At 52.8% G+C, this 60242-nt stretch overlaps 1 protein-coding gene across 1 annotated transcript; it reads left to right on the plus strand.

Moving 5' to 3' along the window:
- The first annotated feature begins 12953 nt into the window (after positions 1–12953).
- Positions 12954–58036, plus strand: CRHR2 (corticotropin releasing hormone receptor 2). Its single transcript, XM_043463271.1, has 13 exons — positions 12954–13164; positions 22858–22948; positions 29421–29546; positions 42767–42852; positions 44380–44489; positions 44826–44943; positions 47023–47176; positions 47702–47762; positions 49222–49294; positions 54454–54539; positions 54734–54869; positions 55287–55328; positions 56469–58036. Exons 1-13 carry the CDS (start codon positions 13078–13080, stop codon positions 56607–56609), a joined length of 1311 nt encoding a protein of 436 aa, XP_043319206.1. The 5' UTR covers positions 12954–13077; the 3' UTR covers positions 56610–58036.
- Positions 58037–60242: the final 2206 nt, after the last annotated feature.

The raw sequence follows: 60242 nt of genomic DNA on the forward strand, positions 1-60242 counted from the left end.
TTATTATCAGATTCAGCAAGCCTAAAATTACTCTGTTAATTGCCGTAAAAATTTCCATATGCTTACTCTCAATTTCTGTACTCACTGCAGGACGATAGTCAAAAGTTTACAAGCTGACAGCATCCACGGACCCCCTCCCCACTCTGAGAAGCCCTAAGAGACACCCTGTAACTCTAAGGGCCAGTCCCAGTCGGACAAAGATGACCAACAATCTAATGCTACCTTCCCCTGGAGAGTCACCTCTCTCCTCACTGTGTCTTCAGCTCTCAAACCTGGATGAGCATCATATCCTCTTTCCTCTGTCTACAGATTGTCTTTCATAAGGGCCAGAACTAGGAGATTTTCTGCACTATTTTTTAAAGCATCATTACTGGGACTATCACTTAGAGGGGGCTTGCTAAGAAGCACTATTTTCTTGCAGTCAGATTCCTAGTTGGGAAGTTAGCAGTTCTGGGTTCTGGTCTTCGATCTATCACCAACTAGCTAAGAGGCAAATAATATTTCTCTTGGTGTCACCTTCTCCCCCGCCCCCATGAACTGCACAGAAAGGCATCTCCGGACCCTGCAATGTCACCACTGTGGTTGCAACGATCTAGAAGATGCACATGGCCCTGTAGGTTCAGACCTTAATGGACAGGACAGAAATCATGGTGAGGCCCTCTTGGAAAGAAGTCTCTGGTTAACTAGTCACACGGGTAATAGGTCTTATTAAACCAATGGCCTCTGTCCCTCCCTAGGTGAATCCTGGCACCACTATAGTGCCAAACATGCTAACTTGTGTTTGCCCTTTCCCACAGGCAATCTGCTGATTCTTTGACCTTCAAACCTCTGATCAATTCAGAGTCATGGACAGAGAAGTGAATCTGGAGAAGCAGTGCAGCCCCCCATCCAGAGGGACACAAGTCCTGTCTCTAACAGAGCCTCACTGAGGGGGCTGAGCACACCCCACCCCCCATTGAGCCTCAGGTCCCACATCTACGAGGAAGGGAATCAAAGTAGATGTTCTCTGAAGTGTTGAAAGTGTTAGTCGCTCAGTCATGTCTGACTCTTTTCGACTCCATGGACTGTAGTCCACCAGGCTCTTCTGTCCATGGGATTCTCCAGGCAAGAATACTGAAGTGGGTAGACATTCGCTTCTCCAAGGGATCTTTCTGACCCAGGGATCAAGCATTGCAGGCAGATTCTTTACCATCTGAACCACCAGGTTAGCCTCTCTATTTTGTATATCAACTTTCATCATAACATGAGTCTTTGTAAAAGACCAATGTCACTTCCGGTCTGGATCACCTGGGTGGTTTCCTCCATCCCGACCACATTTTGCGTTCACTTTCCCATGTAAACCTGTCATAGCAGCTAGACTCGCTGAGAGTAAACCACAGTCCAGGCACTGAAGTGCCTTCTGCTTTGATCAATCCATGTCATCCTCAGAGCCATCCCAGGAGGCAGGGACTACAATAGGCACTATTCTGAGCTCTACCATACAAAGAGAATTGTGACCCATAGAACTGAAGCAACACGTCCACGGTCACACAGCTAGAATACAGTGGACAGTCGGCTTTAATCAGTGTCTACTGAGCCCCTTTGAGGCACACATAAGACCTTGCACAGAACGAAACTTTGGGGCAACCTCTGATGGTATTTATGTTACATTCAAAAATCAATCTCTCCTTCTTCCTGAGCAGCCAAGGGAAATGCAGGACAAATATGAATTTCCTTTGTCAACATTCTATATTCACACCAAAGAGAACATTAGCAGATTATGCCAGGAGATGCAGTTCTCCGAACAAACACCTCCTATTATCACTGAATCAATGGCTCCAGTGCTCAGTTTGAGAGCACTGTCCTTAAGGGAAGAAAAGGCTTTTGAGTAAAATTCCAATTCTCCCTTTATAAGCAGCCTCCTGGTCAGACCAGCCAAGGGGCCAGGTTGTTGATGCCCAGGTGGGCTCTGAAATGCAGGAGAGCTGGGTCTGGGGAGAGTTGAGGTTCTCACATCATAGAAAACAAGAGTGACATTTCTAAAAACCTACAGACCTTAGGTGGCCCTACCTGCAGAAAGACACCTTAGCATGGTGGCTAAGATCATGGCTTCCTGACCCTCACTGCTTGGGTTCGACTCCTCAGACCATTACCTATTGGCCCTGTGACCCTGGGCCCACTGCTTAATCTGTCTGTGCTTCAGTTTCTCCATCCTTAAAACAGAGACAACAGTAAGGTTTTGTGAGAATTATGTAAGTCCATACTGTCTATGTGAAGGGATTAGAGTCATGCCTAGCAGGGAACTCGTCTATGTATGCCTCAGTTGTTATTATTTTAATTTCTGATAACTCAGAAAGTCCACTACTTGGAAATGCAGAAGTCAAGAATTTAAATGTGGGATTTCACTTCCTCATGAAAATACTTCCTTATGAGAAAAGTGTGATGACCTTCCCTGAACTCGAGGCCATAGGAATGACTTTCTTTCCCTTCTTCTCTCCACCGACTAAGTGTATCCATCCTTGGGTTCTCATCTCCTCTCCTTCTCTGACTATTCTAGCACCCATGGCCTCCACCCCTCCTCAACATAGTCGCAGCCTCCAATACCCCATTCTGGGCTGTTGCTTGACTGAGGCAGACTGAAAGCCCCAGAAAATGGGGCCTGAATTTTTCCTCTGCTTATCCTCTCATCCCCCTGGATCAGCCTGGTTCACCTCTTCCCATCTTCCCAGAGAAAGGGTGACAGAGGGCTGGGTCCACAGAAAGGACTGGGGCAGGACTAACTCATACCAAGTGACCACGGGGTAGAGGTTGCTGAGAAGACAGTCTGGGGTGAAATGCTAGCCACAGCTCATCTGCAAGCTATCTATAGAGCATGGCCTCCAGCAGTCCTAAGGGCCTGGTCTCTTCTCTGACTCCCACCAGGACTCTGCAAAGCCTGGTTGGAGTTTATGTGTACACTTTGTCCTCGTCTGACCCCAAAGCAGCTCTCCCAGTATTCCCTCACCCACCACTCCCTGGGGGTTTGTATGTGGGGTAGGGGGAAGGACAGGGAAGTCTGGTGTGCTGCAGCCCATGGGGTCGCAAAGAGTCAGAAACGACTGAGCAACTGAATAACAATAACAACAGAGGGGAACCAGGCACCCCAGGTCCAGGCCCTGAATTAACCCAGGGGTCTCACCCTCCTTGCAGCCCTTGGCCCCCAAGTTTCCAACTAGAATCGGAAACCATGAGCCTGTTCAGTGTGATGAGGAAAAACTCAAGCCTAGGGGTCAGAAGCCCTGGGGTCTCCTCCACAGCAGCCTTGCTTAAATGCCCTCACGAACCCACCCAACCTGAGAGGTCAAGAGAAACCCTTTCTCATTCCCTAGAAGAAGCATAACAAATTCCTACATTTTAAAATAAATTTTTCTTAATATTAAAAAGGACTGGGCTTCCCTGGTGGTCTGGTGGTTAAGAATCCACCTTACAAAGCAGGAGACATCAGTTCAAACCCTGGTCCAGGAAGATCCCACATGCTGCAGAGCAACTAAGCCTGTGTGCTGCAACTATTTAAGTCCATGCCCTGGAGCTTGTGAGCTGCAACTGCTGAGCCCATGCACAACTACTGAAGCCTGTGCCCCCGGAGCCTGAGCTCCGCAGCAGAAGCCACCACAGTAAGAAGCCCGCGCGTGGCAATTAGAGGGTAGCCCCCACTCACCACAACTAGAGAAAGCCTGAGTGCAGCAACAAAGATGAAAGAATTTCCCCAAGTGGGGGTGATGAAAGAACTTTTCCCCAAAGATGAAAGAATTCAGCCTCAAGACTGCCACCTGGAAACCCTGCCTGCGTTTCCAGTCTATCTGCCTTGCCTGGCATATTTCAGACTCAAGACTGCAATACAAACTCTCCCCTGAATCTCCAACCTGCCAGTTAATCTGTGGATTTCAGACTTTCTAGCTTTCATGTCTGTGTGAGCCAATTTTTCAAAATGAACCTCTTTTTGTGGGTACATATCCTAGTGGTTCTGTTTCTCTAGAAAGCCCTGATAAACACAGGCAAAGTCAGGTAGCAGAGTAGCTCTGAGACCCAGGAGGGTAGGTCAGGGCAGACCAGAGACTGGAGGGAAGGAGTACCCTGAACGCACCATGCTAGTCTCAGTCTCGCCTCTCTGGTGGCCTGTGGGCACACCCATCCATGAAGGGCACTGTCCACTACACACACCCAGTCAGTCAGTCAGTTCAGTTGCTCAGTCGTGTCCGACTCTTGAGACCCCATGGACTGCAGCACACCAGGCCTCCCTGTCCATCACCAGCTCCCGGAGTTTACTCACTCATATCCATTGAGTCGGTGATGCCTTCCAACCATCTCATCCTCTGTCATCCCTTTCTCCTCCCACCTTCATTCTTTCCCAGAATCAGGGTCTTTTGCAATGAGTCAGCTCTTCACATCAGGTGGCCAAAGTATTGGTGCTTCAGCATCAGTCCTTCCAATGAATATTCAGGACTGATTTCCTTTAGGATGGACTGGTTGGATCTCCTTGCTGTCCAAGGGATGCTCAAGAGTCTTCTCCAACACCACAGTTCAAAAGTATCGATTCTTTGGTGCTGAGCTTTCTTTATAGTCCAACTCTCACATCCATACATGACTACAGGAAAAACCATAGCTTTGACTAGATGGACCTTTGTTGGCAAAGTAATGTCTCTGCCTTTTAATACGCTGTCTAGGTTGGTCACAACTTTTCTTCCAAGGAGCAAGCATCTTTTAATTTCATGGCTGCAATCACCACCTGCAGTGATTTTGGAGCCCCCAAAAGTAAAGTCTGTCACTGTTTCCACTGTTTCCCCATCTATTTGCCATGAAGTGATGGGACCAGATGCCATGATCTTAGGTTTGTGAATGCTGAGTTTTAAGCCAACTTTTTCACTCTCCTCTTTCACTTTCATCAAGCGGCTCTTTAGTTCTTCTTCGCAGCATCTCCTTTGGGGCCTCTAACCGAGGACTACTCTCCCTCCCCATTTCCCAGCAGACAATGCACTGGGTTCCGCACATCCTCTGTCCCCAGGCAGGGGTGAGTGGGGCCGGGGCCTGGCAGGGGTGAGTTTCAAGGCAGCGGATCTAGGCACAGCCAGCGGGAGCAGGAGGGTCTTGGCTCAGCAAGAGGAAGAAGGGTCTCATGGTCGAGCTTCCACATAGCAGGAGTAGCCGTACCCGGGTCCGTGGTCAGGGGCCCAGGGGAAATACATGTGTGGGTCTATGCAAGCCAAACAGAGAGACAAGGGCAAGACAAGAGGCCAGCAGAAGCTGGGACTCTGACCAGAGGTGACCATGAGAACATGAGCATCCTGGAATCCATGACCACCCGGAGAGGTCACTGAACCTCCCCTGGGATGTGGGATAACGTGCTTACACCAACTTGAGCTAAACCTCCAAGGACAGCTGTTGTCACATGGAAAGAGCTATGGATGGGCAAGGCCAAGGGGAAAGCAGTCCCCTGCCCCCCCTCCCCCACCCACGGATGGGATGCAGGCATATTGACTGGAAGGCAGGGCTCAGGGTGGCCCAGCGTCCTGGTTCAGGACTTCCTTAGAGCTTTGACTAAATGTTCCTTGTTTCTGGCCTAGCTCTAGCCTTCAGTACAGTCGATTTTTTGTATATCTTGGGAAGATTAAAGGGGGTGAATTAGGAGGTGTAAGTCTTCAGCTGTCATAACCTTCTCGTCCCGTAATTTGTCATTGTCAAGTCATGTTCCAGCAAGGGCTGAGGACTGTGGAAAAGAGATCAGAATGGAAGGAAGTGAACTTTACCCCACAGCACTGACAGGCTGGCGCTGGACGACGAAGCAAGGCAGAACTACCACCCTACCTCAACTGTACCCCGGGCCAGGAAGTTATCAGAGTGTCTGCCCGAAAGGCCATCAAACAAACCCCACATGGAGAGGGCCCGGGCAGAGACCAGGGACCCCGACAGGGAGACCAGACCTCTGGGAATCTGCCCTTCTCCAGCCTCTTCCATGACCCGGAGGATGATGTAAGGCAGTCTAATCACAGACATCCTTATCCCCATTTGACAGATGAGAAGACTGAGGCCCAGGGGGTGAAGCTTTTTGTCAAGGGCTGACAGCTGATAAGTTATGCAGCAGGACTGGGCCCTCCTCCCAGTGCAGCCTTGGGGTCAAGTTCAACCAGATGCTGCCAAGCTGCCCAGTCACTGGGCCTGATCTTTTGCCAGCAAAGGGCTGAATCCAGGCCCCACCAGCCTCACAGAACACTCACCTTTTATTGAGCTATGTCTTGGGCTCTTGCTGTCTGGGGTACCCACACGTTACCCTGAAGCAGAGGCAATCTGGCCCAGGAGAAGAGGGGGAGGGGACCAGCCGGAGGTGCAGCCTAGGAGCAGCCTTCGGAGGGGCAGCCTTCCCGCACTGCCCTCACTGGGTCTTGGCTTCTCATCTGTAAAGTGGGGTGGGAACTGAGTGACTGTTACGGTCCTTCCAGCTCTGATGGTCTCTGGGGAGCAGCGTCAGGACCAGGACGCGGGCCACCGCCACTTCCAATCCTTAGAGCTTCCTGACTTGTCTCCTGCCTCTGGGGCATGTCCCAGCGGAGCCCCTGCCCACTCTGTTCTCTCTGCAGTGCCCATGTGACCCTGTGACCCCCACAGCTAGTTCCTCCACTACCTGCTTTATCCCGCCCACATGCCCCCTGTTCGGGGCTCTGCCCACTGCTCAGCCTCACTTCAGTGGTCTCACCACCTCCCCGTCCCCACCCGTGACTAACTCCACCCCCACGACCTCCCGGCCATCCCCCCCACCCCCTCCCCCAGACTCTCGCTTTCTTACTCTCTCTGAGAGGCCCTCTGTCCTCCTTGACTGCCCCTGCTCTGGCCTCCACACTTCCACCCTCACCCAGTTGAGCTCTGCTCATCCTCTGCCAACCTGGGAGCTAGATGGTATTAGTGACCCACACTCACCGACCCTCACAGCCCTTGCCTGTTCACTAGTCTGTCCCCCCACCACTCTGGGACAACCACTATATCTTACCTCCCTGCATCCTGCACTTAATAGGTGCTCCAGAACTGTTGAATTCATACTAAGGACAGTCCTCCTCCTTCCTGCCCAGTGCTCTTACAGGAGTCCAGGAAAGGCAGACTTGACGGGAAACATTCAGAGTCTGCCCATTGTGCCAGGGCCTTCTCAAATCCCTCTGTCCCTGACTGCTCCAAGCCTCTTGCTCCAAGACTCCTGTGGTCATCCCCAGTCATCTGCTAGCTTGACAAACACTTGTTAGGAACCTAGGCCATTCTAGGCACCCACATTCATACCTTGCATAGGACCTTGCACATAGTAGGTCCTCAATATTTGTTGATTTTGAACTGAAGAAGCAGAGTGGCCACAAAGATCTTCCCTTACATTTCCAGGAAGTGGTTGTTCTCCTCCAATCCTACTGAGAATAGGCGTTACTATTTCATTTTACAGATATAGCCACTGAGGAGAAAGGTAGAGAGAATTAAGCCATAGGGGCCACAGCAGACCCTGGAGCAGGGCGGACACCAGAGACCAGACCCTTTCCCAGGGGATAGCAGCAGACTGGCCTGGCCTGCACCGCCTTCAGGATCCCTTCCATGGGTTTCTGCCCTGTCCAACCCACTGTGCCCGCCCCTGGGAGGAGCCTGCACAGGTCACAGGGGCAGCTGTGAAACCACAGACACGACAACCAGGAGCCAGACCCCAAGTGCCACTCAGCCCAGGAGTCCAGGCTATTCTGGAAAGTACAAGTCCCACAGCTGTTCTCCAGGCACGAAGTTCAAGGCTCTTTGGTGAGTCGGTAAGAACTCTGCCAGAGCTGACTTAATCCCCATTAATCAAACATGATGACTTGTTTTCCTTTAGAGACGAGTGACAACAAAGCTGATCATAACTCAGACTTGGATCTGACTTCCCTGAACTAGGATTTGGGAGGCAAAAAAAGACCAAGAGAGAGACCAAAGTAATAGCCCACAGAACCCACAGAAAAAATAAAAGCAAATAGTGAGCAAAATCAATGCCTGTTCTTTCAGCAACGCTATAACACTGTGTTCTGAAATTGCATCGCAAAAGCATACTCTGCAGTCTGAGGCTAAATGGGTGTGAGCACAGCTAAAGTAAGGAAATAACATCATAAATGGCTGGGGGGCAAGATGAGAGATGATGTCAGGGCAGTGGCCCCAGAAGGCAGGACAGGGAGCCTGGCCAACGTCCCCTTCATGGTGCAGACTCTGCCTTCCCGACAGACTCAGGACTGAGATGTCCTCTTATCTCTTGCCTGGGCCACTGCCCCAGCCAACTGCTTTCTCCTTAACTTCAGACTTGTTTTTCTGACCCAAGACCAACCACCCTGCTGCTCAAGCAAGCATTCTAGAAGCAGATCCAGCCTTGTCCTGCCCCTGCTCAGAGACACGTGCAACCCAAGTGTCCTCCAAAACCACCCTTTCCTTTCACAGCCAACATCATGACCTGACTGTGCCTGGCCATTAGACTTACAGAAACTCAGGCTCTCCATGACAGTTCTGGTTCCCAGACATGGGGATGGGGTACCTTCCATTTTCCTGGTCACCTTTTGTTCTCAACTCTACTGTTCAATTCTTTTTATTCATTTATCTAGCTGTGTGGATGAGGCCTTAGTTGCGGCATACAAACTCTAAGTTGCAGCATGTGAGATCCAGTTCTCTGACCAGGGATCGAACCCAGCCCCGCCACACCCCACCCCACCCACACTGAGAGCTTAGAGTCTTAACCACTGGACCACCAGGGAAGTCTCTGTTCAGTTCTTGATCCTTCTGTGTTGATCAGAATTCCTTGGATTGTCAACACAGAAACACACTTCAGACTAGCTCAGGGTGTCAGGGAAGATTTACTGAGATTTCCTTCCTGGCGGCAGAAGCATAGTGGGTTTCTGGATGGACTGGAACCAGAGACTCAAAGGTTACCAGGACCTTCTCCCATCCTCTTTTCTCTGTTCCCCTTTTCTTCAGCTTGGCTTTCCCCAGACAACTGTCAATATCCTGGCAGTTGCCGCACTTTGCATCTGTCAGTTTCTCCAAGAGAGGAATAGTCTTCTTCTCAGATGCAAAGTTCAAAAACCCAAGGGAAGACCTCTGATTGAGTCAGTTCACATCAGCTGCCCAATCTTGCACCAACCAGCTATGCTCAGTGGGGTGAGGCCCTCTTGTCTGTCCATCCGATGGATTGCATTGGGCCAATGCAATCTACATGGCTGAATCAGAACATGCACTCTGGGGGAAGGTGGAGGAGAAAAATCATGCTCCTAAGGAAGCAAAAAGTGGTTCTTGGAAGGCAAGATATTATAAGGGTTGATGGCCCACCAAAGAACTATAGTACATAAACAGACACAGAATATGTCTGTGGCATTAAAATTTCATAGCAGGGAAGGAAAATAGGAAAAAAGAAATCTAAAATAGCCGCCTTTTGGGTGGAGGAGTGATAATGAAAAAATACATTGAGAAACACTGGGACAGAGAATGGAGCATTGCTCAGAAGGACAACACCATTCCAGAGAAAACAATGTCCAGTGCCCTCCCACTTCCTACCTCTGCTGACCCCTCTCCAGCCCTGTCCATACACAGGCCCAGCATCTGGCCTCGTTCTCCAAGCATCACTGGCACCTGCTGTCTCGTAGGATGCACTATTTCTAAAGGCAAGTGTAGTGGAGGAGGAGGGTAATTACAGCCCCATCGCTAATGTTCACTGACCATTCACACCGCTGGGAGGCTTCCAGCCCTCCCCTCCTCAGACCTGGCTTGCTCTGTGGTCCTTGTCCCCCTTTTCTCTCTGAGACCCTGGGACAACCCTCAGCTCAGATTCCGGCCCTTCTACTCATTTCACTGTCTCAGATGTCAAACTGAGCTAAATTTCAGAATTTCCACTTGCTTTATTTTACCTCCCTTCTAGACCACCCTCAGTTCATCTTTCATAATCTAAAAAGGGCCATAAAGACATTTTCATAAATAAAAGTGTCTTCTGCCCCAGTTTTCCCTTAGGAACAGAAAGCTTATAAATGACACTTTGTATTAGCCTTGCCCAGATCAATAGCTTCAGGCGGGGTCTCTTCTGCCATGAACAATCTGTGAGAACAGAGAAGAGCTGTCCAGGGGACAATTCAGGGGCTCGAAAATGTTTATATGTCTTGTATTGTTGTTGCTATATGTTTTTAACCCATTCCATTTAGGAGGGCCAAGTCCAGACTTTCCTAACCTTCTAGGCTCCTGTAGATCCCCAGCGATGAGATGAGAATTCCCATATAGCACTCATGAGGGAGGTGCTCCCAGAAGAGACCGGTAAGAGAGGGGGGAAAGCATGACAGAGAGGGGAAAGGAGACCAGCAGCAATGAGATGCGTGGGAGCCCCAAGTGTTAATTACATCTGGAGTTGGTTCACCTCCAGGTAAAGGAGCACCAGCCAGTCAATGGCAAAAGCAAGCCCTTGGGGGTTGGAAGATGTAAACCTCTGGGTTCCCGGAGATCAGTTCCTACATTGTTGCAAAATGTGGCTCTAGGTGTCCAAGAGATGCCCTCCTATGAGCATTCCAGGCTGCGGAAGGGCACTGATTTTGAAGCACACACAGAATGCCTGGCCAGAGAGGAATCAGGACCCAGCACCCTGCCTGCTCTGTAGACCCTCCTAGAACTAGAGCAGATCTAGCTTCCTTGCAGCCTGTCTTCCGCCACCTGGCCCTCCGCTGTCCCCACCCCAGCCAGACACCCAGGCCAGCCAGCTGTGCTTGCCCATCTCCTAGCTCCCGCTCTCCCTAACCTCCCTCGGGAAAGATCTCTCCCTTCTCCATCACTTTAAATCACTCAAAGGTCTCCTGTAGCACATTTTCCCTGGAGTCCCCCCATCACTCCCTGAGCTGCCACGCACCTTGTACCATCTCTCAGCTCCCTTCACAGTTACTTACACCCCCTCATTGGCTCCACATCTGCTCCCTCTGCTGGCGCTCTCTGCACAGGCAATGAGGCTGACCTTGAGGTCAGAGCCTCTGCTCTCTGCTCACAGCACCCACTGTGAGGCTGGCCATGGAGGTGCTCTGGTAACACGTGCGGGAAAGGACTGGTGATCCTCACGATGACCCATCAACTCTCTTTCTGAGTCTCCCCACCCTTCAGTCAACGTCCTGCTGAGTGGTAATCTCCTGCCAGGAGCCCTCTCTGACCAAGCCTGTCGGACTGGGTCTGGTAAAGCCACATCCTATCTCAGAGGTTTCCTCCCTGTCAGCGTCAAGTGAATGGGGATATCTGGTCGACCCTTCCTTTGCTTTCCCCATAAAGATGCCTGTGCACTACGGGAGCTAGACTCGGACAACAGGAAGAAATAAAAAGAAGTGCCTCCAGCCTCCTGGCCAAACTGGTTGGAGACCAACCTCATTGAAGGGCCTTCAACAAACAATGCACATCAAGGAGGAGCCACAAGCTCAGATTTAGGCCCTAAGATTTTAGGGGAGGGCGATGTGGAAGCTGAAGGCACAGTCAGGAAGGGCTACCTGGAGGAAGAGGGTAGAGGAGGGGAGGACCTGAGGGACAGAAAAGTGTCCCAGGCAGAGGCCAGAGTGAACATAAAGGGTCTAAGTTTCATGAACTTGGGCTGCACCCTCCCAGGAAAGCTCAGTGCCTCACTAATCACATTCCTCAAATGCTTTCCCCTCAGATCCTAACAACATTGGAACTGCTGCTTAAGCTTTTCCACTCTGCACACCAGGCCCACCTGTGTGGACAGTTCCAGAGGCTGCTGCAAGGGCTCCCAGAGAACCGGCCTCACCTCCAGCCCCAGTCTGGACCTGTCCCCATCTGAGGGCAGCATCACTCAGCCCTGCATGGTATCAGGATCCCTGTGAAACCTACTGAAACGTGTCAATGCCTGGGCCCCATCCCAACCTATGAAAGCAGAAACTCTGGGCGGGGCCTGGCATCACTGCATTTATTGTCCTTGTTCTGTTCTTTTAATACAGTTTTTAGCTTTTTATTTCGAATTTACAGAATACTTGGAAGAATGATCCAAAGAATACACATGTAGTTGCCCACATTTCCCAATTATTTACATTTTGCCTCATTTGGTATATTGTTCTCTTTATCAGAGTGTATGTGTGTGCATACACATTTTGCCTCATTGTGCATACACATTTTGCCTCATTTGGTATATTGTTCTCTTTATCAGAGTGTATATGTGTGCATGTGTATGTGTATTTCTGAAGCATCTGAAAATAAGTTTGAGATATGGTGCCCCTGTAGCCCTAAATATTACTCAATAAGAACAAGACTCCACAGTGCAGTCATCAAAATCAGCAAGTTGAACATTGATACAGAGCTATTATTCAATTTGGCCTCCACATAGGAATTTCAATTGTCCCAATAGGCATAGTGTTAGTCTCTCGTCATGTCAGACTCTTTGTGACCCCATGGACTGTAGCCCAGGAGTCTCCAGTGTCCATGGAATTCTCCAGGCAAGCATACTGGGGTGGGTTGCCTTTCCCTTCTCCAGGGGAATCTTCCCAACCCAAGGGTTGAGCTTGGGTCTCCTCTATTGCAGGCAGACCCTCTACAGTCTGAGCCAACAGGGAAGTCTCCAGTAGGCATGGTGCCTGGTAAAAGCTCCCAGGGACAATTAGAAGATGCCGGCAGGGCTGGAAAACCTGGTGGGGATGTGATCTACCCAGCCTATTCAGTGCTCTGGCCACAACCACCGCCAAGACCCCCTCCTCCCTTTCTCAGTTCCTCTCTCCCCAGAGCAGGGAGCTCCAGCCCTGGCAAAGGTGGCCGGCTGGTGAAAGGCATTAACCCCTTCTCTGGGGGCAGAGTCTGGGCTCTGGCTGCCTAGGCAGAAGCCACTGCCCAGCACCGCTATAAATAACCTGGAGGGGGCGGGCCGTGGGGCGGTGTCCCTGTGGGCGGGGGAGGCGGGAGATACCCCCCAGTGCCCCGGGCCATACCTTGGCCGCCCCGGCTCGTTGGGGAGGGAGGGGCCCACTCGGCTCTGGCCGGTAGCGGAGGAGGGTGGGAGGCCCGGGCGGCGGCGGGCGGGGCGGGACCGCCGTGCTGGGAGGTGCGCTCCTGTCCGCGGCCGCAGAGGGCATGGGGGGTCCCGCGGGGCCCCCACGCCTCCTCCACGTCCCGCACCGTGTCCTCTGTCTGCTCTGCCTCCTTCCGCCACTGCTTAAAGTAAGTGTTGGGTGTGGTGGTGGGGGGCTGTTCTCAGGGTGGGGGCGCTGGGAGCTGGAGCTCCGTGCTCTCCTGCCTGCGAGGCGGTGGAGGTGGGGGGTGGGGGACTCACTGCTTAGTTACTGGGCTTAGTTTCACTCAGCCCTGTTAGGAGATGGATGGAAGAGGTCTTAGGGCTTGGTGGCTGTGATGGAGTTGGGGATCCCTGCATCCGGTGATGGGATGGAGATGTCCTGCCTAAATGAGGGGGAAGGGGAAGGAGATGAAACTCTTAACACCAGCTAGGATGGGACTTAGCAGCCCTTGTGGATGAGCAGAACGTGCAGGGAGACGCCCTAGTGTCTAGGACATGCCCTTTCCTCAGGTCCAGGAATTCCTAGTCTCTGTCCTCTTTGTCCCCTCCTCCATGGATCGCACTCCCCCTCCCTTGCAGGAGCCTCAAGTCCCTTCCTCACCCCATCCCAGTTCTGGTCCTTCCCCACAAGGGATCCCCATAGAGCTGTCCCCTGTCTCCTGCAGGCAGGCCGGTCCCCACCCTCGGCTCAGGGCCTGAAACCAGGCAACCCTCAGTACCAAATGAGCAATGGAGCCGAGGGGGCACCTGGGGGAACCAACCTTGCCAAGCACTTCTCAAAGCTGTGAGTATCCCCCCAAGCCCAAAGCTGTGGGTGTGCGCACTGGTTGGAGTCAGGGTCTGCAGGTGGGAACTGGGGGTGTTGAGATGGGGAGGAGCTGCGCAGAAAGAGCTGCAGAAGTGGGGGTGAGGTTGGGAGTGATACCCAGAAATGGATGTGGGGGGAAGTGATCTCTAACTCTTTCCCCATTTTACAGATGGGGAAACTGAGGTTCAGAGAGGGAGGGCCACACTTTTCATGAAGAGCCACGACATCAAAAGGGTTCGAGGCCATGCAGGCCAAGGGTCAGAGCCAGGATGGAGGTCAGGAGGCCTGGTCCCACCCCCATATGTCACAGAGGACTCCTTGAGCATCCACTGTCTGTGGCAAAGTGGTTTTGCCGACAGACCTGATCAAATCCCTGCTTTGCTGATTGGTGTGTCACCTTGGGCAGGCTACTCACGTTTCCCCTCAGCTTCCTCCTGGGTAAAATGAGGATGGTTTTGGTGCTTAATGAACAAGGTTTTCATGAGGAATGGCTGTGACCGTGCCTGGCACAGAGTTAGCACTCAGTAAATACAGCTGGGGTTTTGTACCAGGTACTTGAGATGAAGACATGAGGGGCCCTGCACTTCCGAGGGATCTGGTTAGGTGGAAGAGAGGACAGGGCACCGTGCAAGGTGTGGTCAGTATCCCACTGGGCAGACAGTCCCTGGACCTGCCAGGTCCTTTTAACGACATTGCAGGGAGGGGTGGAGGCTGTGGAGTAGATTCACTACCACCCACAACCGCTCGTCCCCACTCCTGATGTCTTGGGCTCTGAACTCTTTTGCCCCCTAGCACTTGTTCCCTGGGTGGGTGCCTTCCAAGGGAGCTGGTGTTAGGACCAGGGTTGCCCTTTGTCCCTGCCCGTCTGGGAGCCGTGATGCCAACTGCCTAAGCTGGTTAGATGGAGAGGTTTGCTGATTGCTGTCCCAGACTCCAATGCAGGTAGAGGAGTCTGTGGGAGGTTACCCTGGGTCCCAGGGACGTTAGGACCAGGAACTTCGGAGGCAAGAGTCTGCTCTCCCCTTAGAGTCCACCCAGGCCCTGCCCCTAGCCCCCTGGATGGCCCAAGACTAGAGACTAGTTATCCACCCAAAGTTATCATTGCATAACTGCTAAAGAGCCTGTGGTCTCTCTAGCCCCAAAGAGCAGTCTTCCTTGCTCTGGGTCTTTGTGGTAATGCTATTTATTTCTGGATCCTTTTCCAACTATTCTGAGATTTCTGTTGTCTATGAAAATAGAGTAAGTGACCTGGAGCAGGTGGTAGGGAAGTAAGGGAACCCAGGAGGGACCTGGCCTCCAGCCCTCTCATTGATTTGGTAATACTTTATTCAACCAGTATTTAAGGAGGATCATGTGTGGTAAAGACACAAGGGTGAAAACATCAGCCTTTACCCTAAGAAGTTGCTAGCCTAGAGCAGACATGAGCAGGAAGAAAACAATGGTGAAGAATTAATTGTGTATTTACTAACTGGTCACGGGAACTGATGGCTCAGCGAGTACAGAATCGCCTGCGATGCAGGAGACACCAGAGATGCAGGTTCATTCCCTGGTCAGGGAGATCCCCTGGAGGAGGAAAGGGCAACCCACTCCAGCACTCTTGCCTGGAGAATCCCATGGACAGAGGAGCCTGCTGGGCAACAGTCCAAAGGGTCTCAAAGAGTCTGCTATGACAGAGCGGCTAAGCACACACATGGGAGCTAAGAACAAATGTGTGCAGATATAAGAGCCTCTGCCATAATTGGGGGGAGATCTGGCGGGAGGTGGGCAGGAAGGCGGGGGTGGAGATGGGGTGGTCCTAGATAGGCACTGAGAAAAGAGCAAGCTAGAGGGAAGGCTCCAGGGTCCCAACCCTGAGAAGAGATGGTGTGAGGCTCCAGGGAGCATGGTGGTCGTGGTGGGACCTGATTTCTATCCCTGGGGAACTCAGGGCTCACTGACCTGGGGAGGAGCCTGATCTCACCATTACAATTGTGAAAGTTCCAGCAGGCAGTTGAGTAGTGAGGATACCCTGGGCCAGCCCCCACTGCAAGGGCCTGGAGGAGCCAAGCCTTGACTCTGGTGCTACTGGCTGCCCTCTGAGCCCTTGAGAAGCTACTTTGAAAGCAGTGCTGAAATCATGCAGCCTTCTTGGGCACCAGACACCATGCCAAGCCCTTTACTAAAACACTGGGAAGGTGGGGACATTTATTTACAGACGGAAATGGAGGTCAAGTAAGGCTAAGGAAGATGGTGCTGGACTCCAAAATCCTTGATTAAAACTGCCTCGCCCCCTGTGGCACACTGCCAATGAGGGAGACACAGGTTCGATCCCTGGGTCAGGAAGAATCCCTGAAGAAGGAAATGACAACCCACTCCAGTATTCCTCCCTGGAGAATCCCATAAATAGAAGATCCTGGCAGGCTACCATCGATGGGGTCGCAAAAAGTCAGACACGATTTAGCGACTAAACAGCAACAACATCGCCCTCTGTGAAAACCCCAAGAGTCTTATCTGGGTTCAGATCCTCAGACATCTGGGCAACAAGACGCTCCCTCAGAACCTCAAAACAACTTTTCTTGCTTCCTGTGGGGTCATCTGTACCAAGAAGAGGGAAAGAGGGAAAACCCAGAGTCCAGAAGCCTGGACCCTCCCTAACCTGCACAGCCCTCCCCAGGACCAAGGCCAGGGGCCAGGACACCCCCGCCTGCCCCCCATACCCAGGGTCTACAGGGTGGGGGTGGGGGAACTCAGGGGCCATTTACCAGAAGTTAATTCATTTAATAACTCTTCTCCCAAATTCAAGTACTCTCTGAGTGTTTTCTAACCTAATCAACTAATTTAGTCTCTCCATTTTTGCCATTTTGTTGATGTTTTAGTATGTTTTTAAAAAACCAATTTGTCTGAGGGCACTGCCCATTTAATTTCATATTCCTAGTCAGTCTCAGATTTGCAGCACTTTATGTATTACAGGACTATTCTGTATTCTCTTAACTGTCATTTTCTACTTTATCTAATTTTAAGCATTTTTAGGACTCCTCAGTCAGTTTGTCTCAGGTCATTGTATCCAAAATTCTGTTTTTTTAAGATGTCATTTTAAATCTTCCAGAGGGAGGGGTATATTATTCCATAAGCTTATTTTGTTTATTCTCTTTAGCATCTGCATTGGGCTTACCACATGCTTGCTACTGTTCTGAGCCCTGAGACACATTACTGGTTTTAAGCTTCACAATCACCCTGGGGCATAAGACCATCATGTACCCCCATTTGACAGGTGAGAAAGCTGACACCGTTCACGTGGTCAATCGTCTACTGGTAGTAGGGCCAGGATTCAAAGGAGATAGACTGACTGCAGATTCAGTTCTGCTAATGAAAATGTAAGATATTCAGATACCAAAACAATCAGAAAAAGGTGACTCTAGGGCAGCCTGACATTAGATGAGTGGATCATTAAGAGATCATTTGAGGCCTCGTGACCTGTTATGAGACGCTCCCTGCAGTTCCTGCCTTCCCTCCTCCCCCACCCTCTGTATCCCTCCCTGCTGGCCCCTCAGACATCCGTGCGCAGAACTCAGGGCGTGACACAGGACAGAAGAGGGACATTGGGCTTTCAGAGACGAGGGAGAACACTTGGCAAGGAGGGGCCTGGAAGTTTGTCCAGGCAAGCTGGTGGGCTGGATGGGAGAGTGGGACATCTTGGGCAGAGGGACCTGCTGGAACATGCGGGGAAGGGAGATCTGGCTGGAAGGCTGCTGTGGACTCCTGGGGTCTCCACTCAGAGGTCTGGGCAGCTGATTTTTTATAACAGAGCACCTGCCAGAAAGTCTGCCCAGACACTCCAGAAAATAATCACCTACTTCCTTCGTCTGACTGCCAGTCCCTCAGCCTCTGCCTCGGCCAGCCTCAGCTCCAGTATGGCCTCCACTGTGTCTGCTCAGGGCCCATACTCAGCCTCCTCTCCCCCACCTTTCTGCCCTCACTTCTGCCCCTCTGTCTCCCTCTATTGTTCCTCTTGTCCTCTCCCCTTTCTTCCCTCTCTCCTCCTTCCTCCCTCCCCTGTCCCCCAGTGACCTCATCTCCTCCTCCTTCCCAGGGACAGGGCCTGAGTTTCTTCTGCCTCTATTCCTAGCTCAGGCTCAATGAAACTGGTGAATGAAAGAGAACCCTGGGGAGGACTCCTCCCCCTCCCAGAGGAGTCCTCTCTGACCTTGGACAGAGAGGGGGGAGGCAGGGTGGGAGCTCACCCAGTTCCCCTCCAGTTACTGGCAGCCTGGCTACAGGACCTGTGGTCCCAAATCTCCCAGGCTTAGACCAGTGGCTAATTTTAGAGGAAGCCTTGTCACCAAGCCAGGAGGGAGCACTAGGCTGGGCCAGACCCCCTGGCTCCAGGGAGGTGGCACCTTTCAAGCCCGCCTGGCCCCTGGGGCACAGGTTCTGCCTGGACAGGGCCCAAGGGTGGAGAAAGAACAGCTGGCATCTTGGCTTCAACCCACTGCCTCTTCCCCCTGCCAGGGCGACTCCTTTGCCCTCGTCTAAGGTGAGAACTTCCGACTCCAGACTCAGCGAGGCTGGAACTAGGACCCCAGCCATTCTCAAAGGGAGAATTCAGAAAGAAGGCTGCCTGGCAAGCAGGGAAGCCCCAGAGCCTGAGCTCCCAGAACTGGGGGTCAGAGTGCCACTCTACCTGGTGGAGGGGGCCATGGTCTCATCCACACAGACATTTATTGAGCACCTGCTGTGTGCCAGGCTCTGGACTGGGAACTGTGACCTGGATGTGAGTCAAACAGACACGGGCCCTGAGGTCCGGCAGCCTGTAGCTTCGTGGGGCAGGACTGAGGCATCAGGACAACTCTCTGCTGATATAACAGCCAAGAGCTGATCAGTAGAAGCCCAAGGTGTCCCCCACATAAGAGATAAAGAGGTCTTCAGGTGGCTCAGAGTCAGTTCCAGAAGCCAGACTTCTTGTGTCTCTTGAGCACACCCCGCCCTACTGACTGGGTCTGCCTCCTCTCCTGCCATGACCAGCTGTCTGCCTGAAGCCCTCCACTCCAGTGGTGAGAGCAGCTTCTTACTCACCTTGTTTGGAGCCAGGGTCCTCCCAGCATCCGTGGACCACAGGCCTTCACCTTCTTACCCAGCTCTTCCATGTGTATCTTAACCTACTAGACCGTCTGTCCAATCCTGCCTCTGCCCCTTATTCACTCATTGTGTGGCCTTGAGCAGTGACTTCACCACTCTGGGCCTCAGTTGCCTGACCTGTAAAATGGGGTCATTACAGAGACCTCAGTGGCAATTGTGAGGATTAAATGGGCTTTGCTGAAGCATTCAGAGCTTCATCTAGCACATAGGAAATGCTGACTACACATCAAAGAAGCCTCTTTCCAACCCTCTGCTCTCTTTTTAAAATTTTATTTATTTTTGGCTGCGTTGGTCTTCATTGCTGGGGTTGGTTTTCTCTAGCTGCAGTGAGCACAGGCTAGGCTCTTGTTGCTCTGTGCCGGCTTCTCATCACGGTGGCTGCTCTTGTTGCAGAGCATGGGTTCGAGGGCAGGCAGGCTTCAGTAGTTGTGGCTTGTGGGCTTAAATGCCCCGTAGTATGTGGACTCTTCCTGGGCCAGGGATCGAACCTGTGTCCCCTGCATTGGCAGGCGGATTCTTAACCGCCAGACCACCAGGGAAGTCCTGCCCTCTTAATAACATCCCTAGACCAGAAGCTCGCTGCTTCCTGAGCAGGCCCTCTGCTTCCCTGCCTCTCAGCCTTTGCTTGCCCAACTCCTGCCCCTAGCATTTCGTTCTGCTCCTCTTACCCTTCCTCCTCCCTTGGACTCGATTTCCATGCCGAGTTTCTTCACCCAGCATCCATTGAGCACTGCTGAGCAGTGAGCCCGGTGAGGGAGCTGCAGATGTACTTTCAGGGGCCACTGTCTGTGGAAGGGGGTCTGCAGAGAGCTGAGGGGGAGCTGCACTGGCTGGAGGGTTTGGAAGGTGGAACACAGGGTTTCCAGGAGGTTTTTCTAGAGGAGAAGGGCTTGATCCAGGCCATGGGACTCCCTCTAATGAGGTTTGAACCCTCTATCTCTGAACTCTCTAACTAGACCCCTCCTCTAGAGTCCATGACGAGGGCTACCATGGAACATGTGTCTTCCATCTGCCAGCTCTTGACATTCAGTAATTTGTTTAATGCACACAAAATCCCAGGGGCCTGTATTATCCTCATTTCAAAGGAGGAGGCCAGGACTCAAGGAAGTTAAATAACTTGGTCAAGGCCACAGTGCCGAGGAGCAGCAACCCGAGAGCCCTGAATGTGGGCGTGTTTGCAGTCTGCCGCCTCTGAGAGGTCATCACCCAGCCCTTGGGGGTATTTACTTGTGGCTGTGTCTCTGCTCTCCCTGGCCCACCGTGTGCTTTCTGAGGGCACCAGTCTCTTCATCCTCCTCCCTGCCCACCTACCGCTCACCACCACCCGCAGCAGCGGCTATGTCCAAAATAGGCACCTCCAGGGTGTGCCGCAGGTTTGAGCTGAGTCAGATCCACCCAACTGGCCCCTTGAAGAGAATGAATGTCGTTGCCAGCTTATTGGACCAGTGAAGAAGGAGAGGGAGTCCAGATCTGGGAGTTATTCCAAACCCTTTCTGATCTGCTCGCCATTTTGCCCACGCTTGAACAGCACACACCGATGCTGAGCGCAGCGGCTGTGCCCCCTGCTTCACTCAACAAGAAGACTCAGCTGTGGCCTCAGGTCACAGCGCCTGAGACAAGGACACCCCACAAAGCCTGAGTCCCACTGGAGGATGTCCTGCGTCCCTGTCCGTGAGCTTAGCACCATGTGTTCAGACTCCCACCTAACGCTGAACACGAGATGCCTGAGTGACTAGGCCATAGTGTGGCCTTTGGGGGCTTTGAGAGAAGGAGCTTGCATCTAAGATGCAAAATTTGGTCGGTCAGAGTCCACCATTAACGCTGAGTGCCTCTGCATTGAGCATTGCTTCTCCAATGACCTCCAGAGGCTGGCGGCTTCCTCAGAACTCACTCCATCCCCCAAATAAACTGTTACCAGCTGCTTCTCAAACAAAGAGAAGGGGGTTGGAAAGGGGTAATGGGTCAGGCCAAGACCCGCACTTTCCCCAGACCAGCTGAGGGTGGGACACCAGAATTATTCTTGGAGGATCTTGGGACCCAGAGTGTCCCTCCCCAGCCCACCTCACTCCTGGCAGGTGGCTCTCTGGGCAGCTGAGCCTTCCTGATGCCCAAGAAGCTGACATTGGGTAGCTCCTGGCATCCCTGGGATATGTGAACAACAGGACCATGGCTCCCAGTGTCTGTCCTGCAAGCCAAATGGCCAGAGCTCCTGGCCGATGGCTCAGGAAGCTCCTTATAGCACACACACGCTGTATGCATATTATTCACATACACAAGCACACACCCTACACAGACATATACATGCCCCGCACACATACCCCTTATGCACACTAACCTCACACACAGGACTTCTGCTCCCCAGCAGTTCCTTCTGCCCTTAGCCCTGTGGAGACAGTTGACAGAACCCAGGGGCAATGAGTGCTTGTAGGTGCTGGCCGTGCCACCCTCGCTCTCCCATCTGACCAAGCGGGGTAATTAATTAGGGGTTCCAGGCTGGCGTGGTGAGGGTGAGCGTGTGGCCTCCAGCCCCAGCACAGGAAATGGACTAAGCCTGATGTGAGGAACGTGATGTTTGAGGGCTGTCAGGCTCTGGTCCTGGGAATATTGTAGGGCAAACATTGACCCAGCTGCCAGGGAGGGAGCATCTGATAGGCAGGAGAGAGGGGAGGGGCTGCCCACTACAGGGGCAGTCTTCCTAGAATCAGAAATATCAGTGTTGGGGTGGTGCAAAAGTCATCTCATATACACACACACAAGTGCACACACACACACTGGTCATAGGATAAGAACAGTGGTGGTCTTGGAAAGAATGGGAAACGATGGTTAGAACTGTAGAGGGCATTGCTTTTGTTCAGTCTCACACCATGCATTTCCCAACCTCTCTGGTTTTTGCACATGTGTTGTTGTCTATCTATGACACTACCCTTACCCTTATGACACCACCTCTATCCCAGCACTACCCTTATCAACTGGGCAAACTCCTACTCAACCTTCAAAGCCCACATCAGTGTGACTTCCTCTGTAATGCTACCCCATTCCTTCTAAGCAAATTATAGACACTGTAACAAGTTGGTTATCTATCCATCTTTCCCACCAGAAGATGGTCCCCCTCGAGGACAGAGATAACCACATCTACTTTATCCCTCCATATCTAGCATTCCCTCATGACTTTTTCAGGAGATGTGATCCTGGGTGGTTTCTGTCTTTTGGATGGGATTGCCATTGTTACAACAACCATATTTGTTCCCAGGCAAGTCTCTACATTGGCACCGTGGTCCCTTCCTTTTCCCCTACTCGTCCATCTGGCTGCCCCCAACATGCCACTTCTTCCAGGAAGCCTCCCCTCTCTTCCCAAGTTCAAGTTAGGAGTCTCTTCCACATATTAACCTTTGTAATTGCCTGTTTACCTGTGTGACAGGGAAACAAAGTCAAACTATCCACTCTTCTCCCATCTCTTCTGAGCCTCCAAGTCTAGGGCATCCCTACCTGACCTGGGACTACTTTGAAGACTCCCACTGTGTCCCCCAGCCAGGGCCTGACACACAGTCGGGGTTGTACAGTGTTTGCTGGGGGATTGAAGGGCTGGTGGACACCCCCACTCCAGCTTTGCCAACCGAAGAGCACAGGACATAGCCCATCCTGGGGAGGAAACCTTTAAGGGCTGAGGGATGGGCAGAGCATGTTCTTCCCTGGGGCACCAAGCTGCACTAGACCACCTCTAAAGCCTTTCCAGGGTTCCAGGCCTGGCCAGGCTGCTGGTCTGCTCTGTGGGGCCTTGAACTTTCCCTCCTCTTTTTAACTCTGTACGATATAGAGGAATAAGGGACAGGACAGGGCGGGGCAGGGAGCAGCGAGGGGTAGACATATGCTGTCACTGTCTAGCCAGAGCCTGACCTTCATCCCTCTTGTCCTCTAGGTGGGGTCCAGCCAGGCTACCAGAGACCAGCCCGTGTGGGCACTGCTGGAGCAGTACTGCCACTCCGTCAAGACCCTCGCCAACCTCTCAGGTATGCCAGCCCCCGGCCACCACCTGCAGCAGACCCGGGGAGGTGAGGGCGAGCCTCTGGGCCTCGGGGAGAAGCGGGCCAAGCCAGGCTCAGCGGGTGGTAGATGGAGACTGGCTTCCAGGCCTGGGCCTTGGGTCTGTCCTTGGGCAGCCCCCTTCCCCACTGGGGGCACAGGTCACTGATGAAGAAGGGCTTGGCCGGGAGTCCTCCTGTGCCTAAGGAAGTGGCTGGGCCGGCATTCAGGTGCCCAAGAAGGGGGCACCTCTCTGCTTCAAACTCCAGCAGAAGGTGTAAAATACATTCCCCGTTGCCGTGGCTACAGGTGTCACCTCCCGGTAAGAACCTGTGAAGTAGCAGCTGGGTCCCTGAGTTCTGACCCCTTAGAGTTTCCTGGCAGCTGATTCAGTCAGGGGCAGCCACTGCAGAGCTCAGAAGAGCCCTGGGTCTTCACAGGCTCTGGAAAGATGTCCCCAAAGCTCCGCCCAATGTCCCAGCCTTCTCAGGGCTGCATCCACAGATGCAGCAAGGAAGGAGGAGGGCTGCGGTGTCCCCGGGGTCTGGAGCTACTGCCAGAGCACAAGGATAGACAAGAGTGCTGGCCAGAACTGGGACCCGGCACCAAACGCAGCTCGAGTCGCGCATCAAAGAAGAAAACCCTGTCGTCTGCCCTCCTTACAATGGGGTGGTCAAGAGCTCAGGTGCTGGGGTCAGTCAGACCCGATCCCAGATCTGGATCCCAGCTCCTTCACCTAACAGCCGCGTGACCCTGAACAAGTCACCTGACCCGTTGTATTAATTTGCTCGTTAGGCACTCAGTCGTGTTCGATATTTTGCGACCCCACAGACTATAGCCCGCCAGGCTCCTCTGTCCATGGAATTCTCCAGACAAGAATACTGGAGTGGGTTGCCATTTCCTTCTGCAGGGGATCTTCCCCATCCAGGGATCAAATCCCGGTCTCCTGCACTGCAGGCAGATTCTTTAGTGTCTGAATCACCAGGGAAGCCCATTAATTTGCTTGGGCTGCTGTAAAAGACCACAGACTGGTTAGTTTAAACAACACAATCACAAGGCCTCCCCTGCTTGACTTGTAATATCATTCATCCAATTTATAAATGGAATATGTAATATATGTATATATTTAATTTGGAAAAAGATATTTTTAAAAACCGAAGAAGACTATTAATGCTCATTATCCCACAACCCAGGGATTTTTTAATGTTTCTATCTGCCAGAAGTTTATCACACCATAGAGTCTCGTGTTTTTTCTTTTTTCTTTTTCCACAAAACCAGGATGATCCTGTGTCTACAGTTCTGTAACCTGCTTTTTCTTCTTGTAACTCAGAGTGAACATTTCCCTGTGTCATTAATTATTCATCCACCACATTGCTGGTGGTGCTGCCTAGCAGCCGCCGTGGGGATGCATCATCCCTCATTAACCATGCCCCTGCAGTGGGCGGTACTGGCTGTTAGGGTGCCCTTGAACTTCAGGAATAGTTTCTCCGGTCCCCACATGATAGGTATCTCCTTTTAGGCGTCCACCAATTGAGAAAATGCATATTGACTAACCTAAAGCTCAGAAACAAGTAAAACCAAACAACCTATTGTTTAGACGTATGTACATGTGATAAAACTGAAAAAACTAAGAGCAAAGGAATGATAAATGCAACATTCAAAAGAATGTTCCCTCTGAGGAAGGAGTATATAGATAAATTTGTAAGTGATTGGTAATGATCTGGTTTTGGACTGGGCAATAGATCATTATATGTGCTACTACATACAAACTTCCATAAAAGAAAAGACTAAACTAAAATAAAATTGGGCCATGTATAGGCTAATGATGACAAAGGGTCATGAATCAAAGACTATGATCAATTAAATTGCATGACCCTAAGGTCCAAATAAAGAAAAAACACACATAATCACAAGAGAGTTCAAGCAGGCTTTAAATGGATTATTTCTGTTTTTTCATCACAGAGGAATCTAATAAAGCATATACTGTAAGTTGTGAGGCATATTATTTTTTCAGTCCATAGGCAATGTAAGGGTCCAAATGGAATCAAGGATCCCTTGGAAATAACTCCCTAATCCAACACACACACACACACACACATACACACACTCGTGCACACACACCTGGACTGATCATATGTGAAGAGACCCTTGGATCTCAGGAGACAGGGCTGCTGCCAAAGCACCCATTCCTTCAGTGGTGATTTGCTGAGCACAAGCATGAAGCACTCTGATGGGTGCTGGGGACTGGTTAGTGAACATGACCAGCCCTGCCTTCCACAACAGAAAAGCCAATAACCTTGATGTGATACAGGCTAGCCCCCAGCAGAACGAGGCATGAAGAGCCACCCACCCCAGATAAGACAAAGGAGGTGGGGGCTAAGCTGAACATTAGAAGGGCAGGTGGGAGTCAGCTGGGTTAACTGGAATAGAGCGGTAAGGGCATTCCCGGCAGAGGAAACAGCACCTATGAAGGTGTGGAGGTAGAGAATGCTCCAAGGGAATGGCGAGTGGACCCCAAGGGCATCTCAAGTTAAGCAAGAGGAGAGGATGGGGAATAGACAATCATGAAGAGTGCTGTTTGTGGTGCTAAAGAGCTGGGCTTCGTCCCAAGGGCAATGGAGAGCTGTTCTTGCAAGAAGAAGTCACATAATCTTAGAAAAATCACTTCCTCTGCCCAGTGGAGGAGGCAGGGAGCCCAGTCCGGCTGCTGTGGAGAGGAGGATGGCCTGGGAGGGGTTGGAGGGGGAAATTCCTTTTCCTCCTCTGGGCCTCCATTTGGCCATCTGTAAATGAGAGTGTGGGGCTGGACAGTTGCCAGGGACCCTTCCTGCTCCACAGCCTGGTCCCATGGCTCCACTTGAAGACACCAGGCCATCTCCCGTGTGCCAAGGTGGAGTGAGGTAGGATGGGGAAGGAGTGTCTGGCCTGGCCTGGGGCACTATCCGCAGTGCTACAGGGAAAGAGTGGGGCATCTTCTGGCCTCTCCCAAGTCTCATGCCCTCAGCAGCCCCACTGTAACCACAGTGATCCCCCACAGCCTGTCCCAGTTCTGTATACTCTTCAGCCCGACTGAGCACAGCCCCTCAGACATGCAAAGACAGGCTGTCCCCTTAAATCCTGGTTTCTAGCGGATATCTGATGGGTGGTGGGATGAGTGAGAGAAAGTGTGTACTCTGCAGACCCATGACTGTGTGAGATGCCGTGTGTGTTTCCATTATGCTCTGCACGCCTGCCCGGTGTCAGCTGAACCCTGGAGCACCTGGACTGCCACTGCAGCTGCCATCAGAGGTGGGCCAGAGGTACCTGCCCCGACGCTGCCCATGACACACAGGTGTCTCCTCCAGCACCTGTCACACTTCCCTATAACTTATTTGCAACCTGTCCCACCAGCCCAGGGGCATACAGACTGTCCCGAATACCTCTGCTCCAGTGCCTGGCCTGGGAGCTCACCTCCATCCCAGGGACCTCCCACCCACCTCTGCTTCCTTAGCTAGCAAAAAGGCCCAAACTTTAATGGTAGTTGGATTTCATCTAGGTGAGGAAAGTTTTTGCTCTTTACAATTTCTTACTCATTTACTTATTTGCAAACACTAAAATGAGCTGTAAAATCCATTTGTTCCAAAGCTGCTCCTCTTTTCATTTTCCTCTCTGTCACATCTAGAATAACAGACAATCGTGCTAGTGATAATAAACTCCACAGTGAAATGCCACTGCATTCTGGAGGCCAGGGGACCTTGGGTCTGTGGGCCTGTGCTCAGGTCCCAACTGTCCCGTCAAGATGCAGAATGGCCTTTAACTCTGCCCCTAAAATGCTCACTTCCCAGAGGAACGTTTATCCCATGCGCTCTCCAATTAAGAGCAGTCTAGGTCACCCAGACCAACTTTCCATCCTGCATGTGAGATGTTAAGTCCTTGGCCTCTGGTCACTGGGCACTCACCTCCCCCTGAGACAGCTGCTTTTCCTACGCGGTGGCTCTGGTGATGAACAGGTTAATAACTTTAGCTTGGGCTCTCCTTTCCCTCTGTGCTGGGATCAGTGTGTGGAGCACCCTCCTTTGTGCATGAATGAGACTACTTCCCAATGAAGAAATGGGCTGATGCTGCCAGCCACAGTCTAGCCTGTGGGGGACACTGGGCAGCAGGGCTTGGTCTGGGACCTGGGCCGAGTCTCAGCCTGGCACTGGTGACAGGACTCTGCCTAGGGTTGGGGTTGGGACCCAACTGATCCTCGCCTGCTCCTGGCACTGGTTATTAGGGACAGTAAGGGACCTCTGCCTCTGCAGCTGCCCAGAGCTGAGCCCAGGGCTCTGTCCATTTAAAAGGCAGAGGGTAGACCTGGCTGGCTGGTCTGCACCTCGTACCTGCCAATCAGCTGGCCCCAGACAGAGTCCTGTGCTGCTCTCTGGCTCTGCCTGGGCAATGAGAACAGCATTAATATGGAGGCTGGTGAGACGGGAGCACACAAACCCAGCCCAGTCTGCCTCTCCCCTCGCCCTGCTCAGGGAATAATGCTGGCTTAGGATGCTCTTAGCCTTCTCTTGCAGCTTTGTTCCCAGTGGAAGATGGCAAGAAGGAATAGGACTAGCCACCCTGGGGCTTCCAGCCCAGCTGGGACTGGGTCCCAGCTCTCCCTGCCTTCTAAAGATAAAAGCACACACATACATATTCACACACATGTACATCTCCCTCAGTCTTTGCATCTCATAACTCAGGACCAGAGTCTCAAGGCTGGGAGGGGCCTTTGAGAACATTTCACTGATGGAGGAACTGCCCCAGAAGAGAGGGTGAGAATTGGGGTGACATGCAGGGAGAGCAGAGACAAAGGCAGGCCAGAATCCAACCTGAGTTGAGGTGAAACACATCCCAGGCCCTGTATCTTGAGCCCAGACCCACCCCCACCCCCCTCAGTAGTCCTGAGCAGTGGACCTGCCCTCGCATTCAGAATGGAACCACCACGGGGAGTTAAGGAGCAGGCAGTCCTGAGGGGCCTGGGCAAATCCCAGATAAAGGTTTTCAGCTCCTCCACACTTGCTGTGGGGTCTGATCTCCCCTCCACACTTAAACACACACACACACACACACACACCCTGCTCTCCTCCACACTTAAACACACACACACACACACACACACCCTGCTCCCCTCCACACTTAAACACACACACACACACACACACCCTGCTCCCCTCCACACTTAAACACACACACACACACGGCTGTGGAAACCAGTTTCAGGTTGCCCTGCCCAAGCCAAGAGGAAAAGAGGTTCTCACTTCTCGTTTTATTCCCTCTGAACCCCAGGGCAGTAAGACCTGGGTGTTTGAGGTTCTTCAGATAATTTCAGCCAGTTTCTCCCCTGGACTTCTCCATCTCAGTGAATGGCAACACTACTCCTGCCCCCAGTCACCCAAGCGGGAGACCTGGCATTACCCCTGCCTCCTGGCTCCTGTTGGAAGCCACCCACCCACTCCCCTCTCCAGTCCTGCCTCACCAGGGCTGGTTCTCCTGGAAATCCCTCTCCACCCTAGCCCCCATGGGCTGGCACAGGTCTGCACCTATTCAAGTCTCTTGATCTCACCAGCTTCTCTCGTGACTCCCTTGATTCCCTCGACGCCCCTCCAATCCACTCCTTTCCCAGAGGCCACGGGGGCTTTTCTAGAGTGCAGATCTGCTCGTGGGCTCTCCACGCCCTCTGTCATCCCCTCCAGTGTCCTCGCTCAAGGAGAAGAAACAGGAGGCGAGCTCCTTGGGCGGGCGGGCGCGCTTTCCAGCCCCCAGAGCTCGACCCTCGGGCAGGTCATTCCGCCACCGAAGGCCCACACTGTCCATTCCCGCCGCCCTCCTCGGGACCTGGTGTGAGCCTGAGAAGGCGGACTCTGGGTTGGACTGGTGGGCCGGGGGCGGGAGCCTGGGCCCGGCAGAGAGGAGCCGCCCGGCCCCGCCCCCTGGTGCAGCCATTGGCCGCGACCGAGCGGGTGGACCCGCAGCTGGGTGCGTTCTGCGGCTCCTCTCCGCTAAGGTCCAGACCTGGCAGCTCCCGACGTTCGAGCGAAGCGCCGGGAGGCTGTTGGCAGGTCGGGGTTGGGCGAGAGGAGCTAAGACTCTGCGCTCTCTCGGCCGCTCACTCTCGAACCCAGCCCCTGGCAGCCACGCTGGGCGCGCAGTCACACTCCCTCTCCGCGCGCCGCTCCGGGGCGCAATGGACGCGGCACTGCTCCACAGCCTGCTGGAGGCCAACTGCAGCCTGGAACTGGCCGAGGAGCTGGTTTTGGACGGCTGGGGGCTGCCCTTGCACCCCGAGGGTAGGCGAGAGGCGAGCAGACCCGGCCGGCGCGGGCTCCTTGTCTGGCGCGTTGAGTGTGCCCGGTCCCCGCGCTCGAGCGCCTCGCGCCCTGCGTCCTGCGGCGCCCCGCGGACCCCAGCAGCCCCTCTGATCCCCGCTCCGCTCTCTCCCGTCACCAGGTCCCTACTCCTACTGCAACACGACCTTGGACCAGATCGGGACGTGCTGGCCCCGGAGCGCGGCCGGAGCCCTGGTGGAGAGGCCGTGCCCCGAGTACTTCAACGGAGTCAAGTACAACACGACCCGTGAGTGTCCCTGGGACCCTCCGTCGCGGGCTCAACACCTGGCTCCCCGGAGGGCGGTTTAGGGGGTAGCGAGGGCTCCGAAGCCAGCGTCGAAGACGTGAGAGCCAAGGCATGGTCAGAGCGCCGGCGTTAAAGACATAATATTAGGGGCGCTCCCTCTGCCCGTACCTCACCGTAGCTTCAGACATCGGTAAGACAGCGATTTGCCCACGATTCCCGTGCTCCATGCGCTGAGAACCCAGAAAGAGAAGGAAATCCTTCCTTTTGAAACCAAATATATCTCCCACATTATATACTCCGGGTGCCTGAAGTTTCTCCGTTAGGGCTTCTCTTTGTTTAGCCAATTTCCGCCCGCATCTCCCCGGGGCGGTGGGGAGGGATGGGGCGCTTAGGATATGTTCCCAATCCCCAGGGTGAGTGCGGTGGTCAGACTCTACTGTGGGAGAAGGGAGAGCAGGAGGCAGGAAAGATGGGGTGAGGCTTGTGTTGGGGCTGGGCATGCGAAGTGTAGCTGTTTCTGGACCAGAGTGTGGGGTGTAGTCTCTTCCCTACCTGGATGTCCTGGGGCTGGCTCTCTGGGCTGTGAGTCAGGGGCAGTGGTCAGCATTCCTCCTGCCGCTCAGCGTCGTGTCTGAACCAGGCCCACCCCTCACCTCCTGGGGAGAGCAGCCTGTGCCCCCCTTCCTCCTGGCAAATCACTGGCTAGCTTGCCACTCTGTGGAGGACAGCAGCAGATGCTCCAGGAGTCACACACAGCATCCAAGTGGGGTGGTTCTGAATGGGCTCTGGGAGAGGAAGGGGGTGCCTGAGTCTGCCCTGTGGAAGGTCCAATGGGAGCCAATGGCAGTGTCTTGTGAGGCTGTGGGATGCAGCATCACTAGCCCACCTTGAAGGGCCACTCACATCTCCAGCCCCACCCACACGAGCAAAGAGCCTTCTGAGACGCTAGGCAGCAGTGGAGGGCACCTGTTTGTCTGAAGCCCCTCATCCTAGAAACATCATAGCAACCTCTGTGTGTCTGAATAGTGGCACGGCTCCCCCATCAGCTCACTCATGCGTGCTCTCGTGCACGCACCCACACACACACACACACAAACACGTATGTCTGTCCGAACTCATACCTTCACCCAGAGAGATGGTTAGTGGGCTAGACCGCAGCCTCTGCATCTGATGCTAGGCAGCATTGCCCTGTCTGCACCAGCGGAGGGCTCTCGTGGGCCCAGAGAGCAGCTTGCTTGGAGGAGTCCAATGGCAGTGGTGCTCCTGATGGAGGCGGGTGGGAGACCTAGTGGGGCTGCTGAGGAAGATTTCTGCGTCATCTGACCACACTTCCTGCCCATGATTAAGACAGACCTTCCAGGGAGGAGGTGAGGTCCCTGATCCAGGAGATGCGCAAGCAGAAGGAATGGTTTCCATGCTCCTTGCCAGTCCTGGGATTATAAAACTGTGTTTTTAGGATCCTGTGAGCTCTGTGGGGTGGAGCAGTGGAGGTCAGGGTCTCTGATTCAGTCTGAGCCAGAGATAAACGCTAAGTGAGGTGGTGCGGCTCCTCTACCCCTCAGCCTGTGGACCTGAGGCAGCCCTGCTCTGGTTCCTACCCCAGCCTGGGCTGTCTCCTTTCTCCTCAACCCACCTGGAGCCCCCGAGGACAGGGCCTGGGTCTCTTCTCTTCAGACAGTTTATTAAACAGCTACTATGTGCCAGCCACTGCACTGGCGTTGAGGCCTTCACTCACAATTGCAATAGACAAAAGGATACAGAGTGAGAAATGCCGTGATATGGGAGTGCAAGGGGGCTGTGGATGAGGAAGGTGGGAGGGGAGATGGGGAAGGCTTCCCAAAGGAGGTGTCGCAGCACCTCCCACACCACTCACACCATGTCAGATGAGAAGCCGAGGAAAGGTCAGGGCACCACCAAGGTTGGCACATGTAGTGCCGATTGGCCCCTGGTACTAATGAACCACTGTCTTCATTTGGACCAAAGTACAGCCCATGCTCTGACTCCTGGTGAATGGGAGAAGCATGGGGGCAGAAGGAGCGTTGCTATTAATCAGTGTGACAGCTGAGGTGTGAAGAGCTGAGGCAGCTAATGTCAATGGCAATGATTGATTTCTCTCCTCCCTGCCTCCTGGCCACTGCTTCCTTCTGCTCGGTTTGCCTTTTCAGTGGGATCTTTCCTGGAGAAAGGACACAGGGAGGAAAAGAGGTCCTCTGAGAAGCCTGGGGGAAGAGGTGCAAGGGTCCTGGCTCTTTCCTGCCGGATTTTGTTACGCTGCAACCAAATCCGCACTGAAGCCTCATTGTTTAGAGGGCAGGCATTGTCCGGGTGGGACAGCAGCTTAGGCATTAGTCCTTGTGAACTTCCACCCACTCAGCTGAGCACAGAGAATTGGCCACCAAACTCCCAAGTGTGGACCGTGGTCCAGGTGCCAGCTACCACTGAGAGAGCTTTGCATACGTGACCCCCCCACCACGTTCCCACCTCCCTAAGGCCCCCTGAGATATGTACTGCTCTTGTGCCCATATTGCAGATGAGAAAACTGAGGCTCAGAGACGTGAAGTAACTTTTCAAGGTTATAACCAGTTCCCTCAGCCCCCACTCTTAACCACCCGGCTGCACTGCCTCTGTGAAGGATGATTTGCGAGAAGAGCTTAAAGGGACAGGAAGAAGACTCAGGCCTTCACCCTGGAGGGTCAGGGAGTACTTGACCTCTGAGCTGAACTTTTAGGGACAGGTGGGATTTTAGCAGGGGAAAGTGTCATCGGTCTAGGGGAAGAGATGGGACCATGCTCTGTGCCTCAGGACTGGCTGGTATTATATGGAGTACGGGTAGCAGGAGAAAGAAGCAAATGAGAGCAGATGAGTGGGTGTTGGTCAAGTGATGTAGGGCATCGCAGAAGACTTCACCTTTGGTGTGGCAGGGAGCCTGGGGCAACTTGTAAGGGGAGGAATTCAGCTTCAGGGCTTAGAGTCTCTGGCCGCAAAAGAAGGGGTTAGGAGACACTGTAACTGACCCAGGTCAAGCGGAGGCTAGGGAGCAAAGGAGGACGCATCTGTAACTGACAAGACTAGCGTGGGACAGGAAGGGGGCGGAGTCAGAGACCACACCAGGAAATCAACAAGCACAGCTGAGTATATGTGGACTCCGGGGAGCTGGAGGGACATCTGAATGAAGATGCAGAGAAGGCAGTTGGCTGGATGAGGAAGCCCAGGCAAGCACCTTGGGCTGGAGACAAGGTATTCGAGAGTTCTTATGTGGTTAGCTAACAGCCACGGAAGTGAGTGTGGGAGGCTTGATCAGAGCCTTGTTATTCTTACCCAGAGACTATTTCTGGATGCAGCAGTGGCCAAGAGAAGAGAAGAGACTTGTTCAAGGCCACTTATGCTAGTCTGTGGCAGAACCAAGTTAAGTGTCCATGAGTCTGAGTCCCCTCCAGTGTTCTCCCCACCTCCACCTCCTCCTGCTTCAGTGGCCCAGGTTCTGCGTGTCTGTACTGTCGTTTGACCTATGTTAACACATTGATCTTTACACTCACCCAGTGACACATAGTATTATCCTCATATTACACATGAGGAAACTGAGGCACAGAGGAGTGACTTTGCCAAAGTCACACAGCTTATAACAGGACAAGGATTCTAACTAAGGCTCTGCTGCCTCTGAGGAAGCAACTCTGATGGACTAAACAGAGAAGGGATTTGTTGAAAGGATATTGGGAAGTTTATGTAATTATTGGATAGGATGGAGAATCAGATATGGGGTCCCCAGCCAAGAATGTAGAGCAGAGCTGCCCTAGCGAGGGAACCCCCACTCTCTCTGAGTGGGCTTTGACAATGCCATGAGCCCTGGTCACCATATGGGCCGCAGCCCTGCTGTCATCACTGCCTTAGGATCTCAAGCTTTCCTGCAGTGGTCCTCAGGAAGGCTTCTCCCCATCTCCATGTTGTGGGCCCCCAGCTCATGGATTTCCTTGGTGCCAGAGCATCTGAGGAAGTGGGGGAAGGGGAGAGCTTTTGGTTCCCCAGTCCAGCTCTGGCTACAGGGGAGCCTGGAAGGGGAGGGCCTTTCATTTCAGCTCTATGGCAGGAGGTATGCTCTGCCCCCCACCCCGTGCCCATATGGGAAGCAGGTTCAAATTCTGGGCCACCTAAAACTAACATAATGTCCATATACAGTAGAACCTGGAGCAATCCCGCCCCCTTCTCAGGCTCCAGTGCCCCTGTCCCAGGGAGAAGGCCGGTGGTTTAGCTCAGCGGTGGTTTGGCCGGAGGTGGGCGCTGTGTTCCATTTTCCTCCCACCTCTCACCTGTGTGCCACTCTGGTGCCCATCTCTGTACGCGGGTCTCTCAGTGTTTCTGTTTGTCTCCATGACTCTATCTCTGTTTCTGTTTCTATGTTTGGTGCTGTCTCTGTCTCTGGGTGTATTTTCTCAGTGTCTCTTTCTGTGTGTATGTCTCTGTGTATTTCTTAGTCTCTCTTTTGTTTTCTATCTGTGTGGTTCTCTCCCACCTTAGCTCCATCTTCCCTCTCTGTCCTCCCCTCCATCCCACCAGATTCTGTCTCTCCCTCCTGCCATTGCTCACTCTATCTGCCCTGCTCCGACACCTCCTCTTGCCTGTCGCTGTGGTCCTCGTGTTTGCAAAGGAGGGTCCTGCAACCACGTGGCCTGGGTCATTTTTCTCCTGTGGAATCTCTAAGCCCAGCCCAGCTCAGCCTCAGCTCCTCCACCTCAGGCTCCCACCAGGTCCTGTTGAGAATGGCAGGCCCATCAGTACTGAAGCATCTTCCAGGGTAGGGAAGATACACCCCACCTCACTCAACCCCATGGGGAGGATTGGGGTCCCCACTTCCCAGAACCCCACTCTAGAGACATGCTGAAGACCTGGTTGTATTAAAATGGAAACACATAACCTAGATGGTCTCCAGCCACAGAGGTCTTCCCCCTGGGTCTTCCTGCTTGTACTTGGGAACCAGAGGTGATGAAAAAGGCTAAGCTCTCTCCTCAGAGAGCCCCAGGGTGCTTAAAGACCAAGTTCACCCAAATCAGCCATCAGGGATTGGAAAGATGAGCTTGGTGGGCACTGGAACATTCCTGGAAGGCTTCCTGGAGGATGGGGGCAGGACTGGTTCTCGAGGCCTTGAAGCCTCGAGAGGAGGCTTTTGAGGACAGGCCTGGTGCCAGGGTGGAGCCTCAGCTCCAGAGTCCCAGGAAGATGTCTCTCTGGGTTGAGAAATAGAAGCTGTGACTCCAGGAACTCATGTCTGCATTCCTAGTCCCCAGTGAGACCCAACCACACCCTGAGCCCTGAAGCCCAAGGGTCAGCAGTCACCCTTTTGAGAACTGTCTCCTGCTGGGAGAGAGGGAAAGTTGAATGCCTATCACTGAGGGTTTGGCTGAGGGAAGGAGGAGGAAAGAAAGACAGAGCAGAAAAGGATGCCTCTCTGGCCATCCAAACACCTGAGAACTTCTGTGCTGAGTCTGGCATTCCCTTCCCTTGCTGCTTAAGACTGGGAGATGCTTGGTCCAGAGAGGAAAAGACACTTACCCAGGGTTCCACAGAAAGCCAGGGCCCTGAACAGTCTCTGCTGGCTCTAAGAGCTCTTGGCCCACACTCCACGTCTGCATGCATGGGGCCTGGACCACTGAGAAACATTAACAGTGGACTCCCAGCTGTCCCTCTGCCTAAGCACCCTTCATCTCAGGCAAGACCAAAGGTGCGGCCTCCCATGACTTTCCTTCACCCCCTCACCAGGAATCCTCCACTTAAAATCCCTTCGTTGGATTTATATGTTTCCCTTTCTCCACTAGAAACAAGCTCTTCAAAGAGTCATAAGACCTGAGTCAGCCTTCCAGGGTCTCCTGTGCTAGAGAGAGAGATGTTTAAAGAGAACTGCTTGGTATTTGCTCTTCAGTAAAATAGCACAGCCAAGGCTGTAGGAATACATGGAAGGAAGTTGGTTCCAAAAAAGAAGAGAAAGCAAGTTGGGAAGGCTTCATGGAGCATGTGCTCTGGAGCACACTCTTGGATAATTAAGCCAGTGATGTGTCAGGTGGAAGGGAGAGTAGGTACAGAGGGAGAGAGGGAGCAGGGCCAGATCATGGAGGCCTTGAACGCCAGGGCATGGGCTTCAGTTCTGCTCACACTGCTCAGGCCCCAAATGCTCGTCCAGAGCATCATGAGGCAGGACTGGAATACTCCCGAAGGGTGCTGCTCGATGTTCAGGATGTACCTTCTAAATCTGAATCCAGATTGGCTGAGAACTTTGACCTTGTCCCTCTCCTCCCTTCCCTCCTGCTGTTAAGTCAGAAGCTTCAGCGTCCTTCGCTGTCCACTCTCCCTCCAGCCTGGCAACCCCAGCAGGATCGGGAACCCCCACAGCAAATTCCACCCCCGGTGACTCTCAGGGACCACCCCAAAGGACCCTAAAGGCAGTCCACCCACCTCAAACCAGGTGCTCCAGAGTCTGGCCAGAATTTCCCTTTAGAGCACCTGCAGGGGTGGGACTGGGGATGGGGAATAGCAGGAGGAACCCAGACTCAGCTTCAGGGGAGCCCACGCAAGTGCTGGCTGTGCTGGGATTCACCGAGTGGATGGGTGGCAGATCCACCCCATCTGAGTCTCAGTTTCCTTATCTGTGTGAAGGACACAGGAACATACTGACCTCATGGGCCCTGTGGCAACCGGGAGACAACACCACCTGGGACTCGCTGTGCACAGCCAGGCTGTGTCGGCAGGGGGAGCAGAGTGTGGCTTAGGGTCTGGAGGGAGGAGGAGGAGCAATCGTGTCTCTGGGATCGTGTCCTTGAGGGTCCCACTCACACCAAGGATGCTTGTCCTCCTTCTGGGGTGGTGTCACCTTCTATTGACCCTGAGAAGCACCAAGCTGTGTGGTCTCTGGATGGTGTCTTGGGGCACCAAGACGGGGCAGTCTGTCTACACTAAGAGGATCTGATCCCCAAAGGTCTCCGGAGAGAAGTGACGCCCTGGCCCCCAGAGACCCCTGTGTTAACAGGAGAACAGAAGACTGCCAGCCAGAGATGCCCTGCCCCCACCCCCCATCAGTTCACAGAAGCGATGGTTGGGAGCCAGTTCTAATTCTACGTGGCTCACCTTTGGGCAGGTTTTTCTCCTCTTTGAGCCCCAGTTTCTCTGTATGAGGTGGGTGGGGAGCTGGATGAGTTCCTGGGGCTCCCTTCCCCTGACACCCTCCTCTCTACAGCAGCCTCTGCTTCGAGGGTCCTTCTTCCAGCCTCCCTCTGCTAGCTGGCGTCATGGTGACAAGCCGATGGAGTGTTGCTAGGCATGACTGGAAGGAGGGAGCCTGCACAATAGCGGCCCGAACAAGGGGAGGCGCCTCCTCCCACTTGCCCCTTCCCTGGAGAGGCCAGTGATCTCACACAGTGAGCTGGATTCTACTCATATCTCTTCCCTTTTTCATGGACCCAGTGGGGTCTGCGTTGTGTCTTCCTGACTCAGTTTCTCCACTCTCTGCTGTAGGTGTGGACATTTACCCCTCCAACACTTACTCAAGGACAGAAGGGCAGAAATAGAGAGCTGGGGGGTTGGGGAGGTCCAGGGTGATGGTGGAGTCTGGAGAGCAGTGTCTACACAACACTGAAAAAATGGGAACGACGTTCCCTTCCCCTCTGTCACAAGCAGATGGCCCTGAGGGGCCCCTTCCGAACCTGATGACTGGGTTGATGATGGCAGATTCTCAGTCTCTCAGTGCGGCAGGTGGGTTCTGAATTTGGGTCAGCATCACCAGCTGCCCCCAGCTCTACCCCCACCAATGTGCAGTAATCAGATCTAGACAGGAAATGTGCAGGCTTAACTCGGGGAGACGCACATTGTTTGGGTAGGTCAGGGAAATTGCTGTTGGCACAGGGCTGAATGTGAATGTGGGATGGGGGTGGGCTTAGGGTTAGGTCTTAGGAGCTCTCCAGTTCCCCGAAGTGGCATCCACGGTGAGAAGAAGGGAGTGGGAGCAGTCTGCTATCCGTGGTACTGAAAGTTTCAGTCCGGCACAGTGACCTCATTCCTTCAGTAAATACTGCTTCTGGCCCTTCCCATCTCCCTGTCAGCACCTTTCCGCCCTCACTTCTTGTCATTTTCTTTCCAGATGGCCAGTGACCACATTGCTGCTCCTCCACCACAGTCTCACTCATCCCCACGCCCCACCTGACTCTTGCACTCTGTCTCATAACTACCACTAGAAAAATGGTCCCTCATGGTCCCCATCTCCCATACACTGCTGGTTCGACTATCAGAGATAGAAGTGCCAACCTCAGGAGTGCTTAAAAGTGACGTATGGATGTCTGAGGTTGTTACAATGGCTTGAGGGTACTCCTGGCGTTTAGCAGATTGAAAAGTCCCGTGCAGCAAATACTTGACCCGCCTGGAATGCCAATACAGCATCACTGAGAAGCAGTTTGCATTACTTTTCATGAGTGGGGAAGCTGAGGGCGAAAGGAATGGGACTTAACCAACATCACTTAATCAGCCAGAGACAAAACTACAGCTAGAATGTAGGCTTCCATTTTCTCCCAGCCAGGCTCCCAGACCACTCAGGTGACTGCCCAAACCAGAAACTCTCATCAAAGTGTCAGCATCTGAAAGGGAGAGAGCATATTGAAATGGGGGCTTTCAACAGGCCAGGGCCACTCTTGGGGCAGAGTCCTGTCTGCTGCCAGGGTTAGAGTCCGGGCTTTCCAGACCACAGAGCCCTGGAAGAGAAGACCTTGCCTGCATCATACAGACCCTGATGCCCCTGGAAGACTGCACTGCACACCATTGGCATTGATCTTTGGTGGGGGCACCTGTGTTGCTGTGGTAACAGGCACCCACCTTGCCGCCTCCATCCCCACAATTCTGGCCTGACCACCTGCCCTCAGACACTCCATGCCCATCTTCCTTTGGTCCCCAGGGGGGACCCTTCCAGTCTTCCTTTCTTCTGTCTGAGGCTGTGCCTGAGGGCTCAGCATCCTCATTAGCCAACTCTCCCGAAGTGCTGGGGACATCTGTCTTCCAGCCTCCTGGTCCTCAGTGTGTATAACCAGAGCCTTATTCCCAGCATGACTGGGTCCCCAGAGGGCAAGCCCCCTCACACCGCTGCATCCCACTTCTCAGACCCTACTTTCCCAGGTTTTGCCAGATTTGAATTAATTTGATTCAGTCCAAATGTACTCAGTGGCTCACTCCTGAGGCAGGATCTGTTGATTCCAGTATGGTTTCTGTCTACTTGTCTGTCCCCAGGGAGCTTAAGTTCAGTAGCAAAGAAAAGAAGGATCAATTCTAAAGAGATGAAGCCCATAGTGAATGATGGCAAATGCTCTAAAAGATTTTTCTTTTTCAAAGGGTGTTGTACCATAGCAGATTGTGAAGTAAATTTAGGGGGTCGTGACTAGCATTTGGGTATAAAATACACATAATTCATTAAAAAAGAATAGAAAGAAAATATTATAGCCATGGTAAGATAAAATTTGCTTTGTGAAACTGGATTCGGTCATGTGAGGGATATGTGTGTGTGTGCTCTGGACTATGATATGAAATGGATGTGCTGCTTTAGTTCAAGGGCAATAGAGTGTGAAGACCTATGTTTCAAGAAATGGGAAGACATAGAGGAGGTGTTTAGAGGGAAAAAGAAGAGATTACGTAGTACCCTAGGTACTGGGGAAGCCTCCAGGAGGAGGTGGCATTAGAGATGGGGGTTAAAAGAGAGGTAGGATTTTGTCAGTGAGTAGTGGGTGAGAGTCTCTAGGGGTGGTGTGTGTCAGGCCTGCTGGTGCAAATATCACCAGCCACGTGGAGAGGTAGTGATGGGTCAGGAAAGTTCTGCTGGGGCCCGAGTGTCAAGAGCCTTGATTAGCACACCAGGAAGGTTGGACTTTATTCTCCAGAGTGATAAAAAGCTGTTGATGGCCTTTATTGGGCTTCCCAGGTAGCTCAGTGGTAAAGAATCTACTTGCCAATGCAGGAGATGTAGGAGTTATGGGTTCGATCCCTAGGTTGGGAAGATCCCCTGGAGAAGGAAATGGCAACCCACTCCAGTATTCTTGCCTGGAAAATCCTCATGGTCTGAGGAGCCTGGTGGGCTACAGTCCATGGGGTCTCAAAGAGTTGAGATGACTGAGCATGCACGCAGCAGCAGCAGCAGATGGCTTTTATTTAGAAATCAACATGAAATGGGGGTAAAGAACAGAGGGTTGAGGGGAACAAGCAACGAGGCAGGGAGGCAAGAGAGGAGGCTGCTGTACCCGTCCAGGCAAGATGATGAGAGAGGAGGCGGGTGGGGGGGCGAGGGGAGGGGTGGACTTCAGGGGAGAAAAAAAATAAAGGAGGAGACAAATTCCATAGAGCTTGGTACCCCAAGGGCATTGATGTAAAGGATCAGAAAGGTCTCAGATCTGCAGCCTCTCTAGCCTGACCCCTCCCATCCTCAAGCCCACCCATGGTCAGTACCACCACAAGATGCCATACTTGGGAGATGAGTATTCTCAGCTTAGGGGTAAGAATTGATGCCTCGAACTGTGGTCCTGGAGAGGATTCTTGAGAGTCCCTTGGACAGCAAGGAAATCAAACCAGTCAATCTTAAGGGAAATCAACCCTGAATACTCGTTGGAAAGACTGATGCTGAAGCTGAAACTCCAGTGTTCTGGTCATCTGATGTGAATAGCTGACTCATTGGAAAAGTCCCTGATGCTGGGAAAGATTGAGGGAAGAAGAAGAGGGCATCAGAGGATAAGATGGCTGGATGGTATCACTGATGCAATGGACATGAACTAGGGCAAACCTCAGGAGATGGTGAGGGACAGGGAGGCCTGGCATGCTGCAGTCCATGGGGTCGCAAAGAATTGGACATGACTGGGCAACTGAACAACAACATCCTCAGGGAGCCCCACACTGACCTGAGACACCAGACTCATGCACCTGAACAACTCAGGTCCAGGTCATATGCAAGAGCTTAAGTGTGGGGCTCAGGCTGTCAGGACTGAGGAGCATGGAGGTATTGGGAGACTCAGGAGAAAGAGACTCTTTAGACGGAAGCAATCAAAAAGTCCTTCCTGGAGGAAGGAGCTTAGCACTGAACTTCTGGAAGGCTGGATAACATCTAAGAACACATCCATAGAAGATAAAATTTTCTGCCTTTTGGACTACAGCCAGGATCAGAGTCTGTCTCATCTTACCCAGGCCTATTGAGAGGGACTCTAAACCCCTATCAGGGAGGGACTGTTCATTTAATAAAAGCACCCACCCTCCCAAAATGCCTTTCCATTGGTCCTTTTGGCTTCACCCTATACTCTTCCTTAGTTCAGTGACATCACTGATCCTATGCATCACATTCTCTTAACATACAACTTTTCTGTATATAACAAGCCTGTCGGAGGAGAGACCCCACTGGGGCTGGGTGCCATGGTTAGGGACAATGAGCTGGTGTCCTTGCACTGGGTCAGAGTCAGTGTCAGACCAACACTGGCCTAACTAACTCATACCCTGGCCAGGGACCTCGCTGACAGGTGACAGGCCCAGGAGTCCGGAGTAGGCCAGTAACAACCCCAAATTTGAAAAACCTATGAGCTCAAATTAAAAAAACAATTAGGCTAATAGAATCTCCGCCATTGTTTCTGCTCTTCAGCAAGTGTGCCTTCATAATTTCATTGCTTTTAACTCACTGTTAGCTCAGCGGAAGTGGATTTTTAAAGTAACGTAATTATTTCAGAATTCATTGCTTGCAAAAACAATCTAAGGTTCCCCCCTCCAGCTCTGTGACTCTGTGCTCTGTGAACCATTTATTTTAATTAGCTTTGTATTGTGATTCAAACGTAAGCGCAAAAGAAAAATCCACAAACAACTGCCCATTAGCCAGAGAGCAGAACCCTGGAACAAATTACCCCTAAACAATGGGTGGTTTGGAGTTTCTGAGTAAGCGGGGGAGGTAAGGTACAGAAAACAGCAAAATGCCCAGCCAAGCCGAGGCAGCAGAGGGCTTTGAAGTTATCAGGTATGAGAGGTTCCTTCTGGCTGGAGGTGACCTGGAGAGGGTGGCTACCTGGAGAGGGTGGCTTAGGAGCTAGATCTTGACAGTCAAGCTAGGATTTAAAGAAAATATGAGCATTCTTTGAACTTCGTACATCCCCCTTCAATAAAGCCCTCACTTCTCTATATCAGACACAGATGTTCTGAAATTCTTTTCCCACATCGCACTCCAACTTGAACACAGAGGCAAGTTCTCAAACATGTAGAGATCACGTGGTGGCCTCCCAGGCAGCTGCAGCTCAAGGTCAGCAGCACAGTCTTGTTGCCCCAAATTGCCGTCATTCCTGTACCACTACCCAGTAGCTTAGAGGCTAGGAACATAAGCCCTGAATTGGACCTTCTGGGTTTGAATCTTCTTATCTCTGAATCCTTGGCAAACTGCTTGATTGCCTCGTGCCTCACTTTTCTCATCTGTAAAATGGGTTAATCTTAGTACGTCCTCCATGGGGTTGCTGTGAGGATTGAAGGGGCAAGTGTAACTAAAGCAGTTAAAAGAGGACTTGGTACAGGGCAGACACCTGCTGTGTAAACAGTGACTGTCGTGAACATGAAAGTGCTGATCCTGAGGGGAAAGTATGGATCTCAGGAGCATAAAATGATTGTGATAAGTTTGGAAACTATTCATCGTGCTGAAAGTAGTGAGTCTTCAGCCACATCCCAGGCTCACTGTGGGGTTCAACCTTTTTTTTTAATGTTTATTTACTGCACCGGGTCTTAGTTGCAGCACATAGGATCTTCAATCTTCATTGAAGCATGTGGGATCTCTAGTAGTGCCATGCAGAATTTTTAGTTGTGGTATGCAAATTCTTAGTTTCAACATGTGGGCTCTAGTTCCCCAACCAGAATCAAACCTGGGCCCACTGCATTGGGAGCATGGAGGCTTAGTCATTGGACCACCAGGGAAGTCCCTGGGGTTCAGTTTTGAACAAAATTAAAGAAAATGTACAAATTGCTAGTCAAAGATTGTATCAGAAATGGGTTTTAATCATGCCTTTCAGCCACCCCGGGTGGTAAGCCTTCTATGCACTTTTCACATTAATGACTTTCACGTGAACGTACAGACGTGTTGTGTTTGCAGGTCTAGAGAGCCTGAGACGTAGGGACCTTAACCTGTGGGTACCAGGGAGCCAGGGAGAGTTCTTAAAAAGTGACTGCCACCCCTGCTTGGCGCTGGCCATCTTTTGTAGGGAATGCCTACCGAGAGTGCTTGGAGAATGGGACGTGGGCCTCGCGGATCAACTACTCACAGTGTGAACCCATTCTGGATGATAAGGTGAGTGTCCCCACCTGCCCCACCCTTGGTCCTTGTATAAGTGTAGGACTGGGACAGAGCACAGAGGATGCCAAGGGGGCAGAACCAGTCCTTGTGTCGGCCACCCACCCCTTTTTGCACCTCTTGTCCCTGCCTTTATGTCCTGTCCTGTGCTCAGTGACATTGTGGTGGGCAGAGAAGGGGACACAGAGCCCCACCTTCGGGAGAGCTCGGCTGGTGAGGGGCCCAAGCAAGGTGGCGCATGACACACGCAGGGAATGACCATGTGACCAGTGTCCCCACATCTAACAGGCTGTGTGACTCCTCTCCTCTGGGCCTGTTTCTCCTTCTTGCATTCTGATTCTACGACTCCATGTGGAAACAGGTGCAGGGCTCAGAGGGGTATTCCCTGCAGGAAGCTGCGCCCCCCTCAGGCTTCACCCCTCCCCTTGCTCTGGAACTGGATTCCGTACTGTCTGTGGTGCCAACCTCCTCCCCTTTGAAGCTATTTCTCAACTCCTGACTCCAAAAGATACATCCCACCTCCATCTTCCTCCTCATTCACCCTTTACAGCCCCTAGTGAGGCTGTAACTTTCCCCCAAAAGAAGTCCACATTCAGAGAAAAAACATTTGTCTTCCCTGAGAAAGTGATTCTACAAAATGTGAGCCAAAGGAGGTCTACAGTGAGGCCACAAGAGGGGCAAGCGGGACGGTCATAAAGGAGAGAAAGTGGTCCCCTCCAGCCCTCTGCCTTCACTCCCCATCTCACAGTGCTTGAGATGTGAACACTGGTAAACCAAAGTGAGGGTGGGGTGTCGGGATAGCCTGCCCCGACAGGAAGGACTATCTTAATCATTGCCTTTGTTTAGAATTGCCAGCGAGTAGTGATAAAGCAGACTGACTTTTGTTTGGCCTTGATACTGTTCTTAAAATCTCTACAGACAAGACACCCTCTCACAGCTGTACCCAGGGCAGACCGATCCCATGGGACCCCCAGACCTGCCATACATAGTTCACTGCTTCAGAGATGGGAGGGCGGGTTGGCTTCATTATACAGAGTCCCAGAGGTATAAGTCAGTGCACTCTGAGGGGCATCCCGTTAGGGTGTGAGCTGAGACAAAACACAGGTGTAGCTACTTCCATTCCAGAATTAAAAATGAAATAGAAGGGACAAGGTGGGGAGGGAGGAAGGAGTGGGGTTCAGGATGGGGGAACACATGTACACCTGTGGCTGATTCATGTTGATATATGGCAAAAACCACCACTATATTGTAATTAACCTCCAATTAAAATAAATTAATTACAAAAATAAAATAGAGTCTACATCCCCACAACTCTGGCCTAGCTCAGGATATGTTGTGTTCAGATCTGCCCCAAATTGCATGTTGGGACTCCTGACCACAGCCGTTCATACCAAGAGCCACACAGGGCCGACAGGAGAGAGCTGTGGGAGCCAGGTGTCTAGTGCCCCCAAGGTGGGTGGCCATCGCTAGAGAACCCACGTGCCCCAGGCCTCCAGCTGCCTGTGTGTCTGTCTGTCTGTCCAGCAGAGGAAGTATGACCTGCACTACCGCATTGCACTCATCGTCAACTACCTGGGCCACTGCGTGTCCGTGGCAGCCCTCGTGGGTGCCTTCCTGCTTTTCCTGGCCCTGCGGTGAGTCCACCCCACCCCTGCTTTTTCTCCCCCCCACACCATAGCATCTCCTTCACCTATCTCAGACATTCTCACCTCCACTCTGGCGACCCTGGGGCCAATGGACAAAAGGGGCTTGGGGAGGTACCAGAGCACTGACCACTAGCAGGCATGCAGAATGCAAAAGGGGTGCTGGCCCTGGAAGACTGTCTTGCCTTCATCCCAGGCTAAGTCTCTCCCTCACCTCGGGTCAGAGGGAGGGGCACAGGCCCAGCTGACCCCTGTCCCCTGCCCCAACTGAGCTCTGAGCCCAGGTGCAGCCTGTCCCGGCTGACAGCTATCCTGGGTCTCACACAGGAGCATTCGCTGTCTCCGGAACGTGATTCACTGGAATCTCATCACCACCTTTATCCTGCGGAATGTCATGTGGTTCCTGCTGCAGCTCATCGACCATGAAGTGCATGAGAGCAACAAGGTCGTGGGTGGAGGTTTGGGGCTGGGCCTGGGGGGCTCTGGGGGCTCCCATCTCTCTCACCCCATCTTCACATGCAGACCTGAGCCTGAGCTCACCTCTACCCCATCATTGTCCCTCCAGAGCTGGAGGTGGGGGAATGGGGCTCCAGGTGGGGTCTTGAGAGCAGCTCAGACCAGACCCCAGACTTTGGTTTATCCTGTTCCACTCCCTGTCTTGTGCATTTAGTACCTCCCGAAGATCCCTTAGAGGAAAGGAGGCTGAAATTAACCTCTGTTGAGCTTTAGCTCACTTGATTCCAATTAGAGAGTTGTAGGAATTTTCCTACATGGAATTTTCCAGACCTGGAAACTGAGGCTCAGAGAGGTTAGATGACGTTGTTATGATGCCTCTGCAGCTGGGCCATCAGGACATTGAGCAGAACAGCGCGTTAGCTGCCCGCTCTGGATTTGTGTCAACCGCTGTTGTACTGCGTCCAGGTTGTGAAACCAGAGCCTAGAATGGAGCCATGCACAGAGCTCCTCTGTCCACTATTAGACACTGCTCAATACGTTGTCTTTGGATGGCTAGTCCTGAGCACACACCCAGCCTGGTTTGCCTTTTGACTTGGCCCCTCCTCAAGCCTTGCCTCAGCATCAACAGAATTCAATCAGTTTGGGGTGTCATGCAGCCCACTGTTGGCTTGTATTGACAAGGCATTGTTAACCTGGGGGCGGGGAAGCAGGAAGAAGATCTGCGGAGGAGCAGATCTTAGGAGTCCTTGCTCAGCAGGACTTTCTCAGAATAGAGAAGACAGACGGCCACATGGAGCCCAAGATCAGGGCTGGGATCATGGGGGGAAGCCACAGAGGCTGAGATCAGCTCAGCTGATGCTCTGACAGCCGAGGCTATTAGAGCCTGACAGAGAGGGGCTGAGCCGTCCACAATCCATTCCCATGGCAGGGCTCCTCTGACCACCATTGCCCATGTCCTCAGCTCTGAGGGTGCCCTGGGGACAAATCCCTAAGAAAGATGGCCAGGGAGGGTCCATTGAGAAGAGGTCTGGCCTGAAGCCGGACCTGGCCATGGCCCACGCTGGCTCTGGGCAGGCTTGTCCTCTGAGGGAGTGGTAGTAACCCTGCTCAGAGGGACAAGGACAAATTCCCCTTAACTGAGAAGGCACTTGGCAATGGCATTCATTTCGTGGTGCCTGCCTTTGCCACCTCCATCTCCTGGAGCCAGCCTGTAGGATGGCATTATCTTTTTCTCTACAACACGGTGAGGTTCAGAGAGGTATGGCCACTTGCCAGAGGCCCCAGTGTTAGTGAGGCCCCAGCTCCAGAGACAACAGCAATCACGCTATGCCCAGAATTTCCTAAACCTGGGAATCTGGGAGGATCACCTCCAGAGCTGTGGCTCACCTTCATAGACCCTGTACTGTTTCAATAGCAGTCTTTAAATTGACTCACTAATTTTTTTCTGCATGAAATTTCATAGTCCATCCCTAAATGGAAACCAGGCTGATTTGCTGTGAACTGAAGGTGATCCTTGAAAAAATAGGCTTCCCAGGTGGCTCAGTGGTAAAGAATCCACCTGCTGAGGCAGGAGACATGGGTTCAATCGATCCCTGGATCGGGAAGATCCCCTGGAGGAGGAAATGACAACCCACTCCAGTATCCTTGCTGGAAAAATCCCAAGCACAAAGCAGCCTGGCAGGCTACAGTCCATGGGGTCGCAGAGAGTCGTACATTACTGGGCTACTGAGCCCAACACACATGCTGGAGAAAATGACAGTGATACACAGCAGTGCGGTTCAGTTCTAGCCTCTCCCTGTAGAGAGCTCAGAGCCAGACTCCCACTTTCTTTTATGAAAAAGGAGATTAGAAATCACCAGGGAGAAGTCAGACACCCTGGTGTCAGGGGAGCCTGGCCCCTTAATCTGAAAAACTGAAAGAGAAATGATGAAGGATGAAGCTTCCCAGAATGAGATTCGAGAGTGTTTGTGTCCGTGACCTAACGCAAATGACTCCGCTCTGTCAGCACCCGAGCTGCGCACGGGGCCTTGGCTCCAGGCAGCTGCTGACTGCTGCCTGCCCCTTGCAGGTCTGGTGCCGCTGCATCACCACCATCTTCAACTACTTCGTGGTGACAAACTTCTTCTGGATGTTCGTAGAGGGCTGCTACCTGCACACGGCCATTGTCATGACCTATTCCACCGAGCGCCTGCGCAAATGGCTCTTCCTCTTCATTGGATGGTGTGAGGGTCCCGGGGGGCCTGCAGGGTCTAGTGGGGAGAGGATTCTGCTGACTGGGTCACCTCCTTTCATCTTGGGTCCAAGGACGGGACCATGTTGCCATCTACCATCCCCAGGATAGTCTGAGGAGGCAGCCACTCTCCTCCAAGTGGACGAGGGAGAAGCAAATAGTCCCTCCAAGAGGACAGTCCACAAATGGTCCTCCTCTTCTTGCTTGGAATGGCTGATCCAAAGACCTTTGTCTCTCACCTCAAAAGAGAAGCTGGCCAGCTCCACTTCTCTATCAAAAAATCTCAGAAAATCACACTATCCCCTCATCTCTCTGACCTGCTTGGAGGGGATAGCTGAGAGTAGGGGAGGGGTGTGGCAGGGGTCTAGGAACGGGGCCCCCCAAGGTCCTAGATGGCCTGCAGTTGAATGATTGGAAACAATGTCCTAGCCCTTTGTGGTCCCCATACTCTGTGTTCTACAAGAGGGTCTCCTGACCATCTCTCTGTCCACTGCAGCTTTGTCTGTCCTTCTTTTAGGTGTCCCCTGCCCCATCGTCATTGCCTGGGCCATTGGCAAACTCTACTACGAGAATGAACAGTAAGTAGGACTGGCCAGCCGTGGGCTCTGGCCAGACCACGGGGTTGGACCTGCAGCCAAGCCAGGACATACTCACTTTTCTGTTGTTTTAAAATTGAAAAACTTTCCCCAGAACCCAGAGGTACTCATGTGATAGGTGTCAAGTCAACTTAGTGGAATTGAGTTAGGAATCATGGTTCCTTTAGGCATCCAATGCATGACCCTCTTGACCTTTGGTAAGGCCTCCTCCTGGAGTTGGGTGTGGTGAGCCTGGCCTGGGCCATATGGAGGAGGCCAAGGACTCCCAGGTTTCAGGCCAGAGCACATCCAGGATTGTGGCATTGAGCCACTCACAGATGCCCCGGGTCAGGCCAGTGGACGCTTGTTTTACTCTGCACCCCAGTCTCTGCCTCGGGTACAGTGTCCATGCTGGGACCCTCTGCACCAGAGACTTTGAAATAGCCTCAGCACAGATCTCGGCAACAGAGCAGCCAAGGAACAGCGGGGAAGTTGGGAGCCACCCACTGAGAGAAGAGAGGACGAGGAGCGTCAGTCTCGATGCTCAGATCTTCTTGCCGTCTCCGAGGCTAGAGACAACAGATGAGGTTTAGGGGTGGGGGCAGTGATGGGGTAGGTTCCAGGCTCCTAGCAATAAAGGCTGCCCTAGAGTGAGAGGGCTGCCTTGAGAGGTAGTGAGCTTCCCATCATGGGGGCATTTAAGCAAAGGAAAAAAATCCCTGTGCTAGGAGGGCAGCAGTGAGGGTACACAACTAGGCAGTGTGCACTGGATGGCCTCCAAGGTTGTGGAAGACATAGAACTTCCTGAAGTCTGTGGGGCCCTTTCTGAGGTCCAATAAGAGTTGCTGACAGAGCCAAACTGGGTCCTGGGCTAACCCTGACCCCAGGCCCTGAAGCTTCTCCACTCCTGGCATCCCCAGGGAATAGCCAACCAGCGTAGAAACAGGCTTCCTCCCCTGAGTGAATGAGGCCGGGGATGCACCAGGAGAAGGCTCCCGCCTCCGCACCTGCGGCTTTGTGTGGCTAAGTGCCTGGCACAGGAGATGCGTGTTCCCGGCAATGCGGGAACAGGTCGTGCAGGTGGTTGGGCTTTGGGCCAGCGAGGGGGAGCCCAGCTCTCCATTCATGAGCCTCTTGTGGGTCCAGGCCTGGGCCCAGCAGACTGGGATGGGGTTGGGGGAGTGAGGAGGAGACCCAGACCCTCTCTCGGTCTACCTGAGGAGACCCAGACCCTCTCTCGGTCTACCTGAGGAGACCAGACCCTCCACGTAGGGCAAAAGGCAGCTCAGGAGTGACCCAAGGAGGTCAGTGGGTCTGGGGCTGTCCATCCAGGCTTTAGGGGGAGGAGCAGCCATGGAGATGGGGTCTCAGAAAGGATCAAGCCAGGGGACCCTGGCTTCAAGGCTGCAATGGTCCCAGGCTCTGGTTCAGCAGGCCACTTAGAGCCACCCCATCTTTGCAGGTGCTGGTTTGGCAAGGAGCCCGGTGACCTGGTGGACTACATCTACCAGGGCCCCATCATCCTCGTGCTCCTGGTAGGTCCTCAGTGGGAACTGGGATGGGGCTGGGCACCCAGAGGACTGCAGAGGACCCACCACAGAGATGCTGGGGAAGGATGTGGCCTGGAGCAGCCCCTCCCCCGCCCCCCCCCAACTCTGTACACAGTACCACACTGCTTGGCTCTCTGTTCTCTCTTTTCCAACGCTCTACACCCTGATGCAGCCCCATTCCCCTCTCTGGCCCTTGGGTTCTTTCTCTGGGCAGAGAGTGGGTCTGACTGGCAGATTTCTAGTCTCTCTGACATCTGACATCCCCTTGCCAGGTTCAGTGTTGAGACAGCCAGGCGGAGGGAGAGGGGGCAACTGGTGGCAAGAGAAGGGTCTGCAGGATTTGGTTCAGCCCAGACCTACCTCTCCCTCCACCCGCAGAGACCTCCTCCAAGGTTCAGCCCACCGCCCCCAGCCTGGAGCAGTGGGACCAAATGAAGCAAAGCATAATGAGCAATTGTTCCTTACCCAGCTCCCCACCCTTTGCCAGAAGTATTCACATCTAAGATATAATTGCAGCCATGTCTCTAAACCACAGCGAGCTTTAATTAAGGTAGAGTTTAAGTAGAGGCTGCATTCTGCAAAAAAATGAACCCATTATATATCATACATTAAAAAAAAAAGAAATGTACAAAAAAGCACCATAAGAAATTGGCATTTACGTAAGACTTATTTCAGGCTTGGTAATTTCAGGCTCCTGTATGTACCAGCTTCTTTAAAGGGCCACTCGCTTCCTGTGGGAAGCTTGAGAGGGAATGGTCATCCCCCTGTTGCACACAGCAGGTGCCTAATGGTCTACCTTAGAGACAATGACTGTTTATCTCTTTTTATCTCCTTATTCTCCACCCTTTTGTAACTTCCTCCAGGATTCATTTGACCCCTTCTTTGGAGTGTCCTTGATAAATATGACTAAGAAGGTTTTTTACCCAGTGCCTGAAACTCTACCATCAGGGCTTCATTCATTTCAGAGATGGAAGCCAGTCATTGTCAGCAGTCAGTTGGGGGGATCATTGTCCTTGGATTCCCAGCTGCAATGAGTCACTGATCCCCACCCCCTCCACCGTGTGAATGGAAACCCCATGAGACCCATCCCTTCCCCACCAGCAGCTGAGAGCCCATTCTGGAGGGAGAAGGCTTCTGATGAGCCTGAGAACCAGCCAAGGAAGACTGACCTGGGTGGGGTTCGAGCCCCCTCTGCAAAGATGTTGGAGAGCAGTGAGGAAATGCAGAGAAGGGGGACAGTCTTGGAAGGCCCAGTGTGTGTGTGTGTGTGTGTGTGTGTGTGTGTTAGTCACTCAGTCGTGTCAGACTCTTTGCCACCCCATGGACTGTAGCCTGCCAGGCGCCTCTGCCCGTGGAATTCTCCAGGCAAGAATACTGGGGTGGGTTGTTACACCTTCTCCAGGGGAATCTTCCTGACCCGGGGAACAAACCCTGGTCTCCTGCATTAGCAGGCAGATTCTTTACCTTCTGAGCCACCAGGGAGGCCAGGAAGGCCCGATGCCAGGACCCGATTCCCGCCTCCTGTCTATGCTCCCTTCTTTGGTTCCACCCTCACCAAGGGCCTTGTCTTTCCCTGTGGACCCAGCCCACACACTGCTGTGTACATGGACAGGGCTTCCAGGTTCTAAGTTCAACCCTTCTAGAAGCTCTATCTTCATTTCCAGTCCTCACACCCTTGAAGCCTAGAGATATGGATAATGCTCCCGTTTCACAGATGAAGAACCTGAGAGATGAAATGACTATACAAGATTACCACTAATAGCTAGCTGAGCTGAGACCTAAGGGGCAGATCACCCACCACCTCTTGTTGTCCTTTCCATTGGATGCGAGCTTGGTGACCCTGCCACCCCTGCTCACAACTGTCTGAGAGACCCATGCTCGTTTCTGGGTTCTGGGAAGTGAGTTGGCTTGGTTGGGTTTGCAGGAGGCTGTTGTCACTGTTGTCAGCGTGGGAAGAGCACAAGCTCAGTGCTCTCCATGAGTGTTTGAACGTGAGCCGACCTTCCCAGACAGGCTCCGTGGCAATCCTTGCTAGACCAGCAAGGAAGCAGAAGCTCAGAAAGGTTGTCTAAGCAGTTTGCCTAAGGCCACGCAGATTCTAGTTGGAATAGCTGAAGTTAGAGCCATGTGTGTTCATGTGGGAGGTGGTCCTCGGAAGCAGAATGATAGTGAAAGTAGAAGACAAGGAAGGAAGCCAGCGAAGGTGAACTGATGAGCAGGCTTCCTCAGGGCAACAAGTGGAAGAGTCTCAGAACTGACCCTCGGTTGGGAAGCCAGGTTACTTACCCACACATTTCATGTCCCATCAGTGGCTGATGCCCTGGGGACCTGGAATCCCCATGTTTCCAGGCCCCTCTCTGTTTTCTGACCAAGCTAGCTCCCCTGGCACCAGAGAAAGCCCCAACCTGGGAACTGCCCCCTGCAGCTATAGGTGAACGGTGGATGGCACATGAGGTCTGTCTGGCGAAAGACTTGGATCTTTGATCCATGGATGGTGTCTTCCTCAGCAGCATCTCAGCTTCCCTGTTCCAAATGCAGATTCCAGGGCCCTCATCTGCCACTGGGAATCTCTGAGGTGGGTCTAGGATCTGTATTTGGAATAAGCACCTTTGATGTGCATACTCTAGTTGAAGAACCGTGGTGTGTCCAGCGGCCTTGTGGTCAGGGATGTGAGTCATCTGGGCTTTCTCCATGGCCCAGATAGGGCCCTGTCTATAGTTGGACTCAGGACTGGGGCCTCTGAGACGCTATAGATCCAGGCAAGACTAGCAGGCTGGCTATGTTGCTTGAGCCAGTGAATGTGCATGATAAGAAGCTGAGGCCGGGAGAGGTGGGAAGAGGGAGCAGAGATGTCATGGCAGCACCCCAATACCCAGAACTGAAGGGATGCAGAGGACACCCTCAAGGGCTGGGGCTTCCCCTCCTGGCCTGGGTTTAAAGGACAGGAGGAATCACGTCTGAAGCCAAGAAGGAAGAGATGCCAGGCCTCCTCCCTCCCCGCCTGCCTCTGCACATGCGCAGACAGGGAAGGTTTGGAAAGTGGGGGGTGGGTGGGTGGTGTCAGTGCCTCTCTGGGGAAGGGAGGAAGGTGCCTGCAGTTAAATGAGGTGGAGAAGATGTTGTAAATGGGGAGGCTGGGAGCCAAGCTCAAAAGGAAAGAGTGACTTTGGGGCTGCATAGACCAGGCTGAGATGGGGTGGGGACAGTGTCACCAACTCCTGCCTGGTGTGAGGAGAGGGGATAAGGCCTTGTCTCCCAGACCCTCCACACCAGCCCCTGTCCTGCCCTTGCCTCACAGAAGGGGCCCCGTAACTCAAAGGTGCTCAGCAACTGCTTATATTGGGTGGATGGGTGGGTGGGTAGGTGGTTAGTGAATCTGTGTATGTTATCTGTTAAGTGAGTGAGAGGGTAGATAAATTGATGAATAGAATGTTGAACAGATATTTAGATGGATGGATGGATGGTTGGATGGATGGGTAGATGAATGTCACACATTAAATAAGTGGGTAGGTGGCTAGAGAAGTTAATAAAACGATGGTCGAGTAATATTTGGATGGATGGATTAAAGGAATGATGGATAAAAGCAAGTGGATAATTGAATTGGTTAGAGGGTTTATGGATGATTATTGAATAAGGTTTAAAATGCAGGGAAATATGGAAGAAATGAGAATATATTTTGATTCCAATAACCTCTATTCTCAGAGAAGTTAGGAAGAATCAGAAAAGGTCAAGTGTTTTGTATCACTTGTATGAGAAAATTAGGATCTACCTATGTGTCCAAGTGACCTCATGATCCAGGAGAATATACCAGAAACCCAGGAGCTAGAGATTAGATGAGCCTTAAGAGGAAGCAAGGTACATTAGGTCATGGCATCCCTGGCTGAACGCTTCCACCACCCCTCACCCTGGGTTCACCAGGCTGTGCCACTGTGGTTCAAGAGCAGCAGGCTGTGACTGAGGAGGGACCCCCCACCCCAGGCCCCTGGAGCATCCTCAAGCTTAGGGGTGATCCAGAGGCCACAGGGATGTCTGTGTCCCCAGACTCCCTGTCTGGGGTCCAGAACTTAGGAGACTTCAGAAATGACAGTCTCAGGTCCGGGACAGGAACGGTGTGTGTGTGTGTGCACACATCTCAGACGTGTGTAGACGCATGACCCAGCAGACACCCCTGGGCTAATATGTATCTTCCTCTTTCCTGGGAGAGATTCCTAGGGTGTCAGGCCTACAGTGCTCACTTTCTTGTCTCCTTGTACTTGGAGATGGATGAAGAGAGACACAGGCATGTCCGCGTCCCCAGATACACACTCACACATGAGCATGCTCCCAGGCAAACGTCCCAGCACAGAGCACAGACCCACATGGAACATTGAGAGGGCAGCACACAGGCACACGGACAAGCCAACACTTGCACGCCTACAGAGACCACACACAGCCTGAAGCTGCCTCCAGAGGCCACACGGGCAGGTCCTGGGGAGAGGCTGGGTGTGGCAGGCTCCGATGCTGAGAGAAGGCTCAGAATGAAGATAAATGAGGCCCTTCTAGGAGCCTCGGAGTCAGCCCAGGAGCCTGTTCATCCCCATGGCCTCAGAGGTGTCTGTGAATATTTTAGAGTTTTCCTCTAAAAATGAATGGTGAGAGATTAATCACTCCTCCCAGCAACTAAGTCATTTATTGCTCCATCTGGCTGGGTCCATGCCACCAGGGCAGGGCCATCCTCTGTCCAGGGGGCCTCCAGGAGCCCCTCAGTTGACACGTGGGAGCCCTGCAGCAGGGCAGTGTGGGAGGAGGGCCAACCAGGGCCGTCAGTTTCTTTGGTATCCCTGGGGAGGGCACGGATTTGGGGACTCTGAGGAGCTGTGCCTTAGGAAGGAGTGAACACTCCCTCCAAGTCTGTGTTCCTTCCCTTGGGCCTGCGGGTGGAGAAGCAGGCTTTGGAACCCTCAGGTGAGGGGACTGAGGTATCTACCTGCCCTTAGGAGGAAGGAGCAGAGGCCTTGGGACCCCACGCAGGTGCTGGGGTAACAGTGGAATGGGAGTGTGCATGGGACATGGATTTTCAGGGGGTTGCAGGGGAGAAGGCTGTCTCTCAGCTCGTCCCCACCTCATGGCTCTTTCTTTTTCCCTCCCTGCCCTTCTCCCTCCAGATCAACTTTGTATTTCTGTTCAACATTGTCAGGATTCTAATGACAAAGTTACGAGCATCCACCACATCAGAGACGATCCAGTACAGGTAAGTGATGGGTGCCTCGACCCTCAGCAGGGAAGGAATGAGGAGGCCATCTGGGCCATCCCCCGGCCTCTGGGCAGGACCCTCTGAGTTTCACCTGGGGGCCTCGCTCAGGCTCCCAGAAGAAACACCAGCCAGTGAGGACCCACCTGCAGTGTGGGCTCAGATGGGTCTCGTTACCTTTTCCACCCCCCCAGGAAGGCGGTGAAGGCCACCCTGGTTCTCCTGCCCCTTCTGGGCATCACCTACATGCTCTTCTTCGTCAACCCTGGGGAGGACGAGCTGTCGCAGATTGTGTTCATCTATTTCAACTCCTTCCTGCAGTCGTTCCAGGTGGGTCGCATGGCAGGATGGGGCTGCAGTGAGCTTCGCTGCCCTGGATTGCTCAGGCACCCCTGCCCTCACAGAGCACTTCAGTGGGGCTGGCGCCCGCGGGGTTCACTTCATGCACACTGAAGTACAAGTGTGTGCACACCCAGGGTCAGTTGGGCCCACCCCCGCCTGGACCAGGGTCACCCTTGCCTGCGCCTGCTGCAGGCCCCAGCCCCTGCTCCAAGGACTTATGGCACCCTGTGGCTCACAGTGAACCCTGGTAAACCTGCTCCTTGATGGGGGTGCCCACCCAGTTCTGAACCTCTGGGGTGCCAAGTCAGAGTGTTCCCCCAGCCAACCCATCCCTGCTCCAACCCCCACCCCCCAGGCAGAGCGGCTCCCCCAGCAGGTCACTGACCTCTCCCTCTTCCTTCCCAGGGTTTCTTTGTGTCTGTCTTCTACTGCTTCTTCAATGGAGAGGTACGACGCCTGTCCCAGGGAGGCCCGGGCTTTGAGGTCCTCAGACCTCCCTCCAGGGCAATTTGAGGGGAGTCCCTGACTCTGGAAAAGGGAGGGCCAGAGAAACCACTCAACTTTGGGGAGACAGGAACCTGTCTCAGGGACTCCAACCAGTTTAGAAGGTCAACTCTGCAGGCGGAAACAATACACCATCTCTCCACAATGCACCCGAAAAGCTGGGTGGGCAGGAGCCCAGGCCACAGAGGCTCATGGGAGAGGGAAGCCAGCACATGGGTGATGACAGGAGAGCACTTTCCAGGAGTGAGGTGTGAGCTGTGCATCCAGGCTTTTATGGACCAGGGAGCAGAAAGACACCAGCGCATCCTTTCCCATCTCCCTACTGCTTCAGGGACAACAGGCCTCCAGATGGTTTCAGGGAGCCAGGCTCCAGTGAAACCTGGTGAACTTTACAAAGCCCGGAATCCTAGCAGAGCAGACTTGCAGGAGAGAGGCTCACTCAGGCCTCTGGTGAGTGAGGACCCATAGTGGGTGCTGGGGCAGAAAGCAGATACCCTCCCAGGGCTCGAGAGTTTCCACACACCCCAGAGGAATGCCAGTGACATCCTGAGGCCCCTTTACCTGCCCGTGCACAGGGTGATAGTGGGGTCTGCATGCTGGGGTCTCTGCCAGTTAAAGCAGACCCCAGGTAGGAGAGTCCACAGTGGAGACCAGCATGGGCTGCTAGAGGGCAGAGAGAGAAGGAACCACTAAAGCAAGCCAACAGTGAATGCTTGTGGAGCATTTATTCTGTTTAGCCATGTGACAGGCCCGCATGTGGGGGACATGATCCATTTTGCAGAAAATTCTTTCATTGCAATGCAGATGAGAATAGTGGCACCAGTGACAGTCAGGTCTTAAAATGAGTAGTGCTCCATCTCCGCTGCATGCTGGGGTAAGCAGGGCGTATCTTGCAGGGGCATAGAGAAGATCAGGGCTGCAGAGGACATGCAAAGGACCCTGCTTTTGGAACCAGCCCGTCCCTGGGCGTGAGGGTGGCAGTCAGGCGGGTCACCTCAGCCTCCCGTGAGGGCCCAGCAAGAGGCAGGGGGCAGGGGAGAGGACTGGCTGGGACCTCAGGATCGTCCCCCCCCTCCCCTGCAGGTACGCTCAGCTGTGAGGAAAAGGTGGCACCGCTGGCAGGACCATCACTCCCTCCGAGCCCCCGTGGCCCGGGCCATGTCCATCCCCACGTCGCCCACGCGGATCAGCTTCCACAGCATCAAGCAGACGGCCGCTGTATGACCTCTGAGTGCCCCCATCTCGCCCATCACTTGACCACCAGAACAGCATCCCCATTTTCCTCCAGCACCTTTCTCTGGGTTCTTCCAGCCATGCAGGCCCTGGTGGGGGCAAAGAGAAGGGAAGCACAAGGGGGGTCTCAGGAACCAGGGCCGGCGGGGCCCCAAGTCTCAGTGCGAGAGGGAGATGAGCTGAGAAGTCACAGGAACCCCCAGAGATGAGCAGGTCACAGATCTTCAGGCATTGCCCACACCAGCCTCTGGCTGGATCCTTACTGTCACCCTGTTACAAGACGAAGAACTGAGGCCCAGAGCCAGGAAGGGCTTTCATGACAGACCAGGGGCTCCTCTGCCCCCACTCACAGCTAAGGGTCTTCCCACCAGCAGCAGGGTGATGGCTGGCCCCTCCAAGCCATCTGCCTCTGTGTTCAGTGGCGCCCCCTGCAGTTGGAGGGAGGCACAGCAGCTGAAGAGATGAATTCCACAGGCTTCATCCCAGGGACTCTGAACCTAGAGAAGCCTCACCTACCCCCCACCCCTGACCCCATCCTCCTGCCCCTCGGGCTCTTAGAAGGATATGCTGCCTCCTTTCCTGAGGGGCCTCTTCTCATCCTGGTCCACAGATTCAGAGCCTGGGGGAGGGGCAGGTGAGGAGGAAGATGCTGACAGGATGGCACATACTCTTAGTACAGGACGAAACGGGAGGAGAAGTCTGGGGGGTGAGTTGGGTGAAGGAGTAGGGTAGAAAGAGCAGAAACCAAAGTCCGACTCTGGTGACTGGAACTAATCTCTCAGCCCCGACCTGAGGCTGGGCTTCAGTCTCCCCTTCAGAAACGCCTGTGCTATCTGAGAAACAAACCATGCTATTGTAGAAACGCAGCCTCCCCTCGGGGGAAGGGGTGCTGTGGGCCAAGGGTGGTGGGCCCGGTCCACCCTCATTTGCAGAGACTCTCGCCCTGGCCTGGGGCCCCTCTCCACCAATGCCTGCAGGTCTGTCCCTTATGTTCACCCAGGCCAGTGTCTGCCCTTCCTGCTAACCTGAAGGCAGTTTAATTCAGCACTAAGGAGAGGTTCATCCCAGCAGGCTGCGGTCTGTTCTTGTTTCCTGTTCTGAAGTCTTGAGGGAGGTATAGAGCTGGCCCCTGCCGTCTCCATGGGTAATAACCATGGCTGGCTCCATCTGCCCTTCCCTCCAGGAGAGGGTGGGAGTCGAAGGCCAGGAAGAGCCATCAGGCTGGGGTTTGAAAGAGCTTTTGCTCTTGGCATACCGCCCCCACCCCATATTTTTAAAATTATGTATCTCATCTTGCACCTTTTTAAGTTGGCATCTAATATTTTTCACATGAATTTTAAAACTTGTGAAGGATGTGATTTCTGGCATTTGGTAAATATTTACATTTTAAAATAAAACTACCACAATGCTTTACAATACATCATCTGAAATCCAAACAGTGGTGATTTAATACTCTCATCTATTAAAAAAAAAATGCAACCTGTTCTTCCTTAACAACTGGAAATTTTAGGATGTTCCTTTTCTCTTGAAACTTGTACTTTCATCCCATTCCCCCTACAGAATTTCTTAGTAATGCAGCATTTTTTATGGTTGAAAGTTTCTCACCTTATCATACTTCTCTGCCACAAATAAATATTTAGAAATTAGAATTGAAATAACTTCCTATGACAAAACATTCTAAGGGTTTTTTTTTTTTTAAGTCTTCTGGATTGAGTTATTACAACTGATTTTTAACATAAAATATAACATACAAGTGATTAAAACAATATAGATGTCTAAAATTTTTTATAAGTAATTGCTGAACCTAGAAAGGAAAATATTGAAAACACATCTTAGTGAAACAAATAAGAAATTATTTGTGAATCTGTGGATGCATCAGGATCCAGCCTCTTTATTTTCTTCCATTTTTATAGCTCTAGATGCTGAGAAGCCTTTCACGCAAATAAGTATAATAGATGTCACCCAATTCTCCGAACTCTTTTTGACATGTGTGCCAAAAATTGCACAGTGATTTATCATCAAAGATGATCTGTCAGCTGGCCACATGATTAAGTCCTCTAAATGAGGCTGCGAAAAATGAAATGAACAACCTCAAACTTGTCAAGGGCTTTGCTGTGTGGAGAATATGCTTTTTGGGTGGTTCACCCAGAGCACCTGGACTTCCTCCGTCGCTGGGGCTGGGAGGGGTGGGGTTAAGCCCTGGGAGGTGCTCGAATGAGAGGTAGGAGGGGGATGCTCTGCTTCACACGTGTGCAGTAGAGAGAGGTGGGGGGCCCTGACTCCCAGGTGCGGAGGGAGGTCTTGGAAAGTCTTGGAAAGTCTTGCAGGTCTTGGAAAGTCTCCCTGCGCCCTCAGAGGTGACACAGTGGCTGCTTCCATTGTGGGCCCTTGCAGAGCAAGGAGCAGTAAATGACTCAGGCCCAAGAGGCCACTTGGAGAGCCCTGCTGCTGGAGGAGCTGAGTGTTCGTAAGAGCAGCGCGGAGAACTCGGGCAGCTGCAGAGCCACAGTGCCATGTCCCAGCCACTCATTATCCCGCCAGCCTGCTCCCTGGAGGGCCTGCCCTGGAGCGCCCCTGAAGTCACTAACACTTGTGCAGCAAGGTCAGCCAGAGGGACCGTTTGACTCAGCTCCCTCGGCAGTTTGGAGAGGCCCCTCTGAGGTCCTGCGCTGACCCTGCAGCCCCTCATTACCGGGGCTTCTGGTCACGGCTCCGTGAGCTCTGACTTGAAATGCCACCAGAGCCATTAGGCCCTGTCTCTGGGTCCCCTGCTCATTAACTTCATTCAGCCCCTGTTCCTCGCAGCCAAGCCCATCCTTTTTAGCATCTGCTTTAGTGTAGACAGCCCCTTGTCTGCTGGCCTTCCTGGAAAGCAGCCTCATTAGCAGGCTCACATTTTGAGCAGGCAAGTTCCCAGACCCCTGTGCCCTTAGGCACTCCTGCTTAACCCTTTCACCTCCCCGATTTATAAAGCTAGGAAAGACTTGAGACCACAATGGCAGTCCTCACCCCAGGCTTCTGGCTCTCCTGCCTGTCAGAGACCACAGGCAGAGCCCTATCCCCAGCATGGCTGCCACCTCCTGGCTCATTATCACAGTGAGGTCACAGAGTGCCTCCTGGGGTACGAGCCAGTAATGACACATGCCAGCAATCGTGGCAGGTGATGGTGGCAAGTGAAAGGCAGGTCTGACATTTCCCTCCTGGGAGGGTCTGTTTAGAAGCCTCCAGACCCCTGGTTTCCAGTGGAGGACAGTAACTAGCAGAACAACAGAAAAGGGACTTCAGGTGGAGATAAGGTGCAGAAACGGAGTACCAGCAGGTGGACTTACACAGAGCTGGAACACACAGAAGCTCACAGGCGTGGAGGCAAACACCCCTGAGGCCACAAAGGGAGGCCCGGGTGGACAGAGAAACACCTAGGGTGTGCAGAGGAGGACCCAGACACTGGACGCACACCTGTCCATCAGCCAGTCATTCCCCATTTAGTGAGCACCACTGTGTACCCAGTGTGGAAGAAACACAATAAATTAGACAAGCTTCCAATTGCAAGAAACTCAAAATCTAGTTGAGAAGAAACAGCTCCCAAACAGTACAAAGGGTAAAGTCAGGAAGCAGCACTGGTGC

Source organism: Cervus canadensis, chromosome 3 (genome assembly GCF_019320065.1).
Source record: "Cervus canadensis isolate Bull #8, Minnesota chromosome 3, ASM1932006v1, whole genome shotgun sequence".
NCBI lineage: Eukaryota > Metazoa > Chordata > Mammalia > Artiodactyla > Cervidae > Cervus > Cervus canadensis.

Bases quoted from the DNA above. Each gene is read 5' to 3' on its own strand.
- CRHR2 (XM_043463271.1), top strand. From the start codon at position 13,078: ATGGGGGGTCCCGCGGGGCCCCCACGCCTCCTCCACGTCCCGCACCGT. The intron at 47,177-47,701 runs GTGAGGGTCCCG...TCCTTCTTTTAG, and splicing joins CTTCCTCTTCATTGGATGGT to GTGTCCCCTGCCCCATCGTC. The intron at 47,763-49,221 runs GTAAGTAGGACT...CCATCTTTGCAG, and splicing joins CTCTACTACGAGAATGAACA to GTGCTGGTTTGGCAAGGAGC.